This window comes from Perna viridis, chromosome 1 (assembly GCF_037379345.1).
Source record: "Perna viridis isolate PV_CMFRI_1.1 ecotype Kerala chromosome 1, ASM3737934v1, whole genome shotgun sequence".
Classification (NCBI taxonomy): Eukaryota; Metazoa; Mollusca; class Bivalvia; order Mytilida; family Mytilidae; genus Perna; species Perna viridis.
Genome location: NC_142445.1, coordinates 22,378,509 through 22,450,597, shown reverse-complemented (window position 1 = coordinate 22,450,597; position 72,089 = coordinate 22,378,509). Strand labels below are relative to the sequence as shown.

The window sequence follows — 72,089 nt, the reverse complement described above, 5'->3', positions numbered from 1 at the left end:
ACAACGAATATTTCTCTTTGTTTTTCCATCTAGGATTGAAAAAAATCATTTATGGCTTTGTTTTCTACTTTTTTTCTGAAAGACAATCGGCAGATTTTATAATTATTTTTTTTAAATAACAAATAAAAATTTTTGGATAAGAAGTCTGAAGGAGGTAGGGTGACCGGAATCATAACGTTTTTTCAGGCTTAATAGGACGGTCTATTTATTACTCCAGGAGTGCTAGAGGTTGTCTGACACGGTTTATTTATTACTCCAGGAGTTCTAGAGGTTGTCTGGCACGCTATTTTGTTGCAAAACACATGGCATTGAGGAATCTTTTGAGTTGGGGTAGTCCAATTAGATGCCTATTACTGTAACATGAAGTTTCGGGGACTCTACATCATACCTATAGACATTATGTACACGTCAAAGTACAGTGTACATGTAAGTAGATTCCCGAGGAGCTCCAACGATTTTTATTTTGCTATATATGTACATGTTAGTCTGAGACTGCATGTACTGACAACTCTTAAAATGATTTTTAATTAAACAATTTTTTGTTTATGACTTTATGCCAATAAAAATTTAGTTTGGCTAATTTATAAATTTCCGTATCTTTATTTTTAAATAATACCCAATCTGTCATCTTAGTTTGGCTAATTTATAAATTTCCGTATCTTTATTTTTAAATAATACCCAATCTGTCATCTTTTCTCTAATAAGTCTGGATGTGCTTGTATGACTGACCGTTTATATCTTTGCATATTGTGTTTCATAATCAGAAATAATCTCTCGTTTAATTGAAAAAAAATATCTTATCAATTTTTTTTTTCGTTAGAGAGAATAATACTCACCAAAAAATTCATGAAATAGACTAGAATGTAAAATAATTAAACACCACAGTATTTCCATAATTCAATATTAAGTTATGAAGTGTTTGTTAACAAGTCTGATTTTAAGTAGCTCAATACTGACATTGGCTCATTAATCATGCAAATAAAACACGACTAGGTAGAATTAATTAGCCGTGTTTATATGAAAAAATAGGTGTTTATGCTTTCCTTCGCAAGGATACAATGTATCTGTTTTGGTGTGACAGAAAAGTAATAATATCTTTGATGGCATTAAAAAAAAAACAAAAAAAAACAAAAAACAAAACAAAACAAGCACAAACATAAAACGAGCAATAAACATTCCCTGTGAATGTATTAAAAAAACAAAACAAAACAAAAAAACAACAACAAAAGAACAAAACATAATCGTAAGTGTCTGATCGTGACATGTTGATATTAATATTTTATTGTGTGATGTACCTAAGGTAATAACATTTTTCTGTGAGCACGTTCGTAACGATAAAAAATACTAGAATATTAGACAATATCGCACAAAGAATTATTTGTAATATGAAGAAATAAAATTTGCAAGCATAGAAGGGAATAAAATTGTAAATGCAGCCAGGGGTATAGGCTTCTAGGCAGGATACGGAGAACAAAAAAAGATACAGCATAAAATTGGCAATATTTTCTTCTGCGAAACCACTTATGCTTTGAAGTAGAGGTCGCGTGTCCTCGTAAGAAGTTAAAGTCGAGTAAAGGTATAAGAAATGTCGAGTGAGAGACGTTTAAAAAGTGGAATGATCTATTGATCGGTTAATGATCGGGTATTGATAGAGTTTATCTTGCAACAGATCGAGAAGCCGGGGCCTTTGAGCTCCGATCATGTTCTATCTGTTCATCACAATTACACGATTCCTCCGTTCATGTTCACATCGATGTTTTCTCGACTCAGACAGAGCAAGACCAGTGTCTCGACCGATGGATATTTAATCACCGAACTTGATCGGCTATGTGAATCCGGGTGTGAACCAACTAAAGAAAAAATCCACAAAAACGTACAATTTCAATAGTTAGTTAAATAAATAAAAAACTACGACCGCAAAAACATCGCTTGCCTACCTTAAAGTGACGTTGTAATTCTCAATCGAGTACATGCAGAGTCGGGCGGACATTTTATTTTACGTAAAATTAGTAAAAAATGAAGCTATTTAAAATAACACTATAACAATAAAGTTGAAAAAGATAGCACTTTCCGTATATCCGATACACCCTTCATTTCGTGCATTGTAAAGGTAGAACATCGTTGTTTCTACCAGATAATTTGACTGATTTGTGGTTATATTCACTAAAATCCCGAAAAATCGTTTGTAACACAGTGTTAGCCAATCATTTGCACGATATGAGTGACGCTGGCCATCAGCTGAATGTTCCTATACTTGGTTTAGTTTTCGTGCTAACGTACATACTCAATACCATTAGATCCGGTTGCACTCATATTTGGTATTTGTAAACATGATGGATTGAGGTGTTCCTTAACGCCCTTGGCTATCATTTTGGTCTCTCACGGACGGTGTAAAGCATGGAGGCATTTACACAGTCTCCGGGTATAGTCAAACCTGTGAATGTGGGTCATGGTGTATTCGGGAAAATTAGTTGTCATGTGACCAAGTTCATTCATTAAATTCATTAAATGCATTATCACGTCATTTAATGTCGATCCGTGACCTAGTGATCCAATTTGTGATCTGCATGCTGTACGGCATTTGCTGAATCTTTGACCAAACAAAATACTTTTTTGGGATTAAATCAACACTTTCCAGTGCATGTAAGACAGATAAGTAAGTCAACTTATTGGTGCATGCCAGTCAATTGGTGAGAAATCTTCAATGACACCAAACTAAGGATACAATGAAAACCAAATATGCTAAGACTAAATATGTAATAGACTTAGTCCACGGTCGTATCCCAAAAAGGATTATCAACGACCAAGAGCTCACTCACATGTGTATTTACAATCGATTCTAAATATAAACAACCAGTATTTCTAACTCTTTGTTTTTCCATCTAGGATAGAAAAAACATCTTTGGCTTTATATTCTTCTTTTTTTTTCGGAGAGACAATCGGCAGACTTTTTAATTTTGTTTATTTCAAAATCACATTTTGGTAGGTGGTCTGAGGTTTTGTCGGTAGGATGACGTAAACATTTTTAGGCCCAAACAGATGGTCTATTTATTACTCCAGCAGTTGTTAGAGGTTGACTGGCAAGCTATTTTCTGACTTGGGTAGGGGTATGTAGGAACGGAATTCCAACCTCTTACATTGTAGGATTAGTCTATATATTTACAAATAATATGAGGTTTGGATTTTGGGTTTTCAAAAGCAGTTCTGAAATCGATTTCTTTATCAAATTGTTAAATATTCTTTCAATGGAAAAATGCTCATAAAGCAGTCCAGGAGGCAGGTAGATTCTTCAAATTACATTTTATTAAGAATACAAGTTGAATATGATCAATATTTCTTCACATTTTGCTGAAGGAGAAACTTGGGGTCCAAGGTTAAATAGGACCTTCCTTTTATATATCTTTTAGGAGTTTATGTTCCATACACGTACGCATATATTATGTATATGATCTTTTCGACGTTTTGTTGCTAAACACATGGCATTGCGGAATCTGTTAAGTTGGGGTAGTCCAATTAGCTGCCCATTACTGTAATATGAAGTTTTCGGGACTCTACATTATACATATAGAGGTTATGTGCACGTAAAAGTACAACGTACATGTAAGTACATTCCCGATGAGCTCCAACGAATTTTAGTTTTGCTATATATGTATATGTCTGACTGCATGTACCTACAGCTCTTAATATGAATTTTAATTTAACCATTTTTTGTTTATGACTTCATATAAATTAAGTAAAGTTTGCATGTACATGTACATAAAAATAGTCACCGTCATTCTTAAACATTGTACATGAAAATATTACTCTTTTGTAAGATGTTAACAATATAAAATCTTTTATAACACTTAAAGTTTACTTACTATTTTTTGTTTAATTTCCGATTTAGATCACATTATGAATTTATGTACATGTTATTGTGTGTAAATAGTCTATGAACTGTACAAGTACGACGGGCCCGTCAAGTCTGCATTAATTTTATCAAATCAAGTTTGTTTTCTACATGTACAAAAGTACATAAAGGGTCAACTTGATTTTGAAATCATTACACTTAAATACATGTATAAACACGAAAAAAATCTTAACTTGACAAACATGTTGATTATTTTTTCAGGTTTTTTATATATGTGTGCATGTATTTGTATCACTCAAGAATCTCCCTTAGTATTATTTCTCCATTGATTTGATTTTCAATATTGTCTACTCTATATGTATTATGATATTGTACACATATGTACTGTAAGTTAAAATACATTGCACATTCAATGTTCTTTTAAAAAATGTTTTATAGCCATAGTGATGTCAGATGATGTTATCGTTAGAATATTTAATGGTCATTGATTTTGAATTACACAGTAAAATTTACTGTATGATTTTAGACGTACAAGTAACAAAATATACTCAATCAGTAAATGCAGGCATTGATATACAACAATGTAAAAAAACATTTTTGATCATTTTTGTAAAGTATTAAAAATAAATGTCTACTCTTTTTCTTATATTTGCAGATAGACAAATATGGATGAATCGCTTCTCTGTTAAAAGAATGAAGGATTTATTTAGTATCAAGACATTAATACTGCGCACGTTAAATTAAGAAGCTTTGTTAAATTGTGAAGACGATTTACAGGAATAAATGAAATTGAGATTCTAAAGAAAAGTGTTGTGAAGTGCTGAATGTACATACACTTTATGTTTGTTCTGATGCCAAATGACACTGGCAGTGCCTCTGGATATATTTTATACAGCTGGAAAAAAGTTTTTTTTTTACCAGGAAACATTTTGCAGGCTACAAATGTATATAACTATTTAGAAGTTGATAAAATTATTTGATACAAGATTCAGTTGAAATATTGATTTTGAAGTGTTAACTGTGAGCCGGTATCGATGGATTAGCCTTAAAGTCCTTCATATACCGGTATTGTAATTTTGTTTCATACGAATTTCGAATGTTTTCTGTTTAGTACATGACTGTAAATGGGATATTTTTCCATTATGCAGATTTATTCTCTTTTACTGGAGAACTGTTTAAAAAAGACCTTATAGGTCTAAAAATTCTTAGCAAATCACACACTACTAATTTGTTCTAAGGAATTGACAGGCTTTTTAGGGAATTGAAAATGGAGCATATCCAAACCCAAACCCTGAATTTGATATATATATATATATATATATATAGAGAGAGAGAGAGAGAGAGAGAGAGAGAGGTCTGAAAAATTCCCATCGATGTTAGAACTGTCAAATTTGCGATGAAATTTTTTGGTCAATCCCTCTGCGGGACTCGAACTCCTACCGCTGTGACATCTATGGCAACACCGCTTGACCACTAGGCCAGCTAGGCTATATAAAAATATGGTGTCTTTTCATTTATCCAACTTTTGAAAATTAAGTATTCCCATTTATGCAACTTTAATTTTGTTTACCTGTAGGATTGTTTATTTAAGGGATTAAAAGGTGTCTTCACAAAATTTAACAATAAATATATTCTGATTAATAATTTGGTCTTAGTTTCTTATCTTGTGTCTTGTAAAAAATTTCTTTATTTCTTGAATTTTTAACCATGTCTTTGAAAGTATTTCACCTCTATTTATTTATTAATTTATTTATTTATCTTAATTTTTATATACTTAAAACAAATTATAATAAGCATTATTTTTAATTCCTGCCAATTATGAAAAAATTAATTAATTATTTTTTTTAATGCGAATGAAACATTTTCAAACTCATTTAGCCAATCAGACAGCATCCCAAGCCAAATGAAATATGCTCAAAATGTCACTTTTGAGCAGTTACTCAGCTACATTGAGCAAGTTATCAGTGCAAAATGGCAAATGCTCAAGTGAGAGTCCAGTTAATCCCACATGCTCGTGGTCATTATCTATCAGTTGCTGGATACAGATACAGTGTGAAGACTAGAAAGAGGGGGCGAGATGCGGAACTTGTCTACTGGAAATGTACAGAGAAAGACTGCCCGGGAACTGAGAACACCAGAGACAATATACTGACCAGCTTACCCAGAGACCATAACCACCCACCATCAGATGCAGATGTAAAGTCCAAACTCTTCATGGCACACATCAAAGAAAAAGTCCGTAACTGTCTTAACCCAATACCTACCCTCTACGAAGATGAGATTGTACAGTTACGTACCAGAGAATGGGATGATGACACACAGAAAGTAGTGGAAAAGATAACAACTTTTATTGGCTGTAAATCCTCCTTGTATAGAGACAGAAACAAAGATGTCCCACAACAACCAAAGAACAGACAAGGCATAGACCTGCAAAATGAATGGAGAGAAACTACTGCTGGTACATCGAATCAACATTTATTTTTTTATTCAATAAAGACCTTGTTATTTATTTAAATAAAAGAAACAACAATTTCTAAGCATTAAAAACTAAAAAAAACTGAATGAACAAGAAAAATTGAAACATAAATATGTGAATTGTAGTAAGCTTATTCATGGAGATCAATGAAAAAGAATATATATGTAATATTAGGTCATTTTCTTTTATTTTTAAATCATTTATAACTGTACCTACCAAATGAACCAACTTAGATTACACAATATACTAAAATCATTTCTATTTAAAACATTAAATATTAATTTTTTTCATTTTCTCTTCCAGGTCATGACCTCTTACTCTCTGATGATGGCGACAACGACAAGATTCTCATCTTTGGTACCACAGAAAACCTGAACTACCTTAGCCAAGCAACTACAATCTTTGCCGACGGAACTTTTTACGCAAGTCCAGTACAGTTCAAACAGATGTCAGACAACTAGCAATCGACAACAACACACCACTCAACCCAGATGTCATTTTCTATGAATCAGGAGCAAAGAACACAACTGAGACAGTGATTCCAAACTCGAACATCCAAGGTTGTCACTACACTCAAAGAATATGGAAAATGGTACAAAAAGTTGGACTTACTACTGCATACAAGAACAACCCAGCTGTCCATCAACACATCCGACGTGCATCAGCTGTTCCGTTAGTACCACTCGACCAAGTAGAAGAAGTTCCACGCTATTGACGACTACGAAACAGATGATCCGAAAATCACGAGTTTCAATGATTATGTCACGGAAAAATGGGTAGAGTCGGCACCAGAGAAATGGAACCGTTACTCAACAGAGGGACCCCGTACTACAAACCACATAGAAGGCTGGCACCACAAACTAAACAACCAATTGTCCAAGACACATCCTAACCTTTACTTGATCATCAGCAATCTACAAAAGATCCAAGCTGCAAATGAAATTAAACTGGTACAGTACGCTGCAGGAGGTAAACGAAAGATCAGAAAGCTCAAGTACCGGAACATCGACACAAGACTTCAGCAGCTGAAACAGATTAGAACAGGGCGAGATACATGTATTCCACTACACAGGTGCAGCGACACATCTTCTCAAGTTGGGTTAACACGGACAATACTGACTTTTTTATTAATGTATATTTCTTATGTATATTTGAATGTGCTTTTAATGTGCTATAATGATATTGTGCTGTCAGAAATATGTAGTGCTTTATTGTTTTATGTATAAATATTAATGCTTATGAATAAATCATTGCTTTACATATCTTTTTGGTTTTTTTTTTTTTTCATTTTGTAAATCAAATATGTGGGTTACAAAAAAAAAATAGAACAAGAAAAGACATGAAAAATGCAAAATAAAAGAAATCACAATTAAAAAAAAACAAACAAAAAACAAACAAAAAAAACAAAAAAAAAGAGAAAAAGAAGAAAAAAATAGGAATAAATAATAAAACATACAAAAGTACCCATTGAAATTTAATGTCAATATAATAAACCTATTATGAACAAAATTTTCCTGACATTGTTTTAGCCCAAGCCCTAATTAACTTTCTCTTGTTCCAAATTTCCTTTGATCCCACTTATCCAAATTCATTTTTTTACCTGTACTACCAGAATTTTAAAAAAGTTGGATAAATGGGAATGAACCAAAAATATAGCTTCCGCTGGCCAGGTCATTCCTCCTCGTAGGATTAATCTAGGGCTGTAACTTAGTACACGATGTATGGTAGTACGGGACATTTCATTTAGGTGTTATTATGTAGAATAGAGTATCAAATTAATGATGCGTGTCTCAACAAATCAATATTATAAAATTTCTCAGAACGTGACGACTCTATTTGCTACACTTCTCCATCGGATCAACTTGATACAGAGAAGATAAAGTAAACGTATAGAAAGGTCTGAAAAATTCCCAACGATGTCAGAACTGTCAAATTTGCGATGCAAATTTTTGGTCGTTCCCTCCGCGGGAGTCGAACTCGTGCCGCTGTGACATCCATGGCAACACTGCCTGCACAAAGTCCAGCACCCTAGACCACTCGGCCAGCTAGGCTATATTTTTCAGACCTTTCTATACGTTTACTTTATCTTCCCTGTATATTTATATTTTATATTTTGATATAATAATGTCACCGCGAAAAAAATGCGGTCGTATATTGGTATGGTGCTAACAGCAGCGAATTGGTCGGTGGCATCCGTGTCGTTGTCGTCCATATTCACTTGGTTTTCGTGCGATGACCTGTATAGTTATTGTTGGTCGACTGTTATGAAATTTTGATATGATTTTATTAACTACTGAAGAAAGGCTCATATTTTTTTGAGTTTAAGGGCCCCTATCATTTTAAAATTATGGCCATCCATGTAACTGACAGATACCACACTGTTGGTTTCTATTAATGTAAAAAAAACTGAGAGTCCAGAATTTTCCCAAGCTAACCTACATAAAGTGAAATGGTCAATCCTTAACATGACATAACAAGTTCAACACATCCATGCAAGTACACCTTCAAGGAAGAAGCATTGTACTATGTATATGACTTGTCTTATGGGACTTGTCTTATGGTTATGGCAAGTCATTGTGGAATTTGTTCCCCATATATTGATATCAGTAGAAATTTAGTAACATTTGTTAATGGATATTTATCAACATGTGCATAATTCAATTATTGATATCAATAAATGGAGGATTTTTCTGGACAATGTAAACACATTCACCCTAATGGTGAACCTGGTCCATTCTCCCAGTTTTTAGTGGAGTCTGTGTTGCTCATTTACTTTTGTTACTTGTTTTGTATTATTTTAGTCACTTTATGTTCTTTGTTGTGTTTGTTTGGTCTGGTCTGGTCTTTGTTCCTGAATTACATTCTTTTGATTTCCTCCAAAGTATTGGTTCCCTTGAATTCTCTTTCAAGACAAAACGTATGTAAATTCAAATTTGCTATTCGGGTATTACCAGTCTGCGTCCGTACTTGGCCCTCGGGCAATACCAGTCTGTGTCCACACTTGTAGAACATATTTAATCAATTCTGTTTTCTAAGATAAAAGATATGAGCATAAAACCGAAAGACCTAGTTTTCCTTGAAGGAGTTTTAAACCTCTTTGTTTAGAATTTTGTTGAAAATATATTGTTGAAATTTTGGGCCTTGTCACAATTTCCTCCGACTGTTATCCATATCTACATAATTATCCGTAGTCGTGACTATCCGTCAACACTATATATCTATTGAATCAAACTGTATTTCTGGTGTCTTCCTCGAAAACCAACATTATATGTTACCAATTGCTTGAATGCCAACAAAAATATTTCAGTAGATGTTTACATTATAACAGTAGGTGTTTTAATAACAATTAAAATGTTTTTATAAGTATTTAACTGTTGAGATTAATTAGTGAAGTTGATAACCTTTTTTATATGGAAAACAACAGATTTTTAAAAATATGTAAGAATATAATAAAATTGATTATTAAAAAGTTGAAAAATATAATAAAATTTCAATATATTTTTAACTTTTATTTTAGATAATGTATAAATTATATACAAAAATATTAAAGAAATTCATAAATTTAATATCAATAAATATTATTTCAAACTCTGAACTTTATATTAATGATTTATTTCATTCTTTATTATTCTAACGTATTAACTAATTAATATGAATATATTTTTTTCTACTTTTTATGCTTCATGTGATATCAAATTATAGGAATAAGAGTATAGTTCTTCAACCACTTAGAGCAGAAACGGATCTTCTACATTGTGTGGCAATTACAAATATTTCATTAAACCGAACAAAAACCTCATACATGCGCTTAGTAACTATTCTAGTACTGATATGAAGTAGAATTGTGCTATACATGTACAGGTATGATTTTTTTAAGAAACAGCAAAAGAAAAAGATTTTAACAACTGGAATAACTATCTGAAATATGAACTGAAATAAGTCACCAGTAATTTACCTATTTGTTAATTAGTATGAATGTTTTGATAAACATTCACCTTTGTTGTGATAACTAATAACATCTATTCGTTGAACGCCAACAAAATTTTACAGGTAAATTGTCGGTAGATCAAAGGATGTTGGCATTCGAGGAATAAACCGTATTTCTCTACTCGTTTTAGTTAAAGTAGTCATTGGTCAAAATAATTGAGTTAACGTTGTTTGTCTCGTTTTTCTTTTGTTTTTAAGGGGATGTTCCTATTGTCTACCAATCTTTGATACGTTCATGATATAGCTTCCTTTCTTTCTCCTGAGTTTTTTTTTCAGTCAGTGGAATTGTTGGTATTGTGCATATGTCTGATTGTCGATCCTTAGATGTAAACATTCTCTGTTTCATATAAGGTTGAAAATGAACTGTTCGGTTTGAAAATTAACTACTGACAACGCCGTCGCAAGTTCAGTAGCTGCGAACAAAGTAAAAATGTTGATAAAATTAAGATGAAATTTTCATCCTTCCTCATACTTTGTAAAAAATAATTCCAAATCATCTTCCAAATATACAGAGGAAGATGTTTACAAAATGCTGGAATTTTTAATCGACAACATATTTGTTCAATGTGGTGGACGTGTTTTCAACAAACGGTCTGCATTTCAATGGGAACAAATTATGCTCCTTTAATTGCTGACATTTTCCTTCACTCTTATGAGGCTGACTTTATAGCTGATCTGATCCGAAAGAAAAAATATCGTTCAGCTAGATCCTTTGATCTCAGTTTCCGCTATATAGATGACGTATTATTTTTAAACAATCCTAATATCGGGGGTTTGATACATCACATCTACCCCCAAAGAACTTGAGATAAAGGATACTACAGACACTGTGATGTCAGCCTCATATCTTGACCTACACTTAGAAATCGATGGTAAAGGAAAACTATTGACCAAACTTCACGACAAAGGTGATGACAATTCATTCAAAATTGTTAACTTTTCTTTCATCTGTGGTAACATCCCTTCGGCTCGTGCGTATGGAGTGTTCATATCACAACTCATACCTTATGCCAGAGTTTGCCGAAACTGCGCAGACTTTTTGTATCGCGCTAGAACAAAATACACCATAACAATCCACGAGTTCATGATGACGACCATGAAACTTCTGTAGTGATGAATTTAATCTTGTAGCAACATAACCCTGTTCCAGAAGCCTATTTGTTCTAGCGCGATACTAAAAGTCTGCGTAGTTTCGGCAAACTCTGGAATAACATATGAATTGTGATATGAACACTCCATACGCACGTGCCGAAGGGATGTTGCCACAGATGACAGGAAAGTTGACAATTCTGAATGAAAAGTCATCACGTTTGTCGTAAAGTTTGGTCAATAGTTTTCCTTTACCATCGATTTCTAAGTGTAGGTCAAGATATGAGGCTGACTTCACAGTGTCTGTAGTATCCTTTATCTCAAGTTTTTTGGGGGTAGATGTGATGTATCAAATCCCCGATATTAGGATTGTTTAAAAATAATACGTCATCTATATAGCGGAAACTGAGATTGAAGGATCTAGCCAAACGATATTCTTTCTTTCGGATCAGATCAGCTATAAAGTCAGCCTCCTAAGAGTAAAGGAACATATCAGCAAGTAAAGGAGCACAGTTTGTTCCCATTGGAATGCCAACCGTTTGTTGAAAAACACGTCCACCACACTGGACAAATGTGTTGTCGATTAAAAATTCCAGCATTTTGTAAACATCTTTCTCTGTATATTTGGAAGATGATTGGGACTTATTTTTTACAAAGTATGAGGTATCTCTGCCAAGAACTATATATTTGTATCTAAGTGTACCATCTTTTTTGGAAAAAACAACGATGTAGAATGTTTTTAAGTCTTGATTTTAACTGAACATTGGGAATAAAAGTATACAGTGTTGAAAAATCATAGGTTTTAATTCTATTATATTCAGATAATAGTCTTGAACCGATTGTCTCCAAAAGATATTTCGAATTTTTCAGGATCCACATTGAATTGATACCACTACGGGAGTAACAAGTGTTGTGGTAGGACTGCAGACCCTCTTTGACAGTTGTGAGTATAGACGTTAAAAGTTTTGAAAGAGGTTTGGTGGTACATTTTGCAGATCCAGCTATGAAACTTTGTTTGTATGGATTCTTGTGGAGTTTAGGAATCCAGTACACATAACAACACGTTCCTTTGTGTTATAAAATCGGTAACTGACATCATGAAATATAAAGTATAATTCTCTGTTTAATTTTAATTGGGCAGTTGCTAATATAGGTTAGTCACTTAATACCTAAAACTGTCTTTTTATTACATGTATAATTGTATATTTAGTAGCATAAATTTTAAAGCCGACAGAACCGGACTCTATTCGATAACCGATGTGCGACTGAAATATAACCACGGAAAGAACTCTTATTTGCATAATGATCTGATGGTGTACAGGAGACAATGTGATATACGAGTTGTACGTGTATGAAACTGGAAATCATCAATTTAATAATTAACAACCAAGCTTTTACTGCTAATTATTTAACAAAATGTGGTAGCGAAGGAAATCCGTTAACAAATTGAGGCGCTATCATATTACACAAATAACGGACACATGGACACATGGACGTGTCGAATACATTATACTCCCATACAATAAAGTATACCTAGTATCCCTCTAGAACTACACAAGCTTGTTCGAATTCATTATTCAAGTTGTCTAATAATTACAGTATATACCACTGCAAAGAACTATATGTAGTGTTTCTGTGCACTCGTGATTTGAAAGGTGATAAATCGGGACATAGAAGTTGGCAAAATCCATAAGCAGTTTCATAATTAGAATTGCTCTGATCACATATGGCTAACACGAAATTTACGAAGTACATGTATGCTGCCGTTGAATGAGAGGCATTTGCGTGTAGTAAATTGAAAGAGAGTAATGTTTCAATAGTCAGATTGTACAAAATAGAAAAAATATGAACTATTTTGTTCACATTCTATAGAAAAATGAGCTTATAACTGGAAAATGGCCAGTTTATGGCTCCTTTATTGTTTTATAAGGTTAATAGTTTAGAAATTTTCATTATTATCTCCCATGGGAACTAAAATACTGTGAGAAAGACACCCTGCGCACCCACCCACGTATTTTATGCTGACTTGAATCCAGGGTCAAAGTCATAAAGAGGTCATAAGCGTACGCAACACATTTGCCCAAATGTGGTATGCCTACACAAATCCATATTTACCTTGAAGACGAGTGTTTGGGCCACTTAAAGATCATAAATGTACACAACAAATTGTCTCATGGTGATACACCAATGTGCCAAATATGGTATGCCTATTGTATGTTGTAGGCAGTTACATTGCCTGTAGAAGCGAGCTCCGTCAGTGGTTCATAGGTTTTACCGTGTATGTACAAAGTCCGGAAATACATCAGTTCCCGCTCCACGGGTGGTGGCAACAATTTACACATAACATGTGACGTGACGTAAGCAAATGCAAATCAAACTGCTGACGCAACTGACAACAGAAGTCCCAAGAATGATCATGATGGTTGCCTTTCCTATCTAGAACCGATGTTCTTAAGGTCCTTTTTAAGATTTCTTTTTTGCGGACCATAGATCTATGGGAAAATAAGAAAGGACCTTAAGAGCTACGGTTCCACAACTATTCCTATCTTAGAAAAGCTTTGCTTCGATTTGAATTATACTGTCGCATTTATTTTTCCAAGGCAGGTTGGGTGCTTGAACAGCAAGTAGAATAGTGGATAAATATGCATAAGTAACTTGTGGAATTTCCCTTGCTTTTCCTTGAATATATTGTAGAAAAAAGGAGAAAGGAATGCATTGCATACGTGTTTAATTTTAAATCATGAACATTTACGCTTATATATTTCCATTCATTGATCCCGGTAAGTGTCTTTTTTCATTCTTCCGTTTGTGTGCTTTACCAAACCCTTTCCGGTTTAACTGATGACTATAACTAGGACCATTTGTCACATATTCACACGTTTCTTTTGATCTCACTTTGTGCTCGCTACAAAACCTATAATTTTAAGTCTTGAGGTTAAGAAGCAAGGTCATGTAGTGATCATGAATGTATGCCAAACATTGCCTCGTGGTGATCCACCCATGTGCCATATATCATTATTGTAAGCCTATGTTGAAGAACTAAGAATGTATGACCCGGACATGGGTCCATGTTAAAAAAACTATAATTTTGACCTTATGGCCAAGGTCAAGGACATACGTCTCATAGTGATACTTCCACGTGCCAAATATGGTATACATATGTTGACCAACAAAGAAGTTTAACCTACACAGACCGTCAGACAGACAAGTTTGTTTTTGTTTGTGTTAGTATTAACAAGTCATATTTATTTAAGCTGAGTTATAAATAGATAAAAAAAGATCACTTACGGCAATAATAGCATTTCCATCTGATGTTTCCTAGTTTTAGACATATATTTTCATTTCCATTCTTCCGTCCTTCAAAGAATTTTGCAGGTACTACTTTCTTATTGTGTATGTCCTCATTGTTTGTGTCATCCGAACTCTCCACCCTGCATTGTCTCTGTATTCTTTTGTGTCGCATTTTTTAAAATTTTACTTACTCCTTAGACTTAGAATACATTAGGTTGTTTTGGCTTAAATCCTGGCGACTTTATGGTAGTACCCCATACACAATAAACATGAAAAGGTGTTTTTACAGAGCATTCGACACAACATAAATGCATTGTCTGGTTTTGTGATACACCGGGTCTGGAATTCTAGCCGAGTATTATTGTTTTTCTTGCTTAGGTTTCACGACATTAAACTTTAAGCAAAGCAATTTGATTCGGAGTAAATGTTTACAAAAAAAACACTCAGAGGAAGTTCATCCATTTCCAGTAGAATTTTAATTTTAAAATAAAGCGTAGACAAGCATTTACAGCGCTAATACAAACTTTTTTTTTAGTTCATTTGATTTTCATGTCACAGAGAAAAAGGAAATAGAAAGCCATTTCAATTATTCATATGTCTCTATAATCTATTGTCAGACTAACAACTGACAGCACCAGAAATGCTGCTATGCATAGTAACTGTGTAATTTTACTGAACGTTCGATTGATTGCTTTTCTACATCGGCTTAAAAGGCATTCTGTATCAACAATGAGCTTTCAGACAATTTTGAAAACTAAACAAACATTCTGTACCAAGTCCGTAGAGACATTTCATCAGTTTAGAGCTAATTCATGATATGGCTTATTTGTTCTCAAAGTAATGTTAAACTCCTTAGATATGCGCTTCTCATGTCAGATCGCCAGCCCTTCTTATATAATTAATTTCTCTTAAGGATACTACAGACACTGTGAAGTCAGCCTCATATCTTGACCTACACTTAGAAATCGATGGTAAAGGAAAACTATTGACCAAACTTTACGACAAACGTGATGACTTTTCATTCAGAATTGTCAACTTTCCTGTCATCTGTGGCAACATCCCTTCGGCTCCTGCGTATGGAGTGTTCATATCACAACTCATACCTTATGTCAGAGTTTGCCGAAACTGCGCAGACTTTTTGTATCGCGCTAGAACTCTAACAAATAGGCTTCTGGAACAGGGTTATGTTGCTACAAGATTGAAGTCATCACTACAGAGGTTTTATGGTCGTCATCATGAACTCGTGGATCGTTATGGTGTATCCATCTGCACCATGAAAACTGATTTATTCAACGAGTCATAGTTTTCCTTTCCTCGTTTGTCTACCCCGGACTTGACTTTTTATGAGCAACTTGGCGGGTGTTTCTAGAAAAGCAGAGGACGCTTACCCTACCGGTGCACCTGGTCCATGCTCCCAGTTTTTAGTGGAGTCCGAGTTGCTCATTTGCTTTTGTTACTTTGTATGTATGATTTTAGTTACTTTATGTTCTTTGTTGTGTATGTCTGTTTTCCATGTCTGGTCTTTGTCCCTGGATTACATTCTTTTGATTACCGCTATAACCTTGGTTCCCTTGATTACTCTTATATGATTCTCGTACAAATTGGTATTTTTCATGAACTCTTAAGTCGAATTGTGATATATAGTACATTTGTACGAATAAATTTTGTATAAAGTGTCAGTCTCTGTAAGAATCAGGCAGTGGGTGAAACATGGCATGAAAAAAACATGCGTGTTTTTTTTCTTTTTTTTCTTTTTGTTTTATTACCATTTTGCCTGATTCTTACAAAAACTTACACTTAATGAACCGAAGAAGACTGTAGTCCACAGTGGTCCTGGAAGCACCGAGAACTATTACTGTCTTCCAATGGGCATTTTTGCTGATCGAGGACTGTGTAATTTCAATATGTAACATCTAGATTTTGCAACGAGTAAAGCTCAATACATCCAGAATGACTTTAACAAACTATGAATGAACAGGAAGTAAGCTTATTTAGAAACAACATGAAATTTTCAAAACGAAGTTTAAAGCCCTTAGTTCCTTAATCCAACACAACACAAAACAATCACGGAAAAGATAGTAATCAAATCTAACTCCAAAGCAGCTCCAGTTCCGTACCGTTGACGTTCCTCCACTATTCTGGAATGGCAAAAGTAGTGCCGGCATGGAGGAGACCAATGCTCCGGAGTTTGTAATAAAATATGTTTGAAGGTAAACCAAACATAACGAGTATTAGCGTAAAAAACTGGAAAACTGCAAATACAACAAGATAATCTCCGTTACAAACTGCATAAACCAAAATTACAGAGAATTTAAAAGAAAAAAATATACTTATAGTTTGTAACATACAATCTAGTCATGAACTTTTTGAAAATATGAAACACATATTTTGATTTTGATGAATACACTCGGTGATAAGTATTTGTATATCCTCCATAGCGTTATTATTTTAATCTTTGAAAAAATGATTACATAAGCCTTACAATGAAATTTATTTCTACTCATACATTGTGTCACAACTTTAAGAAACTACGAAACTATCTGTATCGTTCTAGTCTTTTAGGCTTCTGGAACAGGGTCATGTTGCTACAAGATTGAAGTTATTACTATACAAAAGTTCTCCAGGTGTCACCACGAACTCACGAATCTTTAAGGGGTATCTATCTGTATGAGAATTGATTTGTTCACAATGTCATACTTTTCATATTTCATCTACCCCGGACGAGACATTTTATGAACAACTCGGCGCTAATTTCAGGAAGCTTACTCTACCGGTGCACCTGCATGGTCCATGCTAGCATTTCTATGTAAGTGTTATTTAGATATTTTATGTTTATTGCTGTGTGTGTCTGTTTTCTTTGTTTAGTTGTTATCTATGAATTGGTTGTATTCTTTTTTTTATTCCCGCCCGAATCGTGGTTTCCTTGATTTCCCATCACAATGAAATAATTGATACAGGTTTACAGCGTCAAAATTTTTTTAAAAGGAAACTTTCATCGTGTAAACGGGCCTTAACGTATATTAAGCATATTTTATTGCTAAAATTCAACTAATTACAAAGGCCCTCTTCGACAATTACACAATGAAATAAAGTTTACAAAAACCAGCAATAAAAATATACACATACGTTATGCTATCAATAATATACTAGTTAACATTTTTCATCAATATGGAGTTGTCGTCTCTTTTCATACTCACCAAATCCATTCCACTTATATCAAATACAATGAATAAAATAACATAAATACAAGAATTATAATAAATATAACATATGTGTTATACTTTCCACCATATCTATAAGAGATTGTTTTTTATATGCACTAAACGAATATATTGGACGTTGGGATTTTCAGGGAAAAAAATATGAAATATAATTATATCAGTCACAGGAATGATAAAGAAGGGAAGAAAGAAAGGTAGAGGGAAATTAGTGTTGGAAGGAAAGCGACCAATGCAAACTAAATTAAACGTTTCGTTCATAGTATATTTTTTCACATTTTGATCATCGGATAAGGAAGCATCTCTTAAAGAATATAAAAATGCTTCGATATTCGGTAAAATATTAGTTCGAATACTACTGAAGTCGTGTTTAAGAAGCCCGATAATCAAAGTTGCTTTATAAACTGCATTCATCATTTGCTCTTCAAATCTCAAGACAATCATATAGATATGGCAGACTTAGAGGATTGAGATCTAACTTTCTCCTTAATATACGTTTCTTGAATTCAAAAACTTCCAAATAGTTTCGAAGTATAAGGAGTCTATACTAGAAAATTTGGACAACCCTCTAACTATTCTGGATGCTTCATGTTGAATATGTTCAATCTTATTGCAATATTGCATGCTGCATCCATCCCATAATTCACATGTATAGTCAGGTAAAGGAATTATATACGTAAAGTAATTCCTTTTCAATTTAAACTTGAATTTTCTTAAAACAGATATTTGTGTGAAGGCATTTCTACTACACTCTGTATATGACATGACCATACGCTGTTAGAACTTTTAAGACAATCCTTTAGTTACAAAATTTGCCTCAGATTCCTTCTTCCGTCTGATCTGGTGTCAACAGGTGTAAGATTGTTATATTAATTCATTTTTGAAAGCAAAATAGTATACCAAGTTTACTTTTCTCTTCTTTTCTAGACATCTAGTTATCGTTAAAACACTTCTTTTCTTTTTCATTAGTGTTTCACTTTATTTCTTCTCGTTTTTTTTTTCTTATGTTTGATACTACTTTGATCTTTGATCTACGGAATACACACGTTACTTCAATATATAATTTTTACCTTCTTCAAATGTCAGAACGAACACAAATGAATTTACATTGTGCATACACTGTATATACAACAGCATAGGAAAAATGTGTCAATATTGAATGAATGAATGTATGAATGAATGAATGTTTAACCTGCACAAATATAAAAACCATGTCTAAACTGTACACAACTTTTAAAATGGAAATTTATGCAGTTTATAAATAAAAAAAAATTAACAAAGTTAAAGTAACTCATGTTTTGTTCTTAACTATCTATGAATCATACAGATTATCATTTTCTCTTTAGAACTAAAGATGTACAAATCCATTATGAAGCATGTAAAGTTGCACTATGCTATGGCTATGCCAGATAAGGAAGGTGGACATTTTTCGCAGAACAACAAAAAGCAAATGCACATACTTACATGCATTAAATAAATATCGGCAAAAATACCGAACCGTAAGCATTGGGTTGAATCAAGTACGCCAAAATCCAAAATTATGACCTAAACGTGCACAATGTAGCGAACCGAATAAAATAGATTATTAATAAAAACTGAAAGATTAACCAAGGAAACCAAAATTCTAGCGGAAATCAAATGTAATCCAGGGATAACGACCAGACATGGAAGGGAAGCAAGACGTCATATAAAAAAAACTAAAGCACGTGCAGTATGTACTCCCACAAAAAACCTGGTGCTCCGGAAGGGTAAGCATGTTCTGCTATTGAAAAAATGCATGTGTAATTAGTACTTGAAGGTAAAAGTAAATACATGTTCAGTTCTTTTTTTGGTAAATTTGTATGCCGATTTTTTTTTACGAAGGCAAACCTTTGTTTTGGTAATATATATTGTTGTTAAAATTGTATTCCAAGTCAAGTTTTGTTTTGCAGACACTACCAGTCGACTTTCAAGCAGTAAAGTAAAAATTCCGTCAACCATGTCCAAGTTGGAACAGTTATACGAGCTTGAGAACATAAAATATCTGTTCAACATTGCCTGAGAACAGATAGCGAGAATTATCGTAATTTATGCTTTTATGAACTTGCCTACTGCTACTCTGGTGGTTCTCCAATAAAAGTCCTTGCTGCCACTGGAGACTTCATTGGATCGTAGAATTCAAAGCAACCGAGACTTGTGAATTAAGTTTGAGCTAAATGTCGACCAACTCCGCTAAAAGGATTTAGATTAAGCTGCCCTGAAAGAGTGGAAGCAGAAGAACTTTGGTTAGACTTTACTTCGGCCGACTCCGCTAAAGATGACCACAAGGCTGAAAGAGATGAAGCAGGCGAGGCATATAACCCAGCTCAGACAAATAAGATTGAATTTGGTGGTTTTTTACCTTGAGTTTACATTTAGTTCCGGATCGTCTTAACGTCAGCTCTTTGATCCATTTCAATGAAGTGTGGTCTAAAATCTAAATATATACAGTCAACTGAATTGTGATCATCGAGTTCTTCTGACCATTTTTCAATAACCTCTATCAGTTGTGTTGCAGATGACCTTTCTTTTCTGAACCCAATTTGATGCGCGATCCATGATTTTATCTCTAATAATTGTTTCCAACTTTACAAATGATTATTGTGAGGCTGATTGGCCGATAATTTGAAGCTTCATGTTTCGACCCTGTGCATGGATAAGGGTTTTGCAATCAGGTTGACTGTCACTATTATCAGTTTTGGATGGATGGCGTCTGAGCCATGTGGTTTTGATTCCTATATCATATTCAAATGTTTGTTTACTGTCTCTTCACTTAACTCAATATTTTCAAGCTCTTTGGGCACAGTGTTTCTTTGAGTTAGTTCTTGGCCTGGACATATTTTTAAAAGGCATTTGGGTCGTCTTTTGTCTTTTGCGCTATATTTTTTCTTGTATAATGTCTGGCCTTTCCTTACCATTTTTCTCGATGTAGCTTGTGCTTCCTTGTATTCTCTCCTGTTTTGTTAACTTCTACAGTATTTATACTTTTTCCATTTCTTTTGTTTGCTTTGGACAGATATCTTTTCTTTGCAGGGATTTGATATTTCACCGACAGATCTAATCCATAGGTCGTTGACACTTCTCGTTGCCAGTAATTCTGCCCAGTTCATGTTTTCCAGTTTTTCTAATTGATTCGTAGTCTCCTTTGAAACAGCTAAGTTTTTCATCTGTATTTGCAGTCTGTATATTGTTACATATTGTTACATGTATATACAAATTTGAACTCTAATCTATATTAAAAATTATGCTTTCTTCATTTGTGAAGACTAAGTCTCGTATACTCATGATGTTTTCTCCTCTGTATCGGGTTAGTTTGTTTACATGTTGTATGAGAAAAATAGCCATAACTATATCAAGAAATTTAGTGGCTAGATGATCACTTCCAACAGACATATTGTATTTCGATCAGTTTGTTTCCTTGAGAATAAAATCCCAATAAATGAAGAACACAATCAAATTTGTTGTGGAGAAATTTGTCTATTGTCATGATACAGGAAAGCTCCTTTATGACTGTATTTTCTGTTGCATTCGGACTTCTATATATATACATGAGACAGGCATTTTCTGTCCTTCTGGGCTATATAAACCAATTAGTACATACTGTATCTGATTGAGTGGTTTGATAATAATATCAAATGCCTTTGAGGAGTCTTTTGTGTATTATGCACCCTCTTCAAGTGAAGACTTTAGTGGTTAGTCTGTGGATTGTGTAGCTAGGTATGTTCCAAAAAAAATTTGGAAATTTAGACTTTTGTTCTTAAGGATGATTTCTGTTAATGCTTTGATGTCGTATTTTTTCTCTGAGACCACTGCTATGAGTTCATTTGTTTTATTAAACGCCTATCAGCATTTGTGTACATTACCGACTGGTGTGCGCTATTTTCAGTGCTGTTAGAAACAATAAAACTACCTATTTGTTTGAGTCTTGATTGTTATAGTGTTATTTGATTGATAAGAAACAAATATTGGGTTCATAAATAAATAAAATCAATAAGTTTTATTCAGAATCGGCATGAAATACATAACAATTAATATTAGCTCTGTTGAGATTTTTGACCGATAATATAACAATAAAGCATTCAAATAAAATGGAAAATACGTGATAGATGCTGGTTGTGAATGCATAATAAAAGCAAATGGATGAATAACACTAGAACTGAAATGCAAAAGCGTTAAATAAAAATGTACATACTCGAAATTACCTAGGAGTCAGAGCATGCCTTGCATCTACAGATCTTTGCATCCCAAGATTTTATAATGTTTTAAATTCATTAGAATTTGATACTTTTTCCAAACTCATCAGGTAGGTCAATCCATAAAACAACTACAGCATACTTAAAAGAGTTCTTGCCATAGGTAGTTGTTCGTATTCTTGGTATATTCACAAAATTTGAATATCTAAAATTACAATTCGAGTTTTTAAAAACAACAAGTTTATGTAAATATGGTGGCGACTGTTTGTTTAAAATCTTAAAATACTTTATAGCCATTGTACGCATCCTTCTGATCTTAAGCGATGGTATCCTAGCTCGATTTAATAGTTCATCATATGTACTCTCATAGCCTTCATATTTAAATCGCAAGGCTCTTTCTTGATTTTTTTTTCAATATAGAAGTATTGTATTTAGTGCAAAAATGTCGTGCCAAAAATTAAAGTTTGAAAGAATAACAATATGAAATATGCTAAGTTTCTATAATTTGGAGCTGTAACAGCGAATTCGCTTAAGCACACTGAGTTGGTGTTAAGCCTTACGAGATTCTATCAATACAGTACATTCTTTTAAAAGACCAGATATTAAATTATCAGTCATAATCAGCATAAGACAATTTGTTATCTTCAGCATAATTATAGAAAGAACCCGGCTCTATGAAGCAAAATACATCATTTATAAGTATGTTACAAGTATGCTAGAGACCGACTATAGAACCTTGAGACACACCTTTAGTGATGTCAGTCCAGTCACTGACTATTCACCGTAGTTTGATTTGCTGTTACGGCCTGTTAAATAATTTTCGAGTAATTTCACAGATTTAAATGATAAGCCGTAATCTGAGAGTTTACTTGAAATAATATTATGTGGCAGACAGTCAAAAGCTCCCGAAAGGTCCATTAATATAGCTGCCACATACTGGTTTTTATCCAGTGCTGATTTCCTATCTTCAAGGTGCTTCAGCAAAGTGGACTGACACCTACACTCCTTTCTAAAGCATAATAAAAAGAATGAAAAATGTTTTCAAAATCATTTGTTAGATGGTCAGACAGAACCATTTCATATAATTTAGGTATCGTTGGTAATATTTTATGTACAAACTAAGGACTACTAGCAGTTAACTGACATACCAGTTCCATACCAATTTAAACCTACAAAAGTTATGTCCCCATCGTATGTAAAATCAATCCCATTTCTTCAAATGTAGAGTTGAGAACCACGGTACATAATAAGTCATACAATTAGGATACAATCCATGTCATGCCAAAAACTGCTTTTAAATATAATGTTTTAAACTCTATGTAAAGACCCTACGAGCGAATCAATGTTAATTCCAAAAATGCTATCCTTAACGATTTGAAAACAATATCATTATTATATCCCTTACGAATGATCCTATTCAACGGTTTAGTCAACTTATTGGGTAAGTATTGAGCTTTCCGTGCTTTGTGTAGAATATTACCATAAAACAAAGGGTGAGAGAAATCCGCACGTATTTATCCTTTACATGTACGTCTGTATTTGAGAATGAGTTCCTTGTTTCGGTTGAAAAATTTGGTGAATACTTTTACGAGCTTGTGATCGAAAACCTTGATACAGTAATTTCTCGGCTATATAAACATTCCTTCGTTAAAATCCGAAACATTGTTACAAATACGAGCAAATCGAACCAATTGTGATATGCATATGAAAATACCATATGATGGTGACAAGGGAACGTCACCATATTAAAACGAATAGTGAATGAGAAATCATTCTTTTTATCGTAAATTTTAGTATTAAGTTTGCCATTATCGATATGGATACTAAGATCAAGAAAGGGACATTATTTATTATCAATATTAGCTTTATTAAAAGACAGTTCTACAAGATATATATCGTTAGTATTAATGTTCAAGCCTTCGTTGTTAAGAGCCCAAATATCGTTCAAATATCTAAAGGTTTATTAAATATTTCTATCAAATGTTGTTTGGAAGGGTCTTTATTTATCCTAGGCATAAATTGTGAGTCGTAACAGTTCAGAAAAGGTCTGCAATAAGTGGTGCACAATTGGTCCTATGGGAATTCCAATAACTTGACGATAAACTGTTTCGCGACAGCGTACGAAAATGTTGTCTAGTAGGAATTCGAGTGCTGTAAGCATATCAAAAGAAGTCCAATTAACGTAGTTTTTATGTTTTTTTCATTACTAAAAATAATCTAAAAGAATTCGAACAAATATATTCAAATGCCGATTTATTCAATGGCCATTTTATAAGATACGTGAATTTTTGTTTGTTGAGATTATGTGGAAGTTGAAAAATCAAAACTTTGAACAGATTCAAAAGATCCCACATGGGCATGCAATTTATCAAGCACTTCAAGTGAGTTTTCAACACGCCAAACTTTGTTACAAATATTTATGATAACATTTTTATTGTATTGAGCGCCCTAGTAAGTAAAATAGAAAGTCTGGTTGTAGTGCAATGACTTGAAGAGGAAATGAACCTGTATTTATAAGATGATTTGTGACGTTTTGGAAGCCAGTATATAGTAGGAACTTCCATGCTACTATGCTCAGCTTGTAAAGAGGTAGCGACGAGTTTGTGTTTGTTCACAATTTCACTTTCTGGATAGTTAGTTAGTTGGAATGTAGATGAATTCGTAATTTCTTTTTGAAGAATTTAAGTATACAATGTAAGTCAAATAACAATACTATTATTTGCAGCTTTATCAGCAGAAACAAAATCAAATTCCTTGTTGAATTCTTTCAATCTGTCTTTTATTCGGGACATACGGTTTGGATGTTATTTATTAGGAGTAGTCTTCCTCAAAATATTTTATTCGGATGTCAACTATTTCCATAACTGTCTTGAAGAAAGAATCTAATGCTTTCTTGTCTTCTGTCTAATGTTTTATCCATTTTATACATTAGTGAGTCCTGGATGATATTACCTTTATTCCAATTGATAGTGGTTGGAGGACGATACTTAGGTCCTTTTTGAAGAAATGTTTTAACTCTCGGTCGTTAACGACATTCAGATTACCTTTAATAAATTGGGGAGTGGGACCATAAATATGTCTTTTGAGTTACTTCAATTTAAAGATATTGACATTTTTGCACTGTAATTAAAGACATATTTATGGGTTGGCTTTTTGTAAATATAGCAAATAGAAAGGAGTTGAGCATTATCAAGATAAGCATGGCTAGTTTCTTTAACTGTATGATCATTCAAAATACCAGCAATGTTGATGAAATCAATTTAAAGTCTTTATTGATATATTTAAGTTTTAGAAAATGCTTTTTGTGATTTTCTGGACGATCAATTTTTGGGAAAAGTTTGGAATAACAGTGGGCAATTATAATTTGAACTGTTTCATATTTTGGATTACTGAATGAAATTTTATTACAATCCTCTAAAAGAGTGCATATTCTAGTGACTGGTTTTGAACATAGTTTGGTTAAGAGTTGATGACGCCCATCATGCATTGTTTTTAGAAATTGTAACGAGGTTTGAAACCGTAGTATTGTTATTTTGATGCTTCCGTTTATTGCGATTTCTTTGTGTTGCTTAGATGAGACATTAACAACACTTGTAGCTCACTAAGTAATTTAGTATAAGTGTCAACGTTAACGTCTACAGACTTGAACTCAAAACATGCAACCTGGTGCCCCAAAGATTTAATTTTGTGTATGCTAGGGTGACTGCTCTCATAAAAAAGTCTTTACTGCCAATTTCATTTGAAACATTTTTTAAAGTTTCTCACAAACACCTCTCTTATTATTAATACTTTTGTCGTTTTCAACTAATACAATTTTTGTTGCCCATTTTTAAAAAAAATGTAAAAAAATGGTTTAACCGTACTGTAAAAAATATTTTGATTTTTTACCACCAGTACATCTTTCTTGAAAACAGGAATCTTTTTTTTTTTTTTTTTTTTTAACTCCTTGAAAATAAGTATTAACAGATTTTCTTTTAAGTTTAGTAACAAAATTTCGTTGTTATCTATAATCCTCCCATGTCCTGTCAGACTATATTTTTCGAATTTGTTTCGTTACATTTGTTTTGTTTACATGTTCATATTTTGGATTGTTCATTTCGAGCATATATCTGCTTCATTGGCACATTCTAAAAGATTAATTTTTTTTTGTTTGATATTGTCCATATTATTTTTGATTTTTTTGGTAAAAAAAATCTGTTATGGTTGATATAGACAGTTTTTAGCGACATCATGAAGGGGAAACTCCTATTAGAAATTCTTTACTACACGTTTACATACACAACAAATCACTTGAACTGTTTTCTCGAAATTTGAGTTACGTTCTGTATTTTTATTATAACGGGTTTATTTTGGAACGACTCTCAAAGTGGACGAACTGACAAGTATGTAAAAAAAAATAATGCTCTTTTAAAGCCTTCTTAAAATTTCTAATTTGTAAAAAACAATAAAATAAAAATAAAATAAACGCTGAATTAATATTATAATTACTATATGATCATAATCTAGAGCCTATATAGTATTATATACGAAACTAATAAACCGCCAAATTAACTTTACTTGTTTAACCCAAAATGGCGGGAGCAGACCGAAATCTCTCGCTGAAAGAAGCATTGGTTGAAAGTTTGAGCTCTATCTTGTCACCCGATCATGATCTCAGGGTTTCTGGTGAAGAGCAGATTAAAGCTCTTGAAGTTACAGAAGGTTTTTATTTTTTATCGAATCTGCAATTTCCTTGACATTTTAAAATCATACCGAAATTTCACAAATTGTTTCATGGCACTATTTCATTTTCCTGTACCGTACATTGTATGTCGTCTATTCTATATCATGTCGATTTTTTGTTATGGTAGACTAATAACCATGTATAAGTTATAAATAAACAGCATACGAATTTTCTCTTGTCCTGTATAGGCTGTATCCTGGCTGTTAAAATCATGTGTCGATGTGACACGTAAGAATAGAAATTTGTAGATCCAAGTTCAGTGTAATGAACCAAATTGAGGTGGGAATAATAGTTTCTTGCCCCGAAGTTAATGTTCTTAAAAATAATGAGGTCAGAATTATTCTTTAGGAAAACAAATATTTTGACTGGTATAGACTATAGTCTATAGAGTGGTTTCAGTTCGGCCAAATTATGAAAAAAAAATATGTTTCCTAATTCCTATTATAGTCCGAATTTCCTCTGACCCTGCAACCCTCCTCTTTTTTATTTGGATATTGATATGTCGGGTTGGGGTCAGAACGATGTGCCATACAAAAAGTTCGAGATTTAGCGGTACCGTGGAGTATCGCCCTTCAAGGGCTTGTAACGACTTTCAAGTTGAAATTGTTGAAACCTACCTAGTTCAATTCCGGAATCATTTTCCTGTATGCTGATACCAAATTTGCTACCAAAATTACTTTTATTATTGAAGTTTCGATAATTTTCCACGAGAGACTCTGTTTTGTTGACATTTTGAATCGTAATAGAGGGTAGGTGGAGCTTGTTACCTTTGGAACGGAACGGAGCAGAAATGATTTCTAAAACCGGAATCTAACAGAATATTTCAAAATTCCGCTGAAAAATTACGTGCCAGCTACCCTTCCTTTCCAAAAGTAACAAGTCACCTTCTTCTGTGTAATGGTAAAGGAACTGTATTTAAAGTTTTAAATGGAAAATAGTTTACTATAATTCTACCGATTTCAAGGAACGGCAGAATGAGTGTTATGCAATATGGCGCTTGGAGATAAGAGGTTGAGATATGGAGGAACAGAATTCCAACCTCTTATGTTGTAGGAGTATGTAACATTTGTGATATCACAACAAAGTTATATTCAGAGACCATATACACATATAACACTTGTAAATATACAGTCAATGCATTTTGACTGCTCAAATAGAATAATTGCAATATAAATTTAATGGTACTGACTGTTTAATGATATTTCAGTTAAGGAAATAAAATATTGAAAAGTATTGAAATGAGGCAATTTTATCTACATTTTTACTTTGGCAGAGAACAACAGTGAATCCCCCATAGAGAGTGGAGAAATTAAAATTTAGGTTGATGGTATTTTATATAGTATCATTATAATTGTCTCTTACCTTTTTAAATTCTATTTAGAGTTTGGAGTGCATCTTGCAGAGTTAACTGTTGATCCACAGGGACCCATGTCCATTCGACAGTTAGCTTCAGTACTCCTAAGACAGTATGTAGATGCCCATTGGTCACATAATGCAGAAAAATTTAGGACTCCAGAAACAGTTGAAAGTGTGAGCAGTTATGTAGTCTTTACAGCTTAGTTAGTTTTTTAATAGGCCTCATATTTTTCCATTTTAATGTGCAATAATATACAGGTACATTTGTACATACATAATGTCCATCTTACCATTCATCATCCGAATCTACAATGTACTCTACTTTCTCACACAGTACTCAATGTTCTAGGATTTTTTCAAATTTTAGGTTTACACCAGGAAACTCTAAATGAAGATAAACTCTCCCACACTTTACAAAATTTAAGCTTTCTACCTGCTAAAGGGAAAGTGGGGCATATTAATCAACTTTCCCACACCAAATTACACTTGCTTCAGGTGATGGGAAATCAACAAAAGTAGTTATCCTTTGGGACATCATACATGTATTTTTCTGTGTAAGCTGTAAGGCTAGCCACATTAACCAGTGTCTAATTTTACCTGGATGTCACTAATCAAATTTAGAACGAAGTCCATTCAAATAATATGTACATTGAACATTAACCACAGAACTTTCAATGGCTATTTTTCTTACAACACTTAAGCCTTTAGACAAATGCTAATAATTGGTTACCACTAACACAGATTTTTGTAGAGAATGTATAGATTATGTATCCTGATTCTCATTGTTATTATGCAGATATAAATCTCAGCTGTTCAGTTATTTTTAATTGTGAAAAAGAATTGAACCATTCTGTACACTATACAACCTGTAGTCCTTGAAAAAAGTAAAATCTGTTTGGATACAACTTTTGTAAAGTTTTAAAATCATTTAATTTATTTAACTGAAAAATATTGGTAGTATAATAATGACTTTGTTATTTTGGTATGTATTACGTGCACATTTTTGCATAGAAATTATTTCCAGAACATTGGGGTGTGTATTATGCATCAATATATAAGAATTGGCCTTGGAATAAAAGATTGTGGTACAAAAAAAGACATTGCTCATGATATTTTCTTCAAATCATGTTCAAATGTCTTAATAACATTTTTCAAACAAAGGTTGTACAATATTTCCTTCTTATAAAACATGGTTAGAGATTAAAATGAAACAACTAAAAACCAAAATGTAACCTAAGTTTTTTTGGGTTTTTTTTTTGTCGAACCATCCTTACCAAATGCTTTTGCAGGTGAAAATGATTATTTTGATACTTTAATACTTCGGTTGTTTCTTACAATTTTCTTCCTTTAAGGTATGTTTTTAAATGAAAAATTGCAAAATTTGTGTTAAAACAAAAAAAAAACGGAATTGTCCGATTTTCCTGACTTTCGATTCGGTTTTATAAACCATTTCATACATCCAATGTCAATGTTATTAAGCTTCAAAATTAAAATAATTCAATTTATGTAACTACTGATCTTAACATGATATTTTAGTCTGCATATAAGTTTCTTTCCTTCACATTTTCGTAGGAAGTACCACGTCAGGGTAAACAAATGGACTGATCAAGTGCAAAATATCGATCTTTTGTCATACAAAATTTTACTGCAATCTGAGTCTAAAAAACTGTTTTTTCACATGTTTAGACCTTCCAAAATGCACTGCGAACAATACATAAATGTGTATTATACACACCAAAATACACTATACTGTGTTTCTAACCTGGACTTTTTCTCTCTATTCAGACTGTTTCCCCCTGCAAAATTATCTCATCATGCAAATTTCCCAAAAATCAGTTCTCCACAGCTTTTTTCGGTTACCAACGGGTTTATTTTCTTCCCAAATCTGAAAGAAGTGGACACTTTTGAAAAATAGTAACAAAAGCACTGTTATTTTATTTTTATAACATCATTAGTTGGTAATACTGTGGTTAAAATCGCTAGGGTATGATAGAATATTCCAACTTCCATACACATGTAATTATATAATGTACAACTTTCATGCAAATTTTATAGCAATAGTTTTATTTCAGTCCAAAGTACAGATCAGAAGAATCCTACCTATAGGTTTAAAGGAAAGTATCAGCAAAGTACGGACTAGTGTGGCTTATGCAATATCGGCCATAGCTCACTGGGATTGGCCAGAGGCATGGCCAGAGTTGTTTCAAATTCTGATGGAAGCTTTAACCAGTGGACAACCAAGTTCTGTACATGGTGCCATGAGGGTTTTAGCAGGTTGGTCATTATTGAGCTGAGAAAGATAGCTGCTAATGCATAAATTATGAGTTTCTTACCACTCTACTAGAGATAGTTTTTGATGTATAATGATAGTGAAAAAAATGAACACTGTATTTATTTGTTCAAGCTGAGGTTTTACTATGCTTTTTAACATACACTACATTCAGCGACTTGTGTTTCTCTAACACTCAAGTCAGAGTTTTAAATCCATGTTAGTCGGTGAAACATGGTGTCAGTCGGATTTTTTCACAGTGTAATGTGAGTGTTACATCCACCCAGCTGGGTCATTGTATATTCCAGTTGTTAATTGTGTACGAAGAACCACCAACCTGGGTGAAAAATCACCCAGCATGGTGAAGTTAATCTCATTGATCTTTGCTGACAATATAGATGTTAGTACCCGAGCTTTCAGGTCACTGACCTCCAAATTTCATGTGGGACCCCAGAAAATTACAAGGGAGTCTGGAGGACATGTGAAAATTCTAAATCCAATCGCCGAAATCAATACTAGTTGATTTGTCCAACTTTAATCCAAGCCGTCCATACAATAAAACAGCGGTTAAGACAGTTAGCATGTGATATTAAAGATTGACACGTGTAACATGAAAATCGTTTAAAAAAAAGACATTTGTCGTTGATACATACTTCATGACTGTCCTGTATTGAGTATTTATAATTAATTTTTGTTTGTTTATTGGGGTTTAATGCCCAAGCAGCAATATTTCAGCTATATTCAGACGATGAACATGAAAGGACGATACAATAAACATGAAATGATGATGAAATGGTAAAAAAAAGGATGGGACACAAAGATAAAAGGGTCGACAAATTTTGATGGCCACTAGAAAAAGGGGGACGGGTAAGGTCGGGCAATTTAGCCTCCTGTGTCTGAGCGTGAAGGTTCCTACTCCTATCAAATACTACAGCAGGGTTCTTTAATATGCGAGGAACGTGACATCTTTCCCAACACAGTGCACCACTATGATTAGCGGTCAGGTTTTCCGTATTATAGCCTGACAACCCTAGCATGTAACATGCCAGGGGTACCCCATTCCACCACCTGGGGCACACATCCCAGTTGCTCTGTGGGTAGAGCGCCTAGCCCCCGGCTAGGTTCCTGAGCACTATTTAGTCGCCTTTTACGACAAGCTTAGCGCTGCTGCAGGCCTATTCTTTTGACAATTGCAGTCCATGAGATGAACAGACACACATCGGAGACATTGTAAACAATGTGTTCATTTATATTTCTAAAAATAGACAACTATATAACTATATATGTGCGATGTTTGTCAAGGTATTATTTTTATATTGGAGTAAACATCTGTCGGCATCAATGAAAGTTCGAAATCTTTTAACAAAACTTATAATTAAAATAAAGACATGTGTAGGTTGTATTTGAAATGTACTTTTTAAAAGAAATTTCTCAGAGTTAAATTGAAGAATTTAGAGGCAGAAAATGACAGGCGGAAAAAAACACACACAAAAAATGGTATAAACATGTACAAAATATAAAAAAAAAAAAGATGCTAAATTTTTTATGACAAAACTAATTTTTTTTGTCTTAACTGGAATGCTCCGAATTACCTGAGAAACAGAAACACAATATACATCATATCTTATAATGAATTCCCTGTTATGCCTCATTGAATTTCACGACTATTGCAATATACAAATGGTTGGTGTTGGCTGGGTGGTAAACACTCAAAATGTCGGTGTAACGCCGTGTTTCACTCAGGTCATACTTGAGTGTTAGAGAAACAGATGTCATTGAATGTAGTGTATACTGAGATAATTTTGTGTAATTTGTACATCTTTTGTTACCACTACCAAGGTACAACTTTGCAAAGTGATTTTGGTTAGAAATGAGACTTTTTTATGTTATCAGAGTTCACACAAGATGTCACAGATATTCAGATGGCTGAAGTAGCACCAGTGATATTGCCAGAAATGTATAAAATATTTATTGCTGGTGAAGTATGTATTTTTAGTAATACCATTTAAACAAATCTGATAAGAATTAGGGGAACTACCAAAATTACCGAATACTAATTCGATCCAGTCCAGTCCAAATTAAATCTGACAAAATAGATTACACACCCCAGAGTACTGTAATGGTCCTGACTTGGTACAGGCATTTCAAATTAAATGGTGGCCATGGTCAAATCTAGCTTTTACAGTGCACCAAATTTCCCTCTTTAGTTGTGATGTGTGAATAAACTGGTGGTCATAATCGATAAATCAGTGGTCACATCCTGCACAAAGAATAATTTACAAAAAGCAATCATTACTCATTGTTTTAGAAGAAACTGTGTATGAATCACTTGTAATTAGATGTAAGAGTTTTTGATTTTGAATATGGTTTTCTCCTTTTTCATCCAGTGATATAATTGATTTATTGTGAGAATTATCCATCGTGTTGAATTTTCGCAGTTTTCTTCAAATTTCAATGGGAGAAACCAAATTCTTGATTTAAAGTATGTCTCCTCTTAAAATTTAGGTTTTACATTAAACCAAGCATGTTAAAAATAAAAAAAAAAAACCTTTTGGAATGGAGTAATAATTAGGGCCTTACCACAAAAAGTAGTGGTCACCCTATAGTGATCATTCTGTCCATTCTTGTGTTCGGGCTGTACCTTTCTGTTTCTTTCGATCCAAGCTTTTGGTTATTTTGCATGTTGGTAGGTCACCTAAAGACGATGTGTGGTGTACCATGGATAATAGTGGCATATGACCTTGAACTTGACTTCACTGTCAAATTCCTGTTTTTAGCTCACCTGGCCATTGGCCATGTGAGCTATTGCCATCATTTGGTGTCTGTTGTCATTAACTATTTATTCAAACATCTTCATCTCTGAAACTACTGAATAGATTTGCATGAAAGGTATAATGGCTGTTCCTTAGAGTATCCTGCACAAATTGACCGTTTAGATTTTTTATCTGTTAAAAACATGGCTGCCATTACTAAAAATAGAACATTGGGGTCAGACAGCATATTTTCCATATATCTCCAAAACCATTAGGTTTAGCCAAATTCTGACTAAGGGTATAAGTATTCAGCATGATGAGATCTATCTGGAGTCAAATTTTGGTGAAAATCTGTTGACCCGTGTTGGAGTTATTGCCCTTTTTGGACATTTTTGATGAAATTACTTTCAAAAATCTTCTCCTCAGAAAATGATATACAGAATTCAATGAAAGTTGGTATTTTTGTTTTTTAGGGTATCCTTGAAGCTGCATTAGCTTTCAAATTTGTAATTTTTTTTTTTTCTGTTGAAATATACCTTAACTTTGAATTATTTCTACTAATTTGTACTTTTCCTGTATAATTTCATTTGATATCCAAACATAAAATGCATTAAATACATGAAATAGATGTCTATATATTTATTGCCTTGCAAGACAAAAAATCGACCTAGATAAATTTGTATGCATGTGACTTCTTGTGACCTTAATCTGCGCATGTGCTGTAAGGGTCACTTCTAAAATAACAAATCTGATTGCAAAGTGAAAGTGGTTATTCAATGGCAAGGAAGACCAACGGACTCGAGCCGTAAAATAAAAAAGTTCGAATATAACGCGAAGATCCTTTTGAAATTTGCGTATTGTGATATAATGTGGCTCAAATATGGTCATTATTCATTTGAAAACTAATCAAGAAATAGACAAAATGAAATGAAAACAAAACACATGCTTACCTGTGTATCCGTTATTTTTATTTTTTTACCCAGGTTAAACTACTTTTAACCCATGTGTATGTCCTGTCGGCAATCTTCGGAAGTATTGGCAAAAAAATAATTCGATCAGAGCTATGGATCTTCTCTGATTAAAAAAAAACTGTTATTTACACAATATTCTGAAGGTATTATCGACATTGATTGTTTCAATTGCAATACTACAAACTTATTTCATTTAATCAGCAAAATTCAGTAGAATAAAAACTGAATACATTTGACAGCTAATGCAACTTTAACAAAATGACCATATGAAAGTCTCCAAGGGATCATAGTTTTCAGACGACTCCATGTAAGGGTTATTGTTCTTGAGAGGTGAAAAATAACTTTTTCTTTACAGTTTTAAGGCTATATCTTGAAAACTATGATAGAATGAAACTTTCAATTGCTGGAATGATTCTGATTATAAGGCCTACAAAAGTCTTCAGGTATCAAAGTTGTCAGACGACTCCATATAAGAGTTATTGACTTTGAAAAGCAAAAAAATTACGTTTTTTGCAGTTTTCAGTCAATATCTTGAAAACTATAATAGATACAATGAAACTTCCAATAGATGAAATGATCCTCATGATAAGTCCTACCAAAGTCTTATGGGGTTAAAATTTTTGGACAATTTCATGTTAGAGTTATTTCCCTTGAAAGGTGATTCAGGCTCGTGGGGGCCTCTTGTTTGGTGACCAGATTATATTTGATTCAATAGTTCTTTTCATTTTTGTTAGGATCAGTAGTTGCCAACAACACATATAATTATTACAAGTCCTCATTATTCTATTTTAGGCATTTAGCATTAGAACAAGAGGAAGAGCAGTGACAATTTTTAACACTTGTTCAGCAATGATAGCCAATATGGCTGAATTACAGAAGGTATTATTTATTATTTTTTGAAGTTATCATAAATTTTTGCTTTTATCACTTTTTAGACAATTTTGAGTTGTGGACCTTTTGAGGTTTTTGATCCTTTAGGAGTCTATCACTGGAACTTCTGAACTATTTCTGAACACAAACAAAATATAGTCCGAATTTAATTCCTTTTATATCATTCAATACTCCTTTAATAACAAGTTTATATATTTCTTGCAATTTATCTACTCAATAATATTCTATTATTTATGGAAATAAAATTAAGGTCTAGTCTTCATATCAACTGAAGATTTTAGGGACTTACTTTTTGGCTTTGGAAGATATTTAGTAATAAATTTTCATTTTTGGGAATTTATTTCTTGCATTAATGTGTCTGGAAGGATAAAATTGTTAAATAATAAGTCAAATTATCCATCATACCAATAATATATTACCATTCTTAAACAGGAAGTGAAGAGCAGTTATTTTAACCAAGTAAAATTGGTGGGAAAATTCAAATTGATAGAAGTGTTCAGTTTTTGGAAATCTTGTGTTACGGAAATTATTTTCTTAAACTGATATTGGTTTTATTTAAGTAAAATTGTTATCTAGGATAAATACTCTGGTTAATATAGCTTTTGAATGTAACTGCACATTAATTTTTTGATAGATTTAAAATTGGGTGAAATGAAACAAAATATGTAAATGTTTGTGAAGTTGGATCAGTAGTATAGATTGACTTTCAGTTAATACATATTTTAAAAAAGGGCAGTTCTTAATAGTATCTAAAATGTAATTTATGGTCACAAATTGATTTAACATCGTATACATGTAAACTTTGAAATTTTGTTAATGCTACAATTTTCACAAGAATCAAAAACTACCAGTGCTATCAGCACTTTGATTACAGCAAGAATTGGACTTAGGCCAAAAAAATTAGTCTTGTTTCCTGCTACCAGCAAGAAAACAACAGGGTAGGTATGTAGGGAAATTAATTTTTTTCAAAAACATTTCACATTGAGTTAATGGGGAAACAATTAAGACTTTAATAGTGCTCATGCCAAAATTACCATAAAATGTTTTAATGTAAAAACAAAAGAACTTGGGTAACAGGAAACAGACATACAATTTTTTTTTCTTTGCCTTTGCAGGGAAATCTTGTTTGCTGTGAATTTTAGAGCATCTTGTTATATCAATGCTCCATGTGTCTATCACACTTGGTTACTGATATCTTTTTAATACAAATCAAGTTCAGTTATGGTGTATATTGTATTTCCCGTCAGTAGTTATGGCCCTTTATCACTTCATAAGTTGGATTGTGTAGATATATGTGATCTCCAGGACTAGATAATATCTCTTGTATTGTATGTGAGCTATGGAAATTAGAATTTTAATTATATAATGGTACCTAAGTATAAAGAAAGGAGAAAAGGCATGCTTTATTTTGAATCCTTTTGTGATAAGAGATATATACATATATATTCTGTATTCTGTTTCAGGGTGTAGCCAAACAGCTTCTGTTTCCATTCATTCCACAGTTTACTGAAGCCTTTATACAAGCTTTACAAGTGCCCGATGGATTTACATCAGACAGCGGTCTTAAAATGGAAATTGTCAAGGTTATGCATTCCTCAAAATTGGCTTTATGGGTCAAAGATTTTTTTTTTGTGTAATGACTCAATGGAAATATTAATGTGAAATTTCCAGTGGTTGATATTGAAGTTTTTAAGATGAAAATACTATCAACATTAAGTGAATGTACCAGTAGTCTTTGATATTGGAACCAGCCCCCCAGCTAATGCTGGTAAAGGTAGCAACGGGCTTTCAGAAATTTTGCTTCCAAGCCAGTGTATCCTGTTTAAAATACTTCTCAGAATAAGGGTAGGGGCTTGTATGAAATTTAGACAGCAAAGACTATTGAGTGCAGTTCCCTTATATAGTATTTTTTTGTTGTCTGAAAAGTAAGATGATGAAATAGATTTAGAGCATTCTCAAGGTGTGGATAACTGCTTCTTGTTGCATTTAAATGTTAATCAAGGTTTTGTCCTTCCCTATTGTAAAATTTTGAACAATGAATGTACTTGCAGTATCTTAATGTAATACAATTATATAAGCTGGCAACTTGTCAAACCTGTTTCTATTCAAAATGCCAATCTGGTTGTCAACATGATACCCATATTCTAATACATTAGTATCACCTTGTCTGTTGGTTACACATTTCTGTAACTGATTTCTCTGCTTCTGTTGGAGTGATTCTTAGATATTTAGAGTATTGCTTCTGCATAATGACTTGTACCATGCCTCTTGTTTTCAAGTTTTTGCTTATTTACTCCCTGTTTAGGCTTTTAAAAAAATTGTCTAGTATCTCAGGCACAGCCACATCCCCTTAAACACTCTGGTGTACGAAATTTTTATTTTTTAACTTTTTTTTTTTTTTTTAAGCAACCTGACAACCTAGACATTATTTTTAGGTGGTGCTTATTGGAAAATTTTCTTGACAGTTATCTCAGTTTCTATTGGAGGGAATGCTTAGATATTTAGTATATTACTTTTTCATGATGACTTGTACCCAGTCTCTCCTTTTCAGGTTTGTCGCTTATTTACTTCCTGCTTACTGTATGACTTAGTTGTTATTAAGGTGACTCTTAATGGAAATTTCAATTACAAATTTCTCTACTTTTACTGCTTAGATATCTGGTATACTGCTTTTGCATGGTGACTTGTGTGCCTCCCCTTTACAGATTCCTCGCTTTTCTACTTCCTGTTAACTGTAGACGGTTGGATGGGGGTATTCTTAGCATGACATAGTGTGAGACATCTTGTTATGACTTACTTTTAAAATGGAATTGAGGTACATTTGTAGGTATTTTAAATTTTAATTAAGTTAAAGCCCAAAAAAATAATAGTCCACTTTCCTGCTACCAGCAAGAAAAAAATAAGGTAGGTAGGTAGGGAAAATTGAAACATTTTACATCGAGTTAATGGGGAAACAATCTAGACTTCAACAGTGCTTGAGCCGAAATGGTCATAAATATTTAGGTAGGGTAAGCACAATGAACTAGGTATGTTGAATAGCAGGAAACAAGTATATATATTTTTTTTTTTTTTTTTTTTTTTGTCTAAGCTTGTGGTTGATCTTAGCCAGCACTCCACAGTATTGTAGAACTGCCTAATTTTGGTCTTGTAATCTGATGCTTTGTAACATTTATCACTTTAAAGAATTATCAAGCATTTGTAAATCTATATACCTAGAAATAGCTCAAGCCAAGGCCTTCAGGATGCAATAAAAAAATTTTGGGAAAAAAATTACCCACAGCATATAGGGTTACCATAGAAACCATGCAAAAATATGAGAAAATTTGCAAAAAAAAAGTTCATAAAATCAGGTTTTAAAATATCAAATTTCCTGTAAAATATCTGAAATTTTTATATCATCGCCTGAAACTGTTCAAACTTTTTCCTTCAAAAACCCCTTCCTCATATGGGCATCGCCGGTTAGATTTTGAGCTATTTCACTTTGTAATCCACTTATTAAATTTAGCATGGTAAAAATTGACTTACTTTCACTTTCACAATGAAGTCAAATTGTCATTGAAAAAAAGCCCCTTCAGCATTGAAAATATATAAAACATTGCAAAATATTTTTAAAAGTCCCCTTTTTTCAGAAAATGTTTTATAAACAATAGATTCTTCATTTTTAATCACTATAGCAACCACCGGTTTCCATTTATGTCATTTTTCATCCCTAGCCAAAAGTGCGAAATTAAATTAAACTGTGGAGTGCTGGCTTAAAAGTGGCTTTACTGCAAAATAAGAAGTCGGCATAGTTTTAGTAGCAAATACGGCAATGAATGAATCAATTTTCATATTTTATTTTTGTTACAGTCTATAACACAGTTGGTGAAAAGTTTTCCCAAGTTTATGGCACCTTATCTGGGACAGATATTACCTCCAATATGGCTGATATTCACACAAAGTGCTGAATTGTATCCTTAGAAGAATATGTATCATACAGCAAATTCATTCCATAGAAGTATATTAATAAAGCTATTTCTTTCTATAAACAATATATAATAACTGAAATGTTGTGATTTGTCCTTAACTATATCCCTAGCTATGTTAGAACAGTGGTAAATAATATAGAAGATGCTAATGACCCTGTTGATTCGGATGGTAAGTGATATTAGGGAAAATACAGTGCAAAAAAAAAGAACAGCAAAACATACTCATACCTTTTGCAAAGACATTTTTTTTTATCATGAAATGTGTCTTTGATTGCAGGTCTCAACAATACCGCATGTCCAATTGTTTAATAGCGGTCGAAGAAGTAAAAATCTAAAGCTCACCCTTGAATGTATAGAAATTCATCTTAAAAACCCTTGTCCAGTTGATTTGTTCCAAAATAAAATTTTTTAGACTTCCAGTATTTTGCAAACCTATGCAAATTAGTTGCACAGTGGTTCTGATGCTGATTTTTAGCTCACCTGGCCAAAGGCCATGTGAGCTTTTGCCATCACTTGGCGTCCGTCCGTCCGTCCGTCCGTCCGTCGTCCGTCTGTAAACTTTTACATTTCAATCTTCTTCTCTGAAACCACAGGGCCAAATAAAACCAAACTTGACACAAATGTTCACTGGTATGAGGGGATGAAAGTTTGTGATTTTGGTGCCGATCGGAAATTCAAGATGGCCGCCACCGAGGATCTTAGTTTAACATTGGACCCTATGGGAGAAACATGTAAAAATCTTCTTCTCGGAAACCGCTTGACCAAATTAAACAAAACTTGACACAAATGTTCACTGATATGAGCGAATGAAAGTTTGTGATTTTGGTGCCAATCGGAAATTCAAAATGGCCGCCACCGAGGATCTTAGTTTAACATTGGACCCTATGGGAAAAACATGTAAACATCTTCTTCTCGGAAACCACTTGACCAAATTAAACAAAACTTGACACTATTAAATGTTCACTGATATGAGGGGATGAAAGTTTGCGATTTTGGTGGCGATCAGAAATTCAAGATGGCCGCCACGGAGGATCTTAGTTTAACATTGGACCCTATGGGAAAAACATGTAAAAATCTTCTTCTCGGAAACCGCTTGACCAAATTAAACAAAACTTGACACAAATGTTCACTTTTATGAAGGGATGTAAGTTTGTGATTTTGGTGCCAATCGGAAATTCAAAATGGCCGCCACCGAGGATCTTACTTTAACAGTGGACCCTATGAGAAAAACATGTAAAAATCTTTTTCTCGGAAACCGCTTGACCAAATGATCGTTGGCATGAGGAGATGAAAGCTTGTGATTCTTTTGCCATTTCAAAATGGCTGCCACTGTGGATCTTAACTTAACCAAAGTTTCCGCTCGAGAAAATATACATCTAGAGGTCGCCACATGATCTTCAACAAGTGGGAAATTTCCTCCATGTAGCAAGCTCTAAATTGCCCCAATAAAAACAAAGTGGATAAATCAGTGAACACAATACTGAGGGGGGGCTGGAGGGGGTCTGATCCCGGAATCCTGACTTTATTTTTACTAAATCCCGAAATCCCGAACAACAAAGGAACTTAAAAACTGCTAAAATCCCGATTCCCGGTGGATTTATTTCCCGAAATCCCGGGCTTAATTCTCAGAAATCCCGAAATCCTGAGCTTAAAAACCTCTGATCCCAGCATCCCGAAAAAGGTCCGGCCCTTCCTCAATACTATATCAGTTTATCATTTATGGTAAGAAACTAAAATGTTTTAAAAAAAAGACAACTACATGCCAGTGACTATATTTCCTGCCTTGGGACAGGCGCAAACAATATGCAGCGGGGTTAAACTAGTTTTGTTGGATCCAAACCCTCCCCCTCTATACGATCAAAGGCTAAAATAAATACAAAGTTAGACACACAGTAAAAATCAACCTGAAATACATCCAATTCATTAGAAAAGTACCTCAACAATTATTAACAATAACATAGAAGACAAACAAATGAGGTATAAACAATGAATGCTCGCAGTTACTGAAAGCAAGCTCAGGACACAAATAAGGATGAAAAATCTTCAAGCCTCCCAACACAAAAAATATCAGTTACAAAACTTCCAAAGGATTTAGAACTGCAACATCATAGACTATGTTGGTCTAGCAAGAAGTTGTGCAATGACTAAAATGCTAAAATATGAATGATTAAGTTATAATGTAATGATCTAATAAGAGTATCAATATTTTTTCCTACAAAGACAAGATTTAATGATCTGACAACAATGTCGAATTTATATCCTTTATGAATCAGTCTATTTAAATAATTCTTAAGATTTGATGGACATTGTTTGCATTTATGTGCCTTGTAAACTATATTTCCATACAAAACTGGATGTGAAATGCCTAGTTTAATAAGATTAGTTTTTTAGCAAAGTAATCATGTTGGAGGCTAAGAAACGCTGTGTTTTGCAGAAATTTCATGGATTCCGCAAAACAATGGCAATTTCTGCATTTTTAAAGGCCTGGTTCCGGATTTTAGTATGTTGGGGTTGCAAACTATGCATTATGTCCCCTTTCCAACCTGTCCCATGCAATAATTCCTGTTTACCAATGCTTTAAATTGCAAGAAAATCTTCATCTAAGGAAAATTCCTTGTAAATTTACACAAAATTATATGAAATATTTAGCAAGTAATTAAACCAGGTGAGCGATACAGGCTCACGTGAGCCTCTGGTTATGTATTAATAAAACATAGGTGATCACGGTGTGTGGTGGATTTGGTGAGGAGGTGGTGGGGTGTGTGTACTGATGGGGTAAAATGGGTCTGTCACTTGAAAGGGGTCATTTATGGCCATTATTTGCTAGATGTGGGGTTCAATAGTAGCAAAAAAGGAACCTAAGCACATTAATCCCACAGTGTACCCTGTTAAGGCCACTGAAGCCAAATAAGGTTCATTACAGTCACGAGTGGGAGGTCAGTAGTCTCCTGGAGGATGACTCCTGTAAAAAAATAAGGATTTTTTTTTCCATTTTTATTAGTACGAATAAGTTTCGGTATGTACTTGTGATATTGAAAAAAAAATTACTGTAATAGCCTGGATTGATTACAGACCTTTTATATTGATGAATGAAATCAGGGTTGTTATAGGGAGTATTTCTCTTCAGAAATATTTTATTTTGCCCAAACTTTCAAGTACAATATATATATACCACTACTACTAAAGGATCATATTCCCATATACCTTTTTGTTATTATTTGAAGCTATATTTAAATGAAGTTATATTTGGAATGTACATATATTCTGTAAACGTAATAATTTTTACACTTGGGAAATCGTCACCAAGAGAAAAGTTTTTTTGTTTAATTTGTTTAATAAGACTGACATCTGCTGACAACGAAAATTACTTCCACTTGAAAAGTTTGTCTTAGAGAAAATTTAAATGTTTACAGTGTGTTATTGCCTGTTGATCTTCCCTTGTTTTCTAAAGAAATTATAACATAAAACTGTAAAGTCTGTTGTTGTTATCTTATATTCTCAAACTTATCTTGAAACTTACAAATACCGGTACCGTGTAACAGTTATATTAGTTTTTGATTTATATATTGTATTTCATTGTTCCAGGTGAGGCTTTAGGATTTGAGAACTTGGTTTACAGTGTATTTGAGTTTGTACAAGTTTTAATTGATACATCAAAGTTCAGAAACACTGTAAAAAAATCCATCAATGATATTTTATACTATGTGATTATATACATGCAGATGACTGATGACCAGGTAAGGAAAAGTTAATGTTATAGATAGCAGTGTTAAATCGAATGTTCCCAGTGTAATAAATTTTGATAATTCACACTGTAAAATAAATTTGGTAATTTAACTCTCAGACTATCTCGTGCCAAAATGTCACAATAAGAATATCAATCTGCCAATCACAAAATTTAAAATTCCTATTGAAAATAGCAATGAATAATGGGGGAAATCTATATAACAAATAGTATAATCAATGGTTATCACGAAAAACCAAAATATGATCATTCGTGCCAAGAATGCATAACAATGTTACTCATGTGCGGAACAAGTTTTGCACTTTCTTTAAATCTAGGTGTTCTTTGGCACTCATGATGATATTTTGGTCATTCACTCTTTCCAATTAGTTATCCTATTATTAACAATTCTTAGAAAAAGTAATAGGAAAGTTGGTCCATGTAAGAGACTAAAAAATATTTGATTGCAATCAATGAAAGGTTCTTTGTAAACTGATTAAATGAGAGAAAAATTTTAAATATGGGTTAATTTCCCATCCAATGTAGGTGAGACTATGGTCCAACAATCCAGATCAGTTTGTAGAAGATGAAGATGATGAATCATTCTCGTACTCTGTCAGGATTTCTTCACAGGATTTACTGCTGGTACAAAATATGTAAATTAATTGATAAGTTATTTACAAAATATAAACCAGATATAGCTAGTGATGACTTAACACATTAATGGATAGTTGTATATATTGTACAGGCACAACTTCAAAATCTGAATCAAGATGCGAGATCATTAACAATTACTCTTATAATGTATACATGATATGTTGGGGAGTGTTCTTTTATTCATATGAAGATAATTGTTTGGGGGGAAATTATACAGACGGTTTTATTTGGATAATCTGCTGTAATCAATCTGTTTGCATACCCCTGTAAGAACAAAGAAGCAAATATAGCGCTCTATTACTGTCTTTAAAATCAAATTGTAGTCCCTTGCCAGTGAGTTTCAGGCAGAAAGTGCACCTGCTTTGTGTGCTGCTGTAACAAAACATTTACAAGAATCTGAACCACAGAAGAATACTGGCAATGAAAACTGGTGAGGGTTAAAATAAATATTGTTAATCAAAAAGCAATGAAAACATGCCAAGACACTTGGGCTCTGAGTAATTGATTACAAAGTTGTAAGTGTATAATTGTTCTGTAGATGCAACAAAGAGAGAATACATAGTGAGGACTAAACTAAGTTTGGGAAAACACAAAGTTTGGTGTTTTTTAATTCTTTTCTTTACATGTTCATTGAAACTAAACCTACCACGTCCACCTAATGAAGTATGAATGTTTAACTGCAACACGAGCACTGCTTTTTTTTACTACAAAGATTACTGAATTGCCCGATTCACACTTATATATTGTTTATATATGTATATTGTTTGGTAATTAACGAATTGTACAAGAAGAAGATCACAAGATGCCTTCCAAAACACTAGTACACATGTATTTAATATCCTTAAAAACAAGATTTAGCTACATGTATTATGTTTACTGATCATACAAAATGTACCTCAACACAGGTGGAAGATCCATGAGTCCTGTATGCTCGCCATGGGTAGTGTCACCAATCTTGTTGTTGAATATGTGCAGACTGGCAAAGTACAGTTTGATGTTATGGGATTCCTTCAGACAGTGGTACTCAATGATATGAACTATTCAGGTATATTGCTATCAGTGATGGTTGAGTAAGACAAGGGGTGATGGAACCCTTGGCTAAATGTTAGAGGGTTCTTTCTAGTGTAAAAGCACCTTTCATTAGATCTCAAGCTGTCATCAGTGATTAATTTCTGTTTTTTTGTTGTTGTTGTTGTTGGTTTTTTTTTTTTTTTTTTTTTTTTTTTTTTTTAAGTTCAATGGAATATCTTCCAACATTATTGATCTTATTCGTACTAAGGAGGATAGGCCACAGTTCTATTGATAATTTTTTTTTTTAAGTTAGAATCTTCAGATAGTACTGTGAAGTGTTGATCTGTTAGATCTTTAATAAAATAAACTACTATTGTGAAAGTACTTTAATTCATGGATCAGGGAAGAAACACAAGTTCATGGATTCTTGAATTCGTGGTTTTGAAGTTTTCAGTCTACACATCAATGGGAATCTACTGTTTGTTGGGAACAAAATATCATGGTTTGACCTATCCACGAAAACCACGAAAATTGGTACCCCTCAATCAAAGGGGAAATCAAATCTTTTCATAGACTTTAAATACAGGGTAATGTCAGGCTTTGCTTAAAATATGGTTTTGGGCTTTGCCCATGAGGTACAGAGCTATTTGTAGTCGTCTCAACCAATGGAAATATGAAATACTGCCTATGACATGGGCTGTGTGTCTGCATCAAAAGTTTATTCAATAATTTCCTAGCTTCATATCTGTTTTTCGTCTCTTCCAACAGAAAGATTCTGCGCCATTGATATTTCAGAGCATGTACATATATAGGACATTGATGATGCTTTATTGCTATTGTTAATAGTTACATTGATGGTTCTTTATTTTAGCATCCCCATTTCTTGTTGGTAGATGTTTGTGGGCAGCAAGTAGATATGTGGAAGCCATGACACCAGATCTTTTACAAAGGTATATGTTCTTAAAGAAAATTGGTGCAAGTATAAAAAAAATTGATATTTGCCTTATTCAGGAAAAACAATGAGACAAACAAAATCAATAACTGTTTTGGAGAACAACCATGTACTAAGGTGAATGCACATCTAATTGAATGAGTTGAATATTCAGATTGCTTTATTGGCTCTGAGGTGATAGAAGTTCATACTTTTCAACCAAAAAAGGATTGTTTTTTAATGTATAAGGAGGACTTGAAAATGTCATGTTATTGTGATGTTTCATAATTCAAATATTTACAATACAAAATACTAAAATACCAATCTGAAATAAATAATGCAAACTTTGGTTAGCTGTACACATTTCAATGAGTAATCTTTTATCTGCAGTGTTGAAACAAAATACTTCAGAGGTTTATGTAACTTCCCTTTTTAAAGTAGTTTGATATCAAGGACCTGGAAATTTCATACATAAAGATTTTTGTTTTTAGATTTTTACAGTCCACTATTGGAGGTCTGCACCTTACACAATCAGCAGTTGTCAGGGTGTCGGCAATTAGATCTGTTTATAGTTACTGTAGCCACTTTAAGAGTGTTGATAACCCACAAGTACTGGTACCTTTCTTGTCAAATATCATGGATGGTTTACTCTCAGTGGCTACACAGTTTTCATCTGAAGTTTTGTCCCTCTGTCTAGAATCCATAGCCATGGTTCTATCTGTAAGTTATGTTGCAGTTTTTAGTCATAGTGACAAGGCATTTTTAAAAGCAAACTATCTCTGCTTTCAGACATGTCTTCTGGAAGATTTATTTATTAATAATCCAGAAAGTAGATGCCAGTTGGAAAATGGATCAAAGTTTCTTTTTTTTTTTTTTGCATTGATTTATGCATATACAGGTGAAAGTGCAACATGGTAACTATATGCTGCCTTTCATATAGGATTCTCATATGTATATTATTGACTTAGTGATATATGATTATCATATTGCCCAATACTCATAATGAATTTAAACCGGTGTCGGATGAAAAAGTAGTACTGGACAGGCACTAAATTCCAACCAATACTTGGATGTTGCACAAGAATGTCAGTTACATTAATTACTCAGAGTAAAGTGTATTAGGAACTTCAAAATTTGGAATGCTTGACAAAAAGATGGATGAAATAAAATACATACTGAAAGAATTATTTGAGAAGCAAACCAAGTGCCAGTTTCAAGGATTGTTTTGGTGTTCTGGAGGACATTTAGGCATTGCCTCCAAGTTTTCTGAGTGCGGCCAGGATTCCTAAAAAAAAGGGGGGGTGCTAGAACATTATTTACCATTTTTTGTCAATTTTGACAATTTTTTTTTTTTTTTTTTTTTTTTTCCATTAAAAAGGAGGTACCTACCCCCTACACATGCTTACACACACACACACACATGTAAAATGAAATAATGTCAATCATATCACACTTCATTTGTATGTTATGTGTGGTACTTTTTGGCTGTGCACAACCATGGACATTAATCGTCAAAAATACAAGGGGTTATTTTAGCTAATGAAAACTTTTGTGATTTTGAGGCAAAAAATGTAATTGAAAAATTTTGCTGATTCTCATTTTGTCACATTTTGTTACACTAAATACCTAAATACTTCAGGGTAAATATTTTGCATACTGTAAACGTATTAATATTTGCGGTTTCTTATTTTCGCGGATTCTGTCAAATGAACATATTCACGGTTTCAAAAAATGATTAATGTTATATAATGTTAAAAAACCCAATTCGCACATACTGTTTTTCACAATTTTCTGTCCACCGCGAAAATAGTGAAAATTAGTACACCTCGAAAATTGCTACGTTTACAGTAATTTAATTTGGCATATTTAGACAATCTGTTAAAATACACAATGACTGTGGAAAATACTACACTTTTTGGATTAAAGATGAGATTTGATTAATCAAATTAAGTATAATTGTCACATTATATGACTTGAGGTTGAAATCATTCAACTTACTGCTAGTTCCCTTTTTTCTAATAGGTTGAGAAGTCTTTCACAGCCACAATAGAGAATAAAATCACACCTCTTACCCTGGCTGTTTATCTTAAATATTCTTGTGGTAAGTGTGATTACATGTACAGTCATAAAACACCTTCACTTCTTTTGAAATATTTCTTGACTGGGTGGTATATTGGAATCACCCTGTTAATCCATCTGAATTTCGTTACAATTATCTCGGCTCCCAGTAAATGGATTGATTTCAAATTTGGTGTGTGGTTTATATATAGATGGTGCATATGATTTTGGATTCTGTCCAATGTCAACTTCCTGCAAGAGTAGCAGTATACAAATAACATGTTAAGAGATGTATAAGAATCTTTAAAAAGCAACGTCAACTAATTTTTCACGATTCTTAAAATTGCTATGAGGGGGAATATTCCAAGATAATGACAATGATGTGTTGTTCATAGGGGAACCTTACATATTTACAAGTTAATTGGTAAATTCATTAATTATTGCAACTTAATCCTGTTATAATGTATGAAATTTTTGGGGAAAACTATTCAAATGTGAAAAAAACACTCTGAATTGCAAGATGATTATAACTGCTTTGGGACACAGTGCCAATTTAGATTTCATTTATCCAGTGTGTCAGTGTTTTGATGAAATGGGATTTATTTTCAGATCCTGTGATAGGGGGTATAGTACAGGATATATTCAGAGAATTAGCAGAGAATGAGAGCTGTAGACAACCGTTAGAGGATAGATTATTACCAACACTTACAAGTATACTACAGTCTCCTGATAAAGTTCCCCTTGGAATGCCTGCAGTAAGTCTGATTTCATTCTAAATACTTTATGAAAATTTTTTATAATGTGTCACATTATCACTCATGATCAGGAATTGACAAAAAAAGAGAAGAAACAGAGATACAAGAAAGAGTATTGTGTTTTTCAGCCGTCTTGAAATGATATTAAATGATTACTTACTTCTTTTAATATAGATGAAACTGGCGATAGACTTTTTCATTTAGTAATACACATTAATCAAGTGTCTGTAGCATTTATATGAGATAGGAATTTCTGTGAGTGGTTTCACCTCACGACACTTTTGAATTTCTGTTCCTTTTCTCTGCAGACAGCATTAGAGTTACTGGAAGTACTAGTCAGAGCCACCAATGGACCTTTGTCTGGAGGTATGGTAACTAAAGGATTTCCTGCCGTGGTTCATGTTACATTGAACACAGATGATAATGCTACCATGCAGGTATGGTTTCATATGGGCAGTTGTATTATATTGCATTACTTGAAAATACATATTTACACTTCTACACGTAGAAGGTGTTGTACACTTGAATTGCCTTATCCATCCGAGTTCAATTTTAATTATTTTGGCTAGTACTTATGGTATTGATTTCAAATTTTGTATAAGGCTTCAATAATAAGGGCATACATTGTAAGCAATTTTGATTGCTGTATTGGTAATTCAGAGTTGGCAAAATTTGTCTGACTTGACACAAATTTGGGGCATTCTTGCTTTATGAGGAGGATCCATACCTGAGCCATACCTGACAGAATAAAGGTTTTGGGTTTCATTGCTGTAAAGACAGAACTTTTAAAATAACCTAGGACGTTTCTCCTGTAAGTCCTCAGACTTACAGTGTAGGAAATGTTTTAATAACTGTGGTATCAACTTCCTGCTAACAGCAATTTGGAATTTTACTGTATGTGGAAATGCTTTAAAATTTTGTTTGCAGTTTCACTTCAATGAGTTGTATGTCATATTTTGTGAGTGAGGTGGTTTTTAATGTCCTTGACTACCCTGTTTTGCACAGATGGTCATATTTTATAATATCCACTTTTTTTAAGTATTGGTTGTGTGGAATTTTGCCTAGCTTTATATTAATAGCCATTGGGAATTTAAAAGTGCCATGATCACATTCCAAATCTGTTCTTTCTTTATCACCATGTGATTTTAATATGTCTAGAGGAAACTTTAAATAAAAATGCAGCTTGAACATTTTTATAACCCTTTCTAACATTATAACGATTATACCTTGTTTTGTCACATACAATAAAACTATTGTAATGTTTAAAAAAATTTTATTCAGAATGGTGGCGAATGTCTTCGTGCTTTTGCTTCTGTTGGACTTGAACAGATAATGGTATGGCATGATGAACAAGGTAATGGTAAAAATATGAAAGGTATTTCTTGTCATTGATATACAATAATAGAAGTTATATTGATGTTTAACAAGGACTTGACATACCAGTAGTTTACAACAATTAAAAAAAAAAATAGCATTTGCTCTATCACTCGGGCCATTCTATGCATTTTCACTTCAACGATACCACTTTATTATTAACCAACTACCCAAAATACGTTAAAATATGTCAAAAACTGTCCAGTTGATATAAATTCAAACAGGGCATCTATACGAGGCCAATATGAAATGCTTTAGGGATTTTGATGAAATTTTATGGACAGGTTGGGCATCATATGTAGATGTACATGAAGGAATACAGTTGACTGTTTGAGGACTTTAAAGGGAGATAATCCAATCTCATTTTTAGCCACTAATATTTTCAGGTCATAATGGGTTGTACTATATAATACAAGCAATATCCAAACTGCTAGACCCTAAAACATCTGAACATACTGCATCATTTGTGGGTAGACTGGTGTCGGTTGTGATAAGTAAGGTTGGTAATCAGCTGGGAGAGAACTTAGATCTTATGTTGAGGGCTGTACTAAGCAAAATGCAACAGGCTGAAACACTAACTGTGATCCAGGTATGTTGATAAGACGGGTTAATAAATTTATTACTGGCCTTTTTCAATGTACATTATGGAGCAAGTAAAGCCAATTTGTTCTACTCTTGGTCTCATAGCCTTCCAAGAGGTATATGAGAGAATGATTACAAGGTTTTCATATTTGTATGGTTGTTGTGTCTGATGTGGTGATAAATTGTATTAGTTCAACATTACTGTATATTTTGATATATTGCCTAAGCAAAACCAACTAATGGTCAAAATGAACACTGAATTGGTTGATTTGAACAGACTAAAAAAATTTAAACTTATGGTTTTTGTTTTTTTGTTTTTTTTTTTCTTATATATTCAATGTGGTTAAAAAGTTTTTGAAATTATTTTACACAAAAACGATATGTTGAAAAGTTGTATACTGGTATATCATCATTGTTTTTATGATATTCATAGTTCAATTTCATAAAAATCAACGACTAATATAATGCTGCATTTCTGTTATAGAGTTTAGTAATGGTATTTGCCCAACTTGTCAATACTCAGATAGAAGCTGTGTTAGAATTTTTAACCAGCGTCCCTGACCCTATGGGAAAACCAGCATTAGAGTTTGTCCTCAGGGAGTGGTGTTCTAGACAACATTTATTCTTTGGATCATATGAAAGAAAAGTCTGGTAAGTTTCAAAGAAACGTAGTGGCTGCAACAGATGGAACATGCTGAAAATTCTTTATGTAAATGAAGTATGCTACCATCATAACTACTTGACTTCAAATAAAATCAGAAGCTGGTAATTGTATCAAGGATTATTGTTCCTAAAGGGAGCGGAAGTGTAGGGAAGTCCTGATAGGGTCAAATGAAAATTTTAAATCTGATAAATAATAAAAAAATGTGCAAGATAGAAAAAAAGATTGGATGTGGTTAAAGGCAACAAATACACCAGCATATTATCTATATATAAAATAATAAATACTTTCAGAGATTGCCAGAAGTTTTTCAACAAGTGTAAACACACTTTTAAGTAAGCTCTGAAAGGCCTCGACAACAAAAGTAATAAAATCCACCGTAACAGAACAATGACAATTCTTCAAAATCAAACTAAAAAGTTTATATAACGATACAATGATTAACGACCAACAGCAGATAAGGAGTTGCTTGCATGTGAACCATGTACGCCTGTGTCTTTCATCCTGGTGGGGTTGTTTTGTCTCAAACATATTTACCTTATCCATTCTTGTTATATTATTCAAATAACTTCATGACTTAACAAGATTAAACAAGTATAGAGTTATGTTTGTTCAAGAATATTTCATGTTTGACCTGTCTTATATTAATTGTACTGTAAACATATTAATTTTCGCAGTTGCTAATTTTCACAGATTGAACATATTTGCAGGTATCAATTTTCGTGATTTAAAAAAAAATTATTAGCATTTTATAATGTTTAAAATCAATTTGGAGGGTACTGTTTTTCAAAATTTTCTAACCACCACAAAAATAGTGAAAATTAGGACATTTACAGTATATCAGAATGATGGAAGAGCACTACACTCAACAGCTTGCATTATATTCTCTGTCAAAATGATCCATTTACTGAAGAATATACTTGATCTTTTCAGTGCTATAGGGTTGAGTAAGCTGTTGTTACATGCTATTCAGACAAATGATACCAGGTTACAAGAGATAACTGTACAGGGTGATCAGATAGAACCACAAACCAATGGAATAAGGACAAGATCAAAAGCTAAAAATAGTAAGTACATGTCAATATTACCTCACCACCTCACCTACCCTCTTCATCCCTGGTGGGACATAAGGCCGCAACAAATTCACTCCATTTCCCTTTGTCCTTCGCCACATGTTGTGCTTGTCCCAGGCTGTATCCAAAATCTTTAAGCACGGCTGGGACTGTTCTCCTCCAGGTGGTACTGGGTCTGCCGGTTTTCTCTTCCCAGGTGGTGTCTATTGTAGGGCAACTTTTGGCAGGCATTCATTTTGCATCCGTAACACATGGTCCAGCCATCTGAAGGGCCTCTTTTTTAGTTCAGTTGGGATTGATTGGCAATTGCACTTCTTCAGCAATTCATCGATTCCGATTTTCTCTGGCCAAAATATTCCTTGGATTCTCTTCAGGCCATAGTTTTGGAATACTTCCAACTTCTTTATATCGCTCTGGATGATACACCAACATTCTGACCCATACAACAATACTGGCTTGACGTTACTGTTGTAGATCTGTATTTTTGTTTTCTTGCTGTCAATATCACCTAAACTATGTCAAATGCTAAAAAGAGTAAGTACATGTCAGTATCGCCTAAACTAGGTCAAAAGCTAAAAATAGTAAGTACATGTCAATAGCAGCTAAACTAGGTCAAAAAGTAAAACTACTAAGTATATACCAGTTCCATCAAAGCTTTGATATAGGGCAATCAATGTACTGTTACTCAGAGGTAAATTTTTAAAATTAATTTTAAACATAACTTAATTGGCAAAAATTCTTATTTGCAAAAATGTAAAGCTCTGTGAAATAATTCTTTTAAAAGTTTTTAATCATGAAGACTATGGAAAATCTGGTATATTAGATGGGTGAAGTTGAATGTCCTAAACTGGAAGTGAAGCAGCCATTGAACCAATGCTGCCATGATATAGCATGACTTCTGCCTCAAAACTACCATACTACCAGTCTATGCCAGAAACTATCAAACATTCCAAGTGATTATATTTACATATTTAGAAAAAAAAGTAAACATTCAACTTCAGGCAATTCGTTAATAAAGATTTGGACCTGATTGGATTTATAAATTTATTTCTTCAAGCAAATTTTGTCTTTGTAGCTCCTACTCAGTGGACAACAGTTCCAGTCCTAGTAAAAGTTTACAAGCTGCTTATTAATGAATTGTCAAACCAGATTGAAGAGAATATGGCCAAGCAGAAAGATGAAAGTCTGAGTCAAGAAGATGAGGTTAGTTTTGTATTAGTAAAATTTACATGTACTGTAAACTGGGAAATTTTCATGCCATCTTTTTTTTCCCAGTTTCTGTGATCAATCTAATTTGGCACAGTTTTAAATTTGTGATCTTTTCCCCAAAAAATAGTATAATGTTCTTCAAAAAAATATTCATGACAGTTTATTTTCGTATTACAGGTATTACTGCGAAAATAGTGAAATTAAAACTGCCACAAAAATTTCATGGTTTATAGTATGTACAAGTGCACAAGTGATCATTTGTGAATAACTATTGTAGTTTCTTCTTTTTTGTTTCAGTGTATCAATTATTTGGCATAATGAATGCAGAACTATTGATCACAAAATAAGTACTCCATTATATATAGATAGACAGACAGACAGACACACACACACAACAGCAAAAACTTCATTGTGGTATAATGGTATAATGCTGAAGTCGTCGTCCATAGTCACTTGGTTTTTGTGCGATATGTTGATTTTAAGTTGCCAACCTTTTTGAATTTTCAGCTTCAATAAGAAGGCTGATATTGATCTTTGGTGTTATGGCCCCAAATGTTTTAAAATTAGGGACCCCAAAAAAAGGCAAAAGCAGGCATTTCATAGAGTTTAACTATAACTCCATAAAAAAATAGGAATGTTTTAAGATATTTTTCCACAATATTCTATACCACTATAGTTGGACTGGGATTGATTTTAGGGAGTTAAGATTAGAACATTTTAGGAATTAGAACCCAAGAAAGAGGTCAGAAATATTTGTTTTCCTGATGTCCAGACAATAACTTGACTATTAATGTAGTGATTTCTTTGAAATTGTATTACAAGGTGCTATACCTCCTAAGGAAGTATGGCATTGATTTTGGGGTTAGAGACTTGAGCCTTTTGGATTTAGGGACAGAAAGGGGGTTTGAAGGTAGCATTTTCCTTATGTCCAGACAATAATTAAGTTAAAGTAAATGATTGATTGCTTGTTTGTTGTTGTTTAACGCCCAAGCAGCAGTATTTCAGCTATATCCAGTCAATGAACATGAAATTACGATGAAATGAAAAATGGGATGGGACACAAGGATTATAGGGTCGACAAATTTGGATTGCCACTGGAAATAGGGAGAGGTGGGTAGGGTTAGACAATTAAGCCTCCTGTGGCGAAGTGCAAAGGTTTCTACTCCTAATGAATACCACAGCAGGGTTCTTTAAGGTGCAAGGAACGTGGCATCTTTCCAGACATGTTGTACTACAATGGTTTGCAGTCAGGTTTTCAATATTACAGCCTGATGACGCCAGCATGTAGCATGCCAGGGTTTTGAGCACTATTTAGTCGCCTTCTTCAACAAGTTGAGGGCACCCATATCTGCCTAGGGCAGTTAAAATGGATCTCATATAAGTTTAACTACAAGGTGCCACACCGATAAAGGAATACATGGATCAATATTTTGGGTAGTGAGTACAGCCAAGTAAGAAAAAGGGGCCAGAAACTTCAAGGTACCACTTCAAAGGATTGGGATTGATTTTAAATTTTCACTGAAAACAATTAAAGGCCAAATATTATAGAGCTGTTCCAAGTTTGAATAGTGTGTCTATATTTGCCCCAACTGTTCAGGGTTTTACCTCTGCAGTTGTGTCAAGCTGCATCCTGTGAAGCATTTTATTTTTACATGGGTGATAAAAATTCCATACCCTGAAAGTGCTCTAAGGAATGTGCAAATTTCCCACATGCACACAACCAAGATGCAACCAATGCAAACAAAACAACAAACAATTCTAGTATGTGTTTGAATACAAGCTTTAAGTAATCATTATAAAAATCATATAGATTGGACTTGTTTAAGCAAACTGTTAAATTGTGTCAATTTAGATATGTATAATTGTAAGTTTTCTATTTCACATTTCTTTATGTATTCAAACACATACTTCTATCCCTAGTTTAATGTACAATCTTGGGCATAATTACAGTTCATTTGTTCAAAGCTATGTAAGATTTCTTAAATGAGAAACCTGATCATTTGAAGAACTGTATATTGTCACTATTCTGGGTATTTTTTCATGAGACTTTAGTACTGTTGTACTGCAGGAAACTTCATAATTCAATATCCTTGAAACACTCACCTTATATAATTGTAGGATGAGGGTTGGGGAGATGAAGAGGAAGATGACAGTGATGAAGAAGTTGCTTTATCAGGCCAGTCCTTGTCAACTCTCATTGATCAGATGTCTGATGATTACCTCAATGGTGGGTACCTATTCAATCATACCTGTTGACCTTCCCACAAAATCAAGGAAAAATTTAGAATATTCAACGTAAAAATGTAAGACTAGTGGGAGGTTTTTGGTGGAAATTATTGAATTTTTACAGAAAAAAATTTCTAGGGAAAAGTCTTCCCCATGGGACCGTCTCAGTGGGGAAGAATCTTCCTTATGAACTGTTCCAAAACTTAACAGCACAAGCTTCCATTTCCGACAGGGCCTTGCTTCTTAAGTATTACTTCACTTGGAAGTAGTTCTTAGGATGCAATGCACTGTCTGAAACAGGCCTTGGGATAACAGTTACGATTCAATTTCTGAATGAATAGCAGCATACTGCTTTTCATTTTTAATTAAAATTATGAAGACTTGAAAGTTCAATTTTATAACGAAAGCATTGATTAAGTCTCCCTTTTTTGTGGCGAAAATCTTATTTAGGTACATTGATCCTTATTTAATGACCTAGAAATTCATATGTGCAATGGGTAAAACAGACCCATCGAAATTTTTTTAAGCACATCTGACATTCGGTCAGACACAAGGTGATGACTTGTCTGACCGAAAAAACTCTGAACAATTTATCGACACGCTAACATTTTTGATGGGGGGGTGGGAATCTCCAAGTACATTTTAAATAAATAAGTTCGACCCAACAAAATTTCAAATGAAAATTTGTTTTATCAGATGTTCAATTATTAATCTTTATCAATTTCGATGTAAAAGAAATATACTTTATTATTTTTTTCATTATTATTTTGACAATATAATGACCACATGTTTCACATGTAAACGAGTAGCGAGACAACAGAAGGGACGATATATCAAAGGACGAAATGACGTGTAGCGAATGAACCGGAAGTTACATATTATTGTTTTCAATCAAATTGATTGACTATCTCTCTAGACTGTAGACTAATTCACGTAATTATTGAAACGTTCTAGTTTTATTATTCACAAAAACCACTTCAGTTTTGAGAAAATCTTCTTTAATGTAAGAAAAAAACATCGGACACCCGGGCCGACAAGCAACATGTATTTACCGGACCCGGGACAATTTTACCGGACAGGTCCGACGGTCCGGCAGGTTTCGATGGGTCTGGGTAAAACCATACTTTCAGAAAAGATGTACACTTTCACTCAATGGTGCTATCTGTGCAAAGTGAGGCGTGATGCCAAATTTTGCTACTGGCCACTATGGCCCTTTTAGGCTTATTCCCCTAAAATTATCCTGCACTTGCTCCAGGAAATGATGAATGGGAGGATTTTGTCTTTTGGGCAGTAGAGGATAGGAATTTTTACTATGGATTTTTGTTAGTCCTCTACCATGTTGAGCCGAAGAAGATTTTAGATTTGCACTCCATCATTCCGGGAAAAAAGTTGAAGTTTACTGCACTTTTTTCTAAGCGCTTGCAGATATTGGGCTGATTTTTGGTATGTGAGTCTATCCTGATGAGTTACAGATCAAGGTTACATTCTGTACAGCTTCACCAAGTTATGGCCGTTGAAATTACAGAAATTTAAGTTTTCCACACTTTTTTCCAAAATTGCTTGCAGATATTGAGCTGACTTTCTGTATATGAGTTTGCCTTGATGAGTTACAGTTCATGGTTTCGTTCCCCTCTGCTGATTTTTGTTTGAGTTGTGGCTCTTGAAGTTCGAAAAATTTACCAAAATTTAAGTTTTCTGCACTTTTTTCTAAACACTTGCAAATATTTAGACAATTTTTGGTACACAAGTCTATCCTGATGAGTTACTGATCAAGGTTATGTTTTGTTTCGCTTCACCAAGTTACGTATGACCCTTGAATTTACAGATATTAAAGTTTTCTGTACCTTTTTTCTAAACACTTGCAGATATTGGGCTGATTTTTGGTATGGGTTTACCTTGACGAGTTACAGATAAAGTTTACACCTCATTCTGCTTTGCTGATTTTTTCCAAAGTTTCAAAATCAAGATCATTTCCTTGTATTCAATGATGCAAGGTAGTATTTTGGTCAGTGTTATAAACAGTGGGTAGAGGACTATGTTCTGTTTTGCACTACTCTCAGAATGCTTGTTATTTTTTTTATTTCATAGCTCCCCATAGTTTTTTAATGGGGTTTCAGATAATGATATCCTTTGGATCATTTTGATTCAGCATGTTTTCCTGATTGTTTTATCATGGAGGTCTTTAGATGAAAAGAGCACAGCTCCATCTTATTTGGATGACATGTTACCTGTCAGCCTGTACAAATGTACATGTATTGAGTTGCTTTCGAATTCATTTCAATTATTAATACTGGTATCTTGGTCTAGTTGGAGTCTGATTAATCAGTCAAGAAGTAATTAAACATTTGTTGCATTTTGGCAGGTCATTTATTGTCATTGGTAAAAGCTTTTTATCGATTAGTTTTTGCCTGTGATTTCAAGCACCAATGGTATCAAGTCTTTGATATTGTAGTTATAGAAGAGGATCTGGATGATTTTTCAGATTTTGAAAATATGAAAGTGTGGCACTAATGCTGCAGCTAGGGTAGTATAAAAGAGGAAAATATATTCGGGATGGGGGCATTGGCACAATCCCACTGTGGCACACACCTTAGAGACCTCACTAATTACAGTGAAGGTACTTTTATTCATGGATATTAATTTTCTTGGTCTGCAGACAAATCGTTGAATTGTGTGTTTTTTAATTTGTGATTTGATATTTCCCACAGTACATATACAGTACAGACAATGTATTTCATTGGGAATTTAATTTCATGATTTGAGTTAACTATGAAATCCACAAAAATTGGTAGACCATGAACATGGTCATACCAAGGCAATTTTTCACTTAATTGAGAACGATAGATTTTTAACATTTAGCAGAAATGTCTTGACAACAAAATGTTTTTAACTATTACTTTCCCAGAAGAAAATTTACCCATTAATATGTCTGTCAACAGGTTTGGAAGACCCTGAAGAGGAAGAGGACCCAGACTACAAGAAGGATCCAATCTATCAGATTGATTTACAGGTATGTACATTAGGTTGATCAAATAACACATTTTTTGGAACCCAAATATAATGTAAGAGCGGGTTAACAATGTTCCTTGGTAATCATAACTCAGTAGAAGGGTAATGACCCACAGGTGCATGGATGCACAGTGTGGGAAACCATTTTTTTTCCCAACTTGCCATTCTGGCTAGTGGGATATTGATCTTGCTAGCCAAATTTTTTGGGGTTTTTTGTCTGTACTATCATCTATTTTCTCTTGGATATGACTATCTTCTGCCTTTCTTTTTCTTTCTTCAACTATCTTTTCATTTGTTTTTAAATTTATCAAAAACTTTCCCATTTTCGAATATTCACTCCCATTAAGTTTTTCATGTACAATAAGAACTCCATTTCTGAACTCATATTTTAAAAATTAAATTATATTTCAACATATTCATCATTATGAAGCAAGAAAATGTTTATCATTGCTTCTTGTTCATTTTTATTTTGACAATAAACAAATAATTTAAGGTAACATATCATGAATTATCAAGATAATTTCGCTTGAATACTAATTTGAGATCGGGACCGTAACTTAGGTTTTGGCACATCTCGTTTACCAGAAATTTAAATGGCAGATTGTAAACAATGCTTTACATTTTTTGTAAAATTGTGCATCTCATGCCAAAATTCACTTGACATATTAGATCTAAATCTAAACTTCTTAAAATGTAGGGAAAATGTTTTGAATGTATGTTGTTAAGGGATGTTTAACTAAATAACCTGTTGGCTGGTTAACTTTCCTTGGAACTCGCCAATTAAATGAATGCCACCAAATTGACGAGTGTATGCTAATGAGAACTCGCCAAATTACACATATACATTGTACTTGTATTTGCGAGCTGGCGAGTGGTGGTTTCCCACACTGGATGCATCACAATCTATTTAATTATGATCCAGGTATTAAAACTGGAACCACTTTTGCGATTCGAATCAAAATCCAAAATTACAATGTAGCAACTGAAATTAAAAAACAGAAGTAATGACAGTGACAAATTTTGTTTTTCAATTTAAAACCATTTTTAATCTGCAGTGTGAAACTGTAAGGGGTATAGGATAGTTGTGTCCTACAATTAGTATTGGACTGTCAACCAAGAATCATGATTGAGTGGAATCATTACACCAGTATAATTCAGTCGTAATATTTCTTTTCATTTCTCTTTATTATACCTGCCACTTAGAAGTGGGGGGAATATATAGTGATAAGGATGTCCATCCTTCTTTCAGTTCCACAGGGGGGACCCATCTCTTATCCATTATTCCTCCTATCCTCTCAATGGAGTTTTCACAGAATCTTTATTTCATGTTCCATTGTGCACCTCCTATTTTAAATTTTGAGTGTTTCACATAGCAAAACAATGACTTTGTCATTCGTGAATATGGAGACATAGGGAACCCATCCATTACTCCTCCTATACCACTGAATGAAATTAAATGAAACTTACAGAATCTATTACATGATCCCATTGTGCACCACATTTTTTAGATTTTGATCCAGATCAGTATGGAGGTCAAAAGGTGCATGTTATAGAATGAGGAAATCAAGTTAGTGAGCATTGCTCACAGTTTTTCTAGTTTCAATTTATTTTAATCAATCAGTTGTTTATTTATCTTCAATTATTCATATTTGCTTTTATTCTGCCATGTAAATTATTAAAAAATTTAAAGTCAAGAAAACAACAAAATGAGAAAAATTTCAGAAAGATAGAAATGTGTAACAAGAAAAGAAAAAAAAAAGGGAAAAATAGTTGTCTTCAGTTCTTTTCTTTCAGAATTATTTAACAGAATTCCTACAGTCACTTTCCCAGCAGCCATGCTATGCATCATTCTGTGCTCATCATACAGAGTCTGAGAAATGTGTACTACGGACAATTAACATTCCTGTATAACACAGGTTCTATGTTTTAATTGCAGTTTTAGGAAAGGATTGGCTTGGTGAAACGAATGTGCAATGTTATTGTTAAAATATTTAAATGCTATAAAGTCTTGTTGCTATGAAGTTCCAACAAATTGTTTTCTTCAGCCCACTTGATTACATATAGATTTATAAACTGACATTTACTTTAACTGTATACCAAAAAGGTTCATTTTATTAGACTTGATGTCGTCTCTATAACACAGCATTTATTTCAATGAAACTTGGCAGGATGGATTTGGGTATGTAGTCATGCATATTTACTGATATTTTGTTTTGACAGTTGCAGAAGAACTTGATTTGAAGTATTTAACTGAAATTTGTCTTCAGATATTGGGAAATTAGTTGTCGAGAACTTTGCCATGGAAAGCTTTTAACTTTCTAAAATTTAAAAGCATTGCATGAAGATAATGTGCCCACAGAAAATCTTACAGTACTCTAGTATAAAATGAATGAAGTGTGACCAAGGCCGATATAGTAGAAATACAAGCAGAAAGACAGCAAAGTTCTGCATATAAATGAATACAAAAATCAGTCTGACAAACATGTCTCCTTGGATTTTTTATTGCGTTCTAAGAAATTGGAAATTCTAGAGTCCAGCATGGCAGTGATGTGAACTTGCTATGAAAGATATAATCAGATCATTGTTGCACCATGGTCACCTTCCAGGTAAAAACTGTTGTGGATTGAAATAACCAGAAATAGTCAGTAATTTGTATATATAAAAATTCTTTTAATACAAATTCAAAACAAGAACACAAAAATGACTATTTCTTATAGTACAAATTAAAACAATAACAAATATATCCATTTTATGGAGAAACTAACAATAAAAACACATTAACACATTTAAAAGCATCTTTCTGATTGATATTAAACAACAAAGGAAAAAAGAACAACAAATCTTTGAAAATACATTTTTGTAAATGGAATGTTTACTATATCATTGATCAAATATTTTAATTTTTTGACATGCAAAATGCACCACTGTCATTGTATATCCCTAATAAATTAGTGTTTTAAAAATATATATTTTTCATGCACTTTTCTGCTTACATATACTAAAACTATTACACTCATGCAGTAACATTATACATTTAAAAATCTTGCATGCAGACCAAATATGGTATAAAAAGATTTATGTAAATGTGAAATATTGTGACATAATTGTCTATCAATTGTTTACATTTATTATAAAAGTGTAAAAACTATTGGCAAATTTTAAGACTTGCCACTAGCCAATCATACTAAACTTTTCAGTCACAACTGAAAAACAATGTTACAATGGACTTTATTAAGTGGTTAAAGTTATTTGAATGTTGTCATGTTGTGTAGCTCATAACTGTATGTGACACACATAGGCATGCTAAAAATCTACACTAGAAATTGTGACTTAGACAATTTTACTTTTTAGTGAGTGCATAAAATGTCGATGAGAAAGAAAAATGAAGATCAAGAATAATATGTGTAAAATACAGCAATATGATATATCTACATTCTAAAAATCCTGTGGTAGAAGTCATGGTCGCATGGTTATTATGAGTAGTGATACATGTACATAATAAACATCTAAGAACTAGATCAAGACAAAAAGTTTAGTGTGGTTCTACCTTAAAAAATAAAACGGGCAGAAGGTAATTCATCATAACTCGAGATAATCAATGATACTGTTCAAATACATTTGTTAGGTCCTAAAAAAACAACTCTTACTGTGTTTGCTATAAAGTGTGAAATATTTTTTTAAGAAATGCATGAATCACCCATTATAATCTTCTGTTTGGTTTTTAGGCAGAGCTGTACTTAAGACTTTGAAAAAAAAGTCCAATAATAAGTATCACCCAAAGGTCAAAATGGTACACAATCGTAAATCAACTATGTACATGGGGAAAAAAGGCACACAATAATATTATATATATTTCTTCTTTGAAGAGGATAGAATTCAAAAGAGGTTTTCTGTACTATGTACTATGAAAGAACTTTCAATTACATCATTTAATGGAAAGGGGGGTGCAATTATCATCTACATAATTTACAACTTAAATTTAAGAAATTGAAAACAAATCGTTAAGTTGGTATAGAACAAACAAAAGTGCATTCACAGTAGTATGTATAGACAACATGATCATCTTGGTGATTTAATGTAAACACAAGGTTTTCTAAACTAGTACTTGTATTATGTGGGTTAAAATCAATATTTTCAGGGTAAATGAATTACATGATTTGATTAAAAATTGCATTTCATTTGTTTGTTAATTATTACAGATATATATCACGATAGAAAATTCTGATTTAGTGACTTATTCCACTATCCTGTGAATTGTGCTCCATTGAATCTGAGCTGTGTGACAAAAAGTCCATCTTGTTTCCTTGACCAAAGTTAAATGGTCCCTGGGGTATATATGGTGAAGTTGGTGACAGATAACTCATCTGTAAAAAAATCAATCAACAAACAAGAGCAACACAGAGTGTGACATCACCTCAATATATTTTTAAGTATTATTAAAAATCAGACAGGACATGATTCATCCTATCTCAAGATAATCAAAGAAACTGCTCAAATATGTTTGTTACATCCTAAATAAAAATCTGTGTGCTATATATATTGTGAAATATTTTTTGTACTTTTCTGTTGTAAAACATAAACAAATTTTAAGTGTCAATATCTCCAGTGACCAACTTTCATTTGCATTCTTATTCTTGAATACATTCCTTCTGAAGGATTTCCATTCAAACAAATGTTAGGATTTAGAAATGCATGAATCACTAATCATAAGCTTCTGTCTGGTTTTGAAGAAGGGCTGTGAATGCCTTGCCAAGTTCGCTATGAGATCATCAATTTTTTGTCTAAAATAGACCATGTGACTATCACATTTATGGGGCATGTTTAGCAGACAGGCAGTGACTACTACTTTAAAAGCCTTGGGTATGACTTGGCCTGGGATTGTGCCTGTCATCTCCAGCACTTGAGGCGAGAACACTACTTAGTGTTCTAGCTAGGATTTGAAAATAGAGGGACGCAGGGAAGAGGGCACTTTAACGCATAGCATGGGTTTATTTTTAACAAATAAGGGACATTGATTTTGTATGTTTGTGTTAAGTCAGTAATTTGTATTCTTATTGCTTTCTTAACAACTTTTGAAAATGACAGTCGCATCATAATTTGCAAGCTGAGTAAATTTGACTGCATGATTAATATATGCAAGACACCCTTATTGTATTGAAAGACCTTTCTCAGTTGACCAAGTGCTTTTAGAAAGAGCAATCAAGGGAACCAAGGTTATAGCGGTAATCAAAAGAATGCAATCCAGGGACAAAGACCAGACATACACAACAAAGAACATAAAGTAACTAAAATCATACATACAAAGTAACATAAGTTAATGAGCAACTCGGACTCCACTAAAAACTGGGAGCATGGACCAGGTGCAACGGTATTCCTCGGCTTTTCTAGAAACACCCGCCAAGTTGCTCATAAAAAGTCAAGTCAGGGATAGACAAACAAGGAAAGGAAAACTATGAACCGTTAAATAAATCAGTTTTCATGGTGCAGATGGATACACCATAACGATCCACGATGATGACGATGATTCATGATGACGACCATGAAACTTCTGTAGTGATGACTTCAATCTTGTAGCAACATAACCCTGTTCCAGAAGCCTATTTGTTAGAGATCTAGCGTGATACAAAAAGTCTACATAGTTTTGGCATGCTCTGGCATAATGTATGAGTTGTAATATGAACACTCCATACACAGGTGCTGAAGGGATGTTGCCACAGATGAAAGTAAAGTTGACAATTCTGAATGAAAAGTCATCATGTTTGTCGTAAAGTTTGGTCAATAGTTTTCCTTTACCATCGATTTCTAAGTGTAGGTCAAGATATGAGGCTGACTTTACAGTGTCTGTAGTATTCTTTATCTCAAGTTCTTTGGAGTAGATGCCATGTATCAAATCCCTGAAATTAGGATGGTTAAAGATAATACTTCATCTATATAGCGGAAACTGAGATTAAAGGATCTAGCCAAACTATATTCTCTCTTTCGGATCAAATTAGCTATAAAGTCAACCTCATAAGAGTGAAGGAATGGGTCAGCAAGTAAAGGAACGCAATTTGTACCCATAGGAATGCCAACCGTTTGTTGAAAAACACGTCCACCACACTGGACAAATATGTTGTCGATTAAAAATTCCAGCATTTTGTTAACATCTTCCTCTGTATATTTGGAAGATGATTTGGAATTATTTCTTACAAAGTATGAGGAATTTCTACCAAGAACTACATATTTGTATCTAGTTATACCATCTTTTTTGGAAAAAACAATGATGTATAATGTTTTTAAGTCGGGATTTTAACTGAGTATGGGGAATAGAAGTATAGTGTTGAAAAATCATAAGTGTTAATGCTATTATATTCAGATAATAGTCTTGTACTGATTGCCTCCAAAAGATCTTTCAAATTTTTCAGGATCCACATTGAATTAATACCACTACAGGAGTAACAAGTGTTGTGGTAGGACTGCAGACCCTCTTGGACTAGTACTAGGAGACCATTACAATACATCAAGGTGGTTTAAGTTGTAAGTATTTGAACTTCTATCTAAATTGAAAAAAAAAAATCAAATGATACAACTCACCAAACATTTCTAAATTTAATTATATACCTGTGGTCTGTAGGATAGATTACAATTCGGCAAACTACTACTGCCAGGAAATGAACCTGCAGATAAAACAATGTACAAGAATGTTTACAACTGTAAAGATTACAGGTTGATTGGAATATAAACATTACTTTTTTTTAGGATACACTTTCTAACTTGCAAGTCTGTTTCTTATTATTTAAGGGTCAATGCCATGTCACATTTGATATTGAATCATTTTCACATAAATACATTCCTTTTATTGAAGTATAACATCAATAAATAGAAAAGCAATAGATACATAACTCTGATAAGGTGCTGATGAATGGGCGAAACTTTTTGAAATTAATTACCATATAAACTGGACCAAGATTCCTTAAACGGCCAAAAATGCCAGTCACTGACCAACTTATTTAATAGATGACTGACGACCATTTTCCAATATCAGACATAAAAAAATGTCAAACCTTATAAATTAGTCTGTGTGGTTTTATTAGTGTCTAAATATAAGGTCTACCAGTCTCCTAATTGTTTATTGGAAATTAATTGACAGGTGTGTGTCAATATTAGCGGATGTGTAGCCACCTGTGACTGATTTACCTGTAACTGATTGGTTGATTGCACAATTAAATTAATGGTACACATGCAGCACCATTGCGTATACGAATGGATTGAAGTGACTCAGAGAATTCTCATACTAGATTTATAAAATTTAGAAAAGATTTAAAAAACCATCATTTTCCTGCTGATTTTTCAGTGGTAACGAAAGCATGTTGTGCTGAAACTACAAATCGGTCATAGTTTGTAATTATTCATTTATCGATTGAATCTTTTTAACACAGAAGTCAACAATTCACTTGAATCAAAATACAAAATGTATTCATGATTTTCTTTTATTTATCAACATTTTTTCATCACTCGGAAGTTCTCAGGTTACCGGAAATACTTACCTGAAGATGCACTTGGATATGGTTTTACCTAAAACAGTACATAAATAAAATAAGTGTTTCAGTTTTAAAACAGCAGTAAGTGTATTTGAAAGTCATACATCTTCTAGCAATACCAAGGGAGGCATTGCCAAAACATTTTTAGAAGCAGTTTGAGATAGTGGTATTACCACAAAAGTTAAAAACTAGATGAGTTTTGGTTTAACTTCAAATAAAATAATAATTGATAATTATGGCCTTTGGACTATTTTAATTTTTTACACCCCTCGCAACAATGTTGGGGAGGGTATAATGTTTTTGACCTGTCTGTCCGTCAGTCCATCTTCAGTTTTCCCACCTTTTTTTGAATGCTTGCAGATATTGACATGATTTTTGGTTTATACATTCACCATGATAAGTTACAGATCAAGTTTAACTTTCATTCCACTCCATCATTTTTTTTACCAAAATTACAGGCCTTGAACTTAGCAAAATTAACAGAAATAAGTTTTCTGGACTTTTTTTCTAAACACTTGCAGATATCAACATGATTTTCAGTTTATAAATTCACTATGATAAGTTACAGGACAAGTTTGCGTTTGGTTCCACTCCGATGATTTTTACTGAAATTACGGGCCTTGAACTTAGCTAAATTCACAGAAATAACCGTTTTTCATACATTTTTCTAAACACTTGCAGATTATGACATGATTTTTGGTATATAAGTTCACCATGATAAGTTGCAGGTCAAGACAAGTGTATGTTTTGTTCCACTACGATGATATTTACTTTGTATTATTAAAACTGAAAGAAATCACAGTCTCGAATTAGAAATTTACTTGAGTATCCAACATCCAGCACGCTCACTAAGGTTCTTTAATTGTTGAATGTTAAGTTATCCCATACGGTCTAAAATGTGATTTTCAAATTACCAACTGAAGTTATTTTTTCACCTGATCTTAATGTTTTTCCACTTATCAGCAAAGTCAATGAAAACACTGAAATTAACTATTCAAAATCATGGATTATATTCAAGTCTCAACTTAATACAATCTCATCAGAATTATTGTTTTTCCAACTGTCAGTTATATGATGTTCACTTTAATCCACTGGTAAATCATATCCCTAAACATAAAAACAGTTGTACAGAAATTAGAGGAAGAATAATCTTCCTTGTATTATCTTTTGTTATCCCCATATTGCTCTTTTGACCTCAGGTGGATTGAACATTTCTTTGGTCATTAATGTGTCTTTGTGTTATATTACTTTTTGATTTAATTTTGAAGAATTGTCATCATTCTGTTACGGTGGATTTTATTTTTTGTTTTGTCAGGGTCTTTCAGATCTTACTTAAAGGTGTGTTTACACTTGTTGCAGACTTCTTGGAGATCTCTGAAAGAATACTATTTTGGATTTAGGTTATACACTACAGCATTTGTTGCATTTCACCATGTCTGTTCTTTTTTCCATTGAAATTGTTTACTGATACTTTAATATACATACATACACAGAAAGAGAACCAAGATTCTAGTGGAAATCAAAAGAATGTAATCCAGGGACAAAGACCTGACATGGAAAACACACACAAGAAAGAACATAAAATAGCCAAGTAATACAAAGTAACAAATGAAAATGAGCAACTTGGACTCCACTAAAAACCGGGAGAATGGATCAGGAGCACCGGTAGGATAAAGGTCTTCTGCTTTTCTAGAAACACCTGACGAGTTGCTCATACAAAGTCCACAAGTTCATGATGACGACTATAACACTTCTGTAGTGACGACTTCAATCTTGTAGCAAGACAAGCCTAACAATTACAATAATTAGACTGAATAATTCAACCCCTTTTTCATTTATGAACGAGAAACCTAACAATATAAAAAGAATGGGGTGAAAAGGTCAAGTTGATGCATTAGGTGAAATGGACTGTGATAAATGAGATAATACATACCCATGTAAGAGGAGTTGGTTGGAAAGGTCTAGTTGGTACAATAGGTGTAATGGGTTGTGATGACTGATGACATCCACATTGACAATGGTTACAAACAGAAGGAGGTGAACTGGTATAGTCTGAAAAAAATACAAGACATATTGCTGCAGTGTATTTATCTTTTATTTATACCCTTCCAAGAAATGTTAGGATGGTAAAAAGGAATCTCCTTGTCTATCTGTTAATTTGTCTGCTTACCTTGTAAGTGCAACTCCTTCTAAACCCTTTTATGGATTGTGTTAACAATTATAGGAAGGTTGATTAGCCGAAGGAATAATTATTTTCCAAAACCTGCAAAGGGAGATAATGTTAAACTTACTACCACTGGTAAGGCAACTGATTTAAACCCATCAATGAATTTTGATGAAATTTTATAGGAAGTATAGGCATTATAAAATATGTAGATGTTTTAAGAATGAAGATGACAATTGTTGGGTACATTTAATGGAGGAAAATCCAAATAAAAGGTTTTACATGATTAAACTTGATATAACACGATAAAGTGCAACTCCTCCTTAACTGCCCATTGTCATAAGTATAGACATTATAAGTAGATATGAATGAAGGAAGATAATTGTTGTCAGATGACTGCAATGGGAATAACCATGTTTAAATCCTGTAACAACAACTCCTAAACAGCCTAATGGATTTTAACCAAATTTTATAGGGAGTAAAGAAATTATAGGAAGGAAGATATTTTATTTCAGGTTACAGCAACAGGAGATAATCTTACTACTGGTTGAACATGATGTAAGTCTATTCGAAGCAGGGTGTATTCCCTTTGTGAGCCTGATTTTGTTCAGCTGATACATATGTAGTGAATACAGTTGAGTTGCATTGTTTCAGACTCGGATGACTTGAAAAGAACAAATGCTCAGTTACTATTAATACACTTTGTATTTAGAATTTATGCACAGTTTTAAATAATAAAAGTGAAGTACATTTAGCATTTTATACAATGTCTTTACTAGAATAATAGATTCTGTGAAAGAATAATCAAGGGAACAAAGATTGTTGTGGAAATCCTATCCAGTGAAAGGAATCATTACATCAATGGCAGACCTAGGGAGGTCTTAGGGGTTGAATTTGAACCCCCTTTTTCAGAAAACTTTGTTCAATTCAGGCAAAACTTAAGCAAAATGAGTAAATTACAGCCTGGAACACCCCACCTCACCCCCAGTTTCCAAATCTCCAGATCTATGACTTAAAAGGAGGATAACAATTGTGACAATCCAAAAAGGAGATGTATAATTCAGTTATGCAACTATTGATAGTATATGAACTGTAATTGGATTACCGGTACCTACTTATAATCCTACACTCGTTACACCAACATCCCTTGAATGCACAATGATCCTTATGTCCTCGCAATAAATTCTTCATGCCATGAATTTGACATCTTCGACAGTATGCTGCTCTCTTATTGTCTTTTATCTTTGCTGGAGTTGGTGATGATGGGGTTTCATCTATAACAAGTTGACCATCATCTGACAATGCGAGGATAAATAAAGGTGGAATATCAAAAAGGCAAATTGATTCTTGCTGATTGTGAAAATCCTATAAAGTTATTTTTTTCTGAATAGTACCAAGGGCAACCATCATTATTAAAAAAAAAACCTTAATGTTGAACTTCAATTAATCAACAAGGGATCATTATGCTAATAAGAATATCAAAAACCAAATAATTGATAGATTTTCAAGAACACAGATATTTTTTAATTATTTCATATTTTAATTGAAGAAGAAAAAGAACTATTACAAAACTTACCAATCAGGTTATGAGTAAATTACACAAAAATTGCTTTAAAAATCTATGACTTTGACTTGTTTTGATCTTATGTCCTCTAACCTCTCAAATAGTTCCATTCAAATTAATTTGGGCAACCAGTTATATCAATTTAATTGAAACCATGACACTCGAAAATGTTTACACAAAATTATTTTTGATGACCTTGAAATTTTACCTCCTGACCTTCGAAGTCAATCAAGAATTTTTTTTTCTGTAGTTATCTGCGAGTCAAACTCTGCAAGCTTGATCCAAATCAAAGTCCAACTAATATTAACCCATTTTAACAAATGACATTTAATTTACATTCATCATTTGATAGAGGAGTTAAAAAAATATCAACGAAGCTGATTTTTATTCTCAAAGAAAATATAAGAAGATTACAGTATATTGTCATTATGCTTACCTGAACCATCACTGAGAGAGTGTTCTGCTTGCTTACTCCTTTCCAACTCAAGTCTTCTCTTCTGAGCAATCACTAGTTTGTTCTTCTCTCTCTTCAGGTTAACAACAGAACATTTGGCACATGAACAATCTTTGTAATAGCACTCATTTTTGTGACCTTTAACCTTCACATGAAGCCCATGAACCAAGCATTTCTGACATTCTTTTGCTTTAATTTTGTTCTCAGATGGCATGCTGGAATTGGAAAAGAATTTCACTATACCTAATGGCTTTGGAGATATATGCTAAAAACTGTGGTCTGACCCTTTTAGTTCTATTTTTAGTAAAGGTAGCCATGTTTTTCAACGGATAAAAAAAATACCACATCAGTTCTAGGCAGAATACCATTTATATCAAGTTTGGTTTCAATTGGTCCAGTAGTATCAGAGAAAATTTTTTTTGAAGTAATAAAATTTAAAATAGCCTAAAAAACATTGAAAAAGGTCACATTAACTCCAATATGGTGTAACAAATTTACACTAAAATTTAATCAAAGATAGATCTCATCATTTGAATACTTTTACTCCAGGTAAGAATTTGGCTAAACCAAATGGTTTAGGAGATATAATATGCAAACAAAAACTGCTGTGTACCACCTATGTTCTATTTTTATTAACAGTGGCCATGTTTTTAGACAAATCATAAATCCCCACATCAGTTCTAGGAAGGACACCCCAAGAAACATTCATATCAAGTTCGGTTATAATTTTGAAAAATTGTTAACAACAATAACTGACAACGATGACAGATGGCAATAGCTCACATGGACCTTTGGGCCCTCATCGATTAGGAAAATCATGTATTAAAGTACTAATAGAAAGTATATTTCATAGTTTTATTTCCACTGGAACAACTCATTTTATGTGACCGAAAACCTAAAATTTGAATCAAATATTTTTATTTTTCTTCCATTTTTAGTTTAACTGACAGTGTGCTGAAATACAGGTATTTGGGGATTGGTCATTTACTTTTATTTGGGGGAAATGGGAGGAAATTTCAAATTTTCTCATTTTTCTTACACCTCTTCATGTAGATAGGAACAAAAATCAATACCCCTTCCAGAACTTGACATAATTTCAACCATCACCACCTTTCATCTTTAATTGGTTAAAATATTTAATGCCCCCCTTAAAGGACTATATAAATCCTTGGTCAGAGGTAACAATGATTAAATTGCTTACATTGTATTTATGTTATTTCAATATTGTTTTAATTTCTAAATAAAATATGTTTACACTAATGATTAAATTACAAAAAACTGTTTTGAGTTATTAACAATCGATTTTTTAAAGACTTGGCTCATGAAATATGGATTTTTTTCTGAAATCTGATGGTAATGATGTCATTAATTTTATTTACCCCAAAATTTGCTCAAATGGGGTATTATTTGAAAAATAATTTTGGGTTGTCTCCAGTCCGATTTTTTTTTGTGCATCAGTCAGATATTTACTAGTTTAGGTTAGATACAAGATAAATTTTATACTCTTTTAATGCTCTGATGGATTATTTTTTGCCAGAGTTAGGAGGGGGAGGATAATTGTAATGCTCTGTCACGTGTCGGCGTAGGGCCACATGCGTGATAGTTGGTCTTTGAAATGCTGAATAAAGATTTGTCATTGTCTTGTGTGGATTTTAATTATTATGCAATTTATGGATAAAAAATCACGTTCAAGTATTTCATTTCCTTTTAACTTTGTCAACAATTTTTCCTACAGTGTGTCTTACAAACTTTCTACCTTCCACATAAAATGACATAAAAAATTACAAAACTGCTTCACACTTTTTAAAATGGCGGGGATGTGACGTCACGCGTTATGTCGTCATCTGTTCATGCGCTGTTTTTTGTTTTTGTTTTTGTTTTTTGTTTTTTTTTTTGTGGGGGTAGTTTTCCTAATTTTATATCTCGATATATGGAGCTTCCCTAAGTAGTGCTTTCTTTGGGCCTAAAATAAACTTTCGGTTGTCCAACTGCATATATAGCTTCACGTGAAAAAAAATTACATAACTGCTTCTTCAAATGGCGGATATCTGTGTACTTGGTCTG

General features: G+C 33.2%; 3 protein-coding genes and 1 pseudogene across 6 annotated transcripts in view; 2 read left to right on the top strand and 2 right to left on the bottom strand.

The window, feature by feature from the left end:
- Nucleotides 1-15,143, bottom strand: part of LOC148627809 (uncharacterized) — a 22,965-nt gene extending 7,822 nt beyond the window's left edge. The window contains exon 1 of the mRNA XM_088579439.1: nt 14,691-15,143. Within this exon, the coding sequence (XP_088435565.1) occupies nt 14,691-14,865 (175 nt within the window). The 5' untranslated portion in view covers nt 14,866-15,143. The remainder of the gene's footprint in view (nt 1-14,690) is intronic.
- Nucleotides 5,822-7,430, top strand: LOC148627810 (uncharacterized; annotated as a pseudogene).
- Nucleotides 15,144-26,668: 11,525 nt separating the features above from the next.
- Nucleotides 26,669-60,345, top strand: LOC148627808 (importin-9-like). Of its 2 annotated transcripts, none has more exons than XR_015921604.1 (25): nt 26,669-26,823; nt 28,227-28,375; nt 30,274-30,475; nt 32,364-32,452; nt 34,987-35,073; nt 36,549-36,668; nt 38,935-39,035; nt 39,164-39,222; nt 42,639-42,790; nt 43,324-43,422; nt 43,758-43,864; nt 44,340-44,479; nt 45,317-45,395; nt 45,868-46,096; nt 47,399-47,477; nt 48,044-48,189; nt 48,498-48,626; nt 49,471-49,543; nt 49,950-50,152; nt 50,630-50,796; nt 51,740-51,873; nt 52,955-53,082; nt 53,386-55,315; nt 58,254-58,324; nt 60,118-60,345. XR_015921604.1 is itself a non-coding variant. In XM_088579366.1 (25 exons), the coding sequence occupies exons 1-25, from the start codon at nt 26,694-26,696 to the stop codon at nt 60,232-60,234; spliced, it is 3,099 nt and encodes a 1,032-aa protein (XP_088435492.1). In that variant the 5' UTR covers nt 26,669-26,693; the 3' UTR covers nt 60,235-60,345. The 2 variants fall into 2 exon arrangements, 1 of the variants encoding a protein (XP_088435492.1); XM_088579366.1 differs by having other exon boundaries at nt 55,207-55,315.
- Nucleotides 60,346-60,972: 627 nt separating this feature from the next.
- Nucleotides 60,973-71,850, bottom strand: LOC148627807 (uncharacterized). Of its 3 annotated transcripts, none has more exons than XM_088579382.1 (7): nt 71,782-71,850; nt 70,008-70,240; nt 69,123-69,302; nt 67,777-67,895; nt 65,850-65,877; nt 64,924-64,979; nt 60,973-62,687 (listed from the first exon to the last, which is right to left on the bottom strand). In XM_088579382.1, the coding sequence occupies exons 2-7, from the start codon at nt 70,237-70,239 to the stop codon at nt 62,550-62,552; spliced, it is 753 nt and encodes a 250-aa protein (XP_088435508.1). In that variant the 5' UTR covers nt 70,240; nt 71,782-71,850; the 3' UTR covers nt 60,973-62,549. The 3 variants fall into 3 exon arrangements, with proteins under 3 accessions (XP_088435508.1, XP_088435527.1, XP_088435518.1); XM_088579401.1 differs by having other exon boundaries at nt 69,123-69,281; XM_088579392.1 differs by having other exon boundaries at nt 71,811-71,842.
- Between the last annotated feature and the right edge of the window lie 239 nt (nt 71,851-72,089).

Excerpts from the sequence above, each read along its gene's own strand:
- LOC148627808 (XM_088579366.1), top strand. The coding sequence starts at position 26,694 with ATGGCGGGAGCAGACCGAAATCTCTCGCTGAAAGAAGCATTGGTTGAA. Across the intron at positions 30,476-32,363 it reads TGCCATGAGGGTTTTAGCAG|AGTTCACACAAGATGTCACA; the intron begins GTTGGTCATTAT and ends TTATGTTATCAG. Across the intron at positions 39,223-42,638 it reads TGACCCTGTTGATTCGGATG|GTGAGGCTTTAGGATTTGAG; the intron begins GTAAGTGATATT and ends TCATTGTTCCAG.
- LOC148627807 (XM_088579382.1), bottom strand. The coding sequence starts at position 70,239 with ATGCCATCTGAGAACAAAATTAAAGCAAAAGAATGTCAGAAATGCTTG. Across the intron at positions 64,980-65,849 it reads ATATCCAAGTGCATCTTCAG|GTTCATTTCCTGGCAGTAGT; the intron begins GTAAGTATTTCC and ends TTTTATCTGCAG. Across the intron at positions 62,688-64,923 it reads ATCTATCCTACAGACCACAG|ATGAGTTATCTGTCACCAAC; the intron begins GTATATAATTAA and ends ATTTTTTTACAG.